Source organism: Manihot esculenta, chromosome 8, assembly GCF_001659605.2.
Source record: "Manihot esculenta cultivar AM560-2 chromosome 8, M.esculenta_v8, whole genome shotgun sequence".
Taxonomy (NCBI): domain Eukaryota; kingdom Viridiplantae; phylum Streptophyta; class Magnoliopsida; order Malpighiales; family Euphorbiaceae; genus Manihot; species Manihot esculenta.
The window spans coordinates 33421140-33493228 of record NC_035168.2 but is presented as its reverse complement, the minus strand read 5'-3'; the positions used below and the strand labels follow the sequence as shown (position 1 = coordinate 33493228).

At 37.3% G+C, this 72089-nt stretch overlaps 4 protein-coding genes across 8 annotated transcripts; 2 read left to right on the top strand and 2 right to left on the bottom strand.

Moving 5' to 3' along the window:
- Positions 1-25287: 25287 nt before the first annotated feature.
- On the top strand, positions 25288-28373 carry LOC110621208 (transaldolase). The gene is made up of 7 exons (XM_021765387.2): positions 25288-25573; positions 26192-26363; positions 26615-26664; positions 26948-27248; positions 27449-27637; positions 27724-27906; positions 27994-28373. The coding sequence occupies exons 1-7, from the start codon at positions 25386-25388 to the stop codon at positions 28237-28239; spliced, it is 1329 nt and encodes a 442-aa protein (XP_021621079.1). The 5' UTR covers positions 25288-25385; the 3' UTR covers positions 28240-28373.
- A 13165-nt stretch (positions 28374-41538) lies between these two features.
- Positions 41539-45100, top strand: LOC110620313 (peptidyl-prolyl cis-trans isomerase FKBP19, chloroplastic). Of its 5 annotated transcripts, none has more exons than XR_002488798.2 (11): positions 41550-41781; positions 41868-41925; positions 42029-42163; positions 42692-42777; positions 42887-42937; positions 43762-43842; positions 43920-43964; positions 44307-44362; positions 44514-44589; positions 44669-44828; positions 44913-45100. XR_002488798.2 is itself a non-coding variant. In XM_021764003.2 (11 exons), the coding sequence occupies exons 1-10, from the start codon at positions 41701-41703 to the stop codon at positions 44762-44764; spliced, it is 765 nt and encodes a 254-aa protein (XP_021619695.1). In that variant the 5' UTR covers positions 41550-41700; the 3' UTR covers positions 44765-44773; positions 44913-45100. The 5 variants fall into 5 exon arrangements, 3 of the variants coding, with proteins under 3 accessions (XP_021619693.1, XP_021619695.1, XP_021619694.1); XR_002488799.2 differs by having other exon boundaries at positions 44506-44589; positions 44669-44801; XM_021764003.2 differs by having other exon boundaries at positions 44669-44773.
- A 1649-nt stretch (positions 45101-46749) lies between these two features.
- LOC110621258 (sterol 14-demethylase) lies at positions 46750-49589 on the bottom strand. Its single transcript, XM_021765460.2, has 3 exons — positions 49355-49589; positions 48567-49057; positions 46750-47876 (listed from the first exon to the last, which is right to left on the bottom strand). The coding sequence occupies exons 2-3, from the start codon at positions 49026-49028 to the stop codon at positions 46878-46880; spliced, it is 1461 nt and encodes a 486-aa protein (XP_021621152.1). The 5' UTR covers positions 49029-49057; positions 49355-49589; the 3' UTR covers positions 46750-46877.
- A 10097-nt stretch (positions 49590-59686) lies between these two features.
- On the bottom strand, positions 59687-62704 carry LOC110620249 (mediator-associated protein 2). Its single transcript, XM_021763901.2, has 5 exons — positions 62440-62704; positions 61935-62070; positions 61763-61841; positions 61497-61580; positions 59687-60290 (listed from the first exon to the last, which is right to left on the bottom strand). Exons 2-5 carry the CDS (start codon positions 62058-62060, stop codon positions 59884-59886), a joined length of 696 nt encoding a protein of 231 aa, XP_021619593.1. The 5' UTR covers positions 62061-62070; positions 62440-62704; the 3' UTR covers positions 59687-59883.
- Between the last annotated feature and the right edge of the window lie 9385 nt (positions 62705-72089).

Genomic DNA, 72089 nt, shown 5'->3' with positions numbered 1-72089 from the left:
ATCAATGCCCCAATGGGCGATATACATGCGTTGAGTTGGCTAACATCTGTATCATCAAATATCTAAGATCATGCATCAACAAGGGATTACAATACTCATAGGGTCAAGCACATCTATAACCTCAATATACCTCACTACATAACATACTGTAATCTCTTACATTACATCATAGTACAATTGTCATGTCCACCATCTAACTATTACATACACATACTTCAAAACTCTGGCTAACCTCCTGGTCTACCCTGTACCTGCACACCTGGGATTAGGGGAGAGGGGTGAGCTACAAAGCCCAGTGAGCAGAATAGTGAAATCATATATTAATATTTCATGCTTTCATGAAATGCAACACATCACAACAAATCACATCTCGGATGGTATTGTCACCAATAGTCCTCTACATAGTCCAACTGTGCCGGGACGTAGAATGGGTACAACCGGTCTTTCTCTTATCATAACATATCATAACATACCAATGTGCCAGGGACGTAGAATGGGTACAACCTGGACTTTCTCTTACATCGTGCCAGGGACATAGAATGGGTACAACCTGGACTTCCATACCATATCATGCCGTAACATCATCATGCCATATGAGGACTAAAGGATCATCCAATAACCAATCCACATCAACATCATAAATGCAATGCAACACATTCGTGAATACTAATGCAAACAACCTACTATATCTCATGGCATTCATGATGCATGGATCATGCTCAAAATTCATATTTTATTTATTTTAAAACTTAAGGTTTATTCCACTCACCTCTGGCTAGCTCTGACAAACTCTGTAGCAGCTGGCTCACTGCTGGGGTCCTCGGTTCCTCGGGTCCGAACCTACACAGGTGGACTCCAATGAGGGACCAAACATACATAAACATAACTCTAATATACTCCCCAAAAACCCCCTAAACATCATAAAACAACTACATAAAAACATGCAAGAAATGGCTGGACAGGGTACTTTCGGCGGCAGGTTCGGCGGCCGAAAGTCTCTCCAGAGCCGAAAGTCAGGCAGGTTCGGCGGCACCTTCGGCGGCCGAAACTCCCAGACAGAGGCGAAACTCATGCATGTTCGGCGGCACCTTCGGCGGCCGAAAGTCCCAGACAGAGACAAAAGTCTCCTTTCGGGGGCAACTTCGGCAGCCGAAAGGCCTGCCTCCCCAGCCATGTTCGGCGGCCGAAAGTGCCTTTGGCTGCCGAACCTGGTTTCTGCCAAAGGGCAGAAACTTGGCTCCTTTATGCACATTTGCCTCCAAAACTAACCAATCATGCATAAACCTATTCTACAACATCCCCAAGCATTCACAAGCAACATACAAGCTCCTAGGGGCATCAAACCAACAAAAACCCCAACTACAACACACAAGCAACTCACATTGTTCAAAAACATAACATTTGCTTAAAAACTCATACAACCCTATACATGCCATTCTACCCCATAAAACAACTTAAAACTTACTTAAAACATACAATGAGCTTAAGATCGGCTCTTACCTCTTGAAGATCGAGAGAGAGACGACCTAAACTCGGAGATCCAAGCAAATGAGCTCCTGAGTTCCCAAAGCTCCAAAACTTGTCTTAAATGCTCAAAACTTGCAATGAGAGGTGAAAACTCAAGAAAAATGGAGGAGGTTTGGAGAAAGAACACAAGATCTGGGGAGAGGGAGGTCGGAAGCTAGCTATGGCCGAAAATGGGAGAAAGCTCGCCCATTTCGGCTAAGTGACCCTTTTATAGTGGCTGGCCAGGCCACGTTCGGGGGCCGAAAGTGCTTCCGCATGCATGCCATGTTCGGCGGCCGAACCTGGACTTCCCTCACTCATGCTTTCGGGGGCCTAACGTGCCTCCAAAACGCATGCATGTTCGGCGGCCGAACTTAACTTTCGGCGGCCGAACCTGGGTTTTCCTCCAAAGACTTTTCATGCAAAAACTCATTTAATTTTCGTGCTTAAAACCATGAAATACCTTAAAACATTTGATGAAAACATGTTTCTACCCTACTAGAGGCTTCCGACATCCGAGATTCCACCGGACGGTAGGAATTCCGATACCGGAGTCTAGCCGGGTATTACATTCTCCCCCCCTTAAGAACATTCGTCCCCGAATGTACCTCAACTAGCACACATAGCATGGCATAACACATAACATACATACATAGCACAAAAATACATAGAGATCTAACCTTAAAAGAGATGAGGGTACTGCTGAAGCATAGACTCCCGTGTCTCCCAAGTGCATTCTTCCAAGTTGTGGTGGTTCCACAGGGCTTTCACCATTGGGATTTCCTTGTTTCTTAGCTTTCTGATCTGGGTATCTATGATCCGCACTGGCTGCTCAACATAGGTGAGATCCTCTTGGATCTCCACATCAGGTTCACTAAGAACCTTGCCCGGATCTGACACAAATTTCCTCAACATTGAAACATGGAAAACCGGATGGATTCTTGCCATTGAAGCAGGCAAATCTAGCTTGTACGACACATTCCCAATCTTCTGCAAGATTTCAAAGGGTCCGATGTATCGCGGGGCTAGTTTACCTTTCTTCCCAAAGCGAACCACTCCTTTCATTGGAGACACCTTGAGCAATACCAGATCCCCCTCCTGAAACTCTATCTGCCTTCTGCGGACGTCTGCATAACTCTTCTGTCTGCTGGCAGCAGTCTTGATTCTCTCTCTGATTATGGGTACCACCCTGCTGGTGATCTCTACTAGCTCAGGCCCTGCTAAGGCCTTTTCTCCAACTTCCTCCCAGCAAACAGGTGATCTGCACTTCCTTCCGTACAAAGCTTCATATGGAGCCATCCCGATGCTAGCATGATGGCTGTTGTTGTAGGCAAACTCCACCAAAGGTAGATGCTGCCTCCAAGAACCGCCAAAGTCCAGCACACACATTCTAAGCATATCCTCGATAGTCTGGATGGTCCTTTCTGACTATCCGTCAGTCTGGGGGTGGAAGGCAGTACTGAAATCCAACCTAGTACCCATGGCATTCTGCAGACTCCGCCAAAACCTGGAGGTGAACTGGGGCCCTCTATCAAACACTATCGAAACAGGAACCCCATGCAGCCTGACGATCTCATCTACATACACCTGCGCCAACTTTTCCACAGAGTAGCCACTCCTGACAGGGATGAAGTGAGCAGATTTGGTGAGTCTGTCCACAATCACCCATATGGAGTCCACTCTGTTGGACGCCGCCGGTAACCCCACTACGAAGTCCATAGCTATATTTTCTCATTTCCATTCTGGAATAGGTAGCGGGTTAAGCATTCCAGCCGGCTTCTGATGTTCCAACTTCACCCTCTGACACACTTCGCAGGCTGACATGAACTGTGCCACTTCTTTCTTCATTGCTGGCCACCAATAAACTTTCTTCAGATCTTGGTACATCTTGGTGGCTCCGGGGTGAATGCTGTATCTTGCATTATGAGCCTCTCTCATAATGTCTCCTTTTAGCCCTATGTCATCTGGTACACACAATCGACTCCCATAGCGGAGGATCCCCTTATTGTCAAATCTGAACTCACTGTCCTTGCCTGACTAAACAGTCCTGGCAATCTTTACTAACTCTAGGTCCTCATGCTGTTTCTGAGCCACCTGCTCCAGAAACACGGGTGCCACTCTCATCTGGGCCACCAAGGCACCTGTACCAGACAACTCCATCTGTAGACCTTCCTCAATAAGCTTGTAAAACTCCTTCACCACTGGCCTCCTCTCTGCCGATATGTGGGATAAACTGCCGAGTGATTTCCGGCTTAAGGCGTCTGCCACAACATTTGCCTTACCCGGATGGTACTGAATCTTGCAATCATAGTCACTCAGCAGCTCCACCCATCTCCTCTGTCTCAAATTCAAATCTCTTTGACTCAGGATGTACTGCAGGCTTTTATGATCTGTGAAGATCTCACATTTTACCCCGTAGAGGTAGTGCCTCCACATCTTGAGTGCAAAGATTACTGCTGCCATCTCCAGGTCGTGTGTGGGGTAATTCAACTCATGCTTCTTCAGCTGCCTAGAAGCATAAGCAATCACCCTCTCATTCTGCATCAGTACACAACCCAGTCCCACACGGGACGCATCACAAAAGACCGTAAAGTCCTCATCACTAGATGGCAGAGCTAAAACTGGTGCTGAAGTCAACCTCTTCTTAAGCTCCTCAAAACTCTCTTCGCACTGGTCGGTCCACAGAAATTTCTGATTCTTCCTGGTTAGTCTGGTCAGAGGAGCTGCTATCTTTGAGAAGTCCTGAATGAACCTCCTGTAGTAACCTGCCAAACCCAAGAAACTTCTAATCTCTGTCACTGAAGTGGGTCTAGGCCAGTTAGCCACAGTTTCTGTCTTATTGGGGTCTACCTCTATCCCATTCTCTGACACTACATGCCCCAAGAACGAAATGCTCCTCAGCCAGAACTCACATTTAGAGAACTTGGCATACAAGCCATGTTCCCTCAAGGTCTGCAAGACCAACCGCAGATGATGGGCATGCTCCTCTGCATTCCTGGAATACACTAAGATATCATCTATGAAGACAATAACGAAGTGATCCAGGTATTGACTAAATACTCTATTCATGAGATCCATGAATGCTGCAGGGGCGTTGGTTAACCCGAACGGCATTACAAGGAACTCAAAATGCCCGTATCTGGTCCTGAAAGCTGTCTTTGGCACATCTTCATCTCTTATTCTCAGCTGATGGTACCCAGATCTCAGATCTATTTTGGAGAAACAACCCGCTCCGGCTAGCTGGTCGAATAGATCATCGATCCTTGGCAGAGGGTACCTATTCTTGGTAGTGACTTTGTTCAACTGCCTGTAGTCGATACAAAGTCTAAGGGATCCATCCTTCTTCCTCACAAACAAGACCGGAGCACCCCAAGGTGAGGTACTCTGTCGGATGAAGCCCTTTTCTACCAGCTCTTGCAACTGCTCTTTCAATTCCTTCAACTCGGCTGGAGCCATCCTGTAGGGAGGGATAGAGATCGGTCTAGTTCCAGGCACCAACTCTATCTCGAACTCTATCTCCCTAGCAGGTGGTAAACCTGGAAGCTCATCCGGAAAAACATCCTGAAACTCTCTGACAACTGGCACCGAGGCCGGCTCCCTGACCTGACTGTCTAGCTCTCTCACATGAGCTAAGTACCCCAGACATCCCTTCCTAAGCAACCTACGAGCCTGAAGAGCCGATATCAAACCTCTAGGTGTGCCCCTCTTGTCTCCTCTGAAGACGACCTCTGACCCGTTCTGATCTCTGAACTTGACTACCTTGTCCCTGCAGTCCAAGGTAGCACCATGGGTAGATAGCCAATCCATCCCTAGAATGACGTCAAAGTCTGTCAAATCTAGAACCACAAGGTCGGCGGAGAGGCATCTTCCCTCAACAAAAACTGGACTGTACTGGCAGACTGACACTGCCACCGACGGGTCACACTTGGGTCCACTGACCCATAGGGGACACTCTAACCCAGAGACTATCAGACCCAACCTCTCAACGGCTCTCGGAGCAATAAATGAATGAGATGCACCCGGGTCCATTAATGCATACACATCATAACACCCAATGACGAGATTACCTGACACCACGGTGTTGGATGTGTTAGCCTCCTGCTGAGTCATGGTGAAGATCCTGGCTGGAGCTGATGGACCTTCACCTCGGGAACCAGAAGAAGAGGCTGCCCCTCTCCCTCTACCTCTGCCACTGCCCTGAGTTGTGGCTGGAGCTGCTGGCTGTGCCACACTACCAGAAGCTGTCTGCTGGGGCTGGCCCATAAAAGGCGCTCTAGGACACTCCCGAGCTATGTGTCCCTCATGTCCACATCTGAAACATGTATTAGTCCCAGCTCGACACACTCCCCTGTGCGGTCTTCCACATCTCTGGCATTCTGTACCATCTGAGCCTGAGCTCGAGCCACCGCCAAAACCCAGACCGGATTTCAACTTGTTCCAAAACTTATTCTTCTTCGGCTTCCTGGTGGTGTTATCCCACCTCTTCTTACCTGAGCTCTGAGAAGAGAAACCTGGTCCTCCTCTGCCTGGGGTCTTAACCCCTGAAGACTGGGTCACTGACTGCTTCACTGACCCCTCAACTATAGCACTTGCTTCCATTCTTCGAGCCATATCCACCACAGTGTGGAAACTTTCCCTCTCAGCTGACTGAATCAACGAGGAGTACCTGGAATGCAGCTTCATAACATACCTCTTGGCTTTCTTCGTATCTGTATCTAGAGCTTGCCCTGAAAAAGGCAATAGCTCTAAGAATTTATCCGTGAACTCCTCTACACCTATGTGCTCTGATTGCCTCAGTTGCTCAAACTCAATCATCTTCAGTTCTCTGGAACTGTCTGGAAAAGCCCATCCAGCGAACTCATTCGCAAATTCCTCCCATGTCATACCGTCTAGTCTCGGGTCCACATAACACTTGAACCATTCCCGTGCCTTCTTGCACTTTAAAGTGAACCCTGCCATCTGAATGGCCCTGCTATCACTAGCCCCTAGCTCATCAGTTATTGTCTTCACTACCCTCAGATACTCAAAGGGGTCATCCCCTGACTTGTATTTGGGAGCATCTAGCTTGAGGTAATCTGTCATCTTTACCTTGCTCCCATCAGCTGAGCTAGGTCTAGGAGGTTGAGTAACTGGGGCTGCTGGTTCTGTAGGTGGTGGAGGTGGAGGTGCAGCATTCCCCGAGGTGGGGTTTGCCGGGTTTGGATAGAAGGGTGAGGGTGGATAAGCTGGGTACTATGTGTAAGGTGGATAGAAAGGTGGATAAGGCATGTAGGTAGGGTAGGGGTTAAAGCTGGAGTAATCCGAGGTACCTCCCATCGGATACCCTGAACCCTGTGGGAAAGGTGGATAATGGGGTGGAAAACCATACCCCGAGGCCTGAACGCCTCCCCGAGACTCCCCTGTCCCCTCTTCCTCCATGCTCACATCCAGGTTCCCATCCCTCCTCTGCTCCTCTTCCATAACCTCCCTCACATCTGAAGAACTTCCTCCTCTATCTGTCCCCCTTCTGCTAGCATCAAAAGACCTTCTAGGGTCCCTTGACACTCTTTCTCTGTTGGCTCTACAAGACATTGCCCTAGGCAATGTAGGAGGACGGGCGCTCGTGCCCTCATCCTCAGGTGGCACTCCAGTCAATCGTGCAGATCGACGAGTTCCTCTCATCCTGTTTTCTGAAAAACAGTACACATCATACAAGCATTAGCATCATATGGTTCATGTGGGCACACATGAACCCTCATCACATACATCACATAGCATAGCATATCATTAATGCACATGTATATAATCATGGCATTTCACATCATCAACAAGACAGGACTCCACATCCTATCCTAGTGGACATGATCTTCCTATTGTGCTTGACCTTCTATAACAGCTATGAGCCCGACACTCTAGGTCCGATCCTATGAAGCTAGGGCTCTGATACCATTCTGTAACGACCCGGAAATCGGACCGCTACCGGCGCTAGGATCCAGATCGGCTTAAGGCCGCCGGGACCCGTAGCAAGCCTGACATATAACCTGTAAACCTGTATAATCCCATACATGATCAACAACATGCATAAAAATTAAAACTTTCCTTTTTCATTCATTTCTCATATACCAAACTCAACCTGTGCATGCACTAAAACATAATCATAAACTTGACCCCTCTGTGGGATCTCATCAATGCCCCAATGGGCGATATACATGCGTTGAGTTGGCTAACATCTGTATCATCAAATATCTAAGATCATGCATTAACAAGGGATTACAATACTCATAGGGTCAAGCACATCTATAACCTCAATATACCTCACTACATAACATATTGTAATCTCTTACATTACATCATAGTACAATTGTCATGTCCACCATCTAACTATTACATACACATACTTCAAAACTCTGGCTAACCTCCTAGTCTACCCTGTACCTGCACACCTGGGGTTAGGGGAGAGGGGTGAGCTACAAAGCCCAGTGAGCAGAATAGTGAAATCATATATTAATATTTCATGCTTTCATGAAATGCAACACATCACAACAAATCACATCTCGGATGGTATTGTCACCAATAGTCCTCTACATAGTCCAACTGTGCCGGGACGTAGAATGGGTACTACCGGTCTTTCTCTTATCATAACATATCATAACATACCAATGTGCCAGGGACGTAGAATGGGTACAACCTGGACTTTCTCTTACATCGTGCCAGGGACGTAGAATGGGTACAACCTGGACTTCCATACCATATCATGCCGTAACATCATCATGCCATATGAGGACTAAAGGATCATCCAATAACCAATCCACATCAACATCATAAATGCAATGCAACACATTCGTGAATACTAATGCAAACAACCTACTATATCTCATGGCATTCATGATGCATGGATCATGCTCAAAATTCATATTTTATTTATTTTAAAACTTAAGGTTTATTCCACTCACCTCTGGCTAGCTCTGACAAACTCTGTAGCAGCTGGCTCACTGCTGGGGTCCTCGGTTCCTCGGGTCCGAACCTACACAGGTGGACTCCAATGAGGGACCAAACATACATAAACATAACTCTAATATACTCCCCAAAAACCCCCTAAACATCATAAAACAACTACATAAAAACATGCAAGAAATGGCTGGACAGGGCACTTTCGGCGGCAGGTTCGGCGGCCGAAAGTCTCTCCAGAGCCGAAAGTCAGGCAGGTTCGGCGGCACCTTCGGCGGCCGAAACTCCCAGACAGAGGCGAAACTCATGCATGTTCGACGGCACCTTCGGCGGCCGAAAGTCCCAGACAGAGACAAAAGTCTCCTTTCGGGGGCAACTTCGGCAGCCGAAAGGCCTGCCTCCCCAGCCATGTTCGGCGGCCGAAAGTGCCTTTGGCTGCCGAACCTGGTTTCTGCCAAAGGGCAGAAACTTGGCTCCTTTATGCACATTTGCCTCCAAAACTAACCAATCATGCATAAACCTATTCTACAACATCCCCAAGCATTCACAAGCAACATACAAGCTCCTAGGGGCATCAAACCAACAAAAACCCCAACTACAACACACAAGCAACTCACATTGTTCAAAAACATAACATTTGCTTAAAAACTCATACAACCCTATACATGCCATTCTACCCCATAAAACAACTTAAAACTTACTTAAAACATACAATGAGCTTAAGATCGGCTCTTACCTCTTGAAGATCGAGAGAGAGACGACCTAAACTCGGAGATCCAAGCAAATGAGCTCCTGAGTTCCCAAAGCTCCAAAACTTGTCTTAAATGCTCAAAACTTGCAATGAGAGGTGAAAACTCAAGAAAAATGGAGGAGGTTTGGAGAAAGAACACAAGATCTGGGGAGAGGGAGGTCGGAAGCTAGCTATGGCCGAAAATGGGAGAAAGCTCGCCCATTTCGGCTAAGTGACCCTTTTATAGTGGCTGGCCAGGCCACGTTCGGGGGCCAAAAGTGCTTCCGCATGCATGCCATGTTCGGCGGCCGAACCTGGACTTCCCTCACTCATGCTTTCGGGGGCCTAACGTGCCTCCAAAACGCATGCATGTTCGGCGGCCGAACCTGGGTTTTCCTCCAAAGACTTTTCATGCAAAAACTCATTTAATTTTCATGCTTAAAACCATGAAATACCTTAAAACATTTGATGAAAACATGTTTCTACCCTACTAGAGGCTTTCGACATCCGAGATTCCACCGGACGGTAGGAATTCCGATACCGGAGTCTAGCCGGGTATTACAATACAGGTCAAGCTCGGTATATACATCAGATGTTTAAGTTTTTATGTTTATGTTTGATCATGTATGGGATTATACTAGCTGTTCAGGATGCATAGTAGGCTTGCTACGGGTCCCGGCGGCCTTAAACCGATCTGGATCCTAGCGCCGGTAGCGGTCTGGTTTCCGGGTCGTTACAGATATTTTGAAAAGTCTACTAGTTAGTCCCTCTATTAGTTTTAGCCGTTAAATATTATAAAAAAAAGTCTAAAATGCCTCTAATACAAAGGGATTAATTAATAAACTTTTAAAAATCTAAGGGTCAACTAATAAGTTTTTCAAAATCATAGGAACTAAATAGTAAAATACTCAATGATAAAATTAACAGAGGGACTAACTAACAGACTTTTTAAAATATTAGGGACATTTTAATGTATTTTTTAAAATTGAGGGACTAACTAGTGAGTTTTTCTATAGTATAGAGACTAAGTAGTAATGTGAGAATGGTTAGAGAGGAAAACGATTCGTGCTTTATTGCTTGCTTTTCATTGTTTGTATACATGTAGTTGTGAGATTTTACACATGAACCTATCTAGCTCAACATGACTGGTTACATTGCTTGCTATATAACTTGCTATACTCTATAGCGCCCCCCTTCAAGATGGAGATTGGGTGATTGAAACAAATCCCATCTTGGACAAGAATAGATGAAAATTGGAGTTGAGGGGTTTAGTGAATAGGTCGATAAGCTGGAGTTGAGCAGTAATATGCAGTGTGGTGAGGAAACCTTGGATGACGTGTTGGCGAACGATGTGATAATCAATATCCAAGTGCTTTGTGCATTCATGGAAGATAGGATTGTCCGAAATGTGGACAACAACTTTGTTATCACATCGTAAAGGAATGGGAATAGGGATTGCAACTTGTAAGTCTTGTAGTACATAAAAGATCGATTGTATTTCGCATACGGTCGTAGCCATGCTATGATATTCTGCCACTACTGAAGCCCGACTAACGGAGGTTTGCTTCTTTGTTTTCTATGAAATCAAGGAGGAGCCAAGAAAGATACAATAACCAATGATGGATTTGCGGATAGTAGGGCATGTAGCCTAATCAGCATTACAAAAGGCTTGAAGGGTGAGCTGTGATTTGGAAGAAAAAGAGAGACCCTTGGTTGTGGTTCCCTTTAAGTAACGCAATAGTGCCATAAATGCATCCCAATGTTGTTTTCAGGGTTGTTGAAGAAACTAGCTCAATTGATGAACACTGAAGGAGATATCTGGTCTGGTGAGATTTAACTATAATAAGCGCCCCACTATGCATTGATAGTTTTTTTGGATCTAGTAATTAAGAGAGGTCCAAACTGATCATCGAGTTTTAATCCTTTAGACATAGGAAATTTTTTTATCTTAGCTTCTAACATGGTTGCATCGTAAAGGATGCCGAGAATGTATTTGCGTTGTGACAAATAAAGCATTCTCTATTCTAATAATTTCGACACCCAAAAAATATCGAGCTTCTCCTATGTCTTTGATAATGAAAGCATGGTGTAGGTAATCTTTGACAACATTAATCTCAGTTGTATCCTCTTTAGTTAAAAGAACATCATTGACATAAACTAACAAGGCTATAAAGTATGAACCTTGCCCATTTGTGAAAAGACAGTTGTCATATGTGGATTGAGTGAAGCCAAACTTAAGTAATTTGGATGTCGACTCTTTATTCCATTGACATCTGACTTGCTTCAAACCATACAGAGTACGAACTAGTTTGCACACCTGACCTGGCCCTACTTTGCTTTAACCATCAAGTGGTTTCATATATAATTCTTCATCGATGAAGCCATAGAGATAAGCATTTTTAATGTCGACTTGAAACAACTTCCAGTCCTTGGCTGCTGCCAGGGCCATTAGGAGACGGACAGTAACAGTTTTGGTGGCAGGGGAGTAAAAAGTAATGTAGTTTAGACCAGGTAATTGGTTATATCCTTTTGCTACGAGTCGAGCTTTGTAACGTTCAATTGTGCCGTCTGGATTGTATTTAATCTTGTAAATCCATTGAGATTAAATGGCCTTTTTATGCTGTGGGAGCTCAGTTAGAGTCTAGGTGCCATTTTTTTCAAGCACATAAGTTCATTGTCCATAGCACTGAGCCAATGTGGGTAGTCTTGGCTTGAGTATAATTAGTAGGCTCAAGGATCATAGACACATTAGCAAACAAATTGGAGTAAGTAGAATCACAACGAATGGAGGAGTTAGGAAAAGGTGAGAAATTATCAAAAAAAAAGGATTGATGTTGGAGTGGTATGGACCAGTAACAGTTGCTGGGTTGGCAAGAGAAGGACTATCAGGCTTGATATGTGCCACAAAATCTTACATCTAGGTTGATCTCATTAAATTGCGACTATTGCGTCTGAGGTATGGATTAGTATTAAGAACAGGTTCAATCACAGCTGGTGAATGTATGTCCTCATTCGCATTTGCTAGTGTAACACTGGTGGTTCACAGTTTGTGTTTTGCATCTCTTGTTGATTAATCACAACTGATGTTATGTCCTCAACCGTAGAATTTTCAAACTGTGGTAGGGGAATGACTTGTGAATGAATGTCATTAGGTGGCAAGGTTACAGAGTTTGGTTGAGTAAAGGGAAATATATATTCATTGAAAATAATATCTCTAGTTACGGCAATGGGGTGAGAATGAAGGTTGTAAACTTTGTATCCTTTTTAGCCAAGGAAATAGGCAATGAAGATAGCAGGGTAGGCTCTTAGAGCAATTTTTGTTTGGACGGAGTTAGGTTGGTGATGTAGCAAAGACAACCAAAAGAGTGAAGATGATAATTGTCGGGTGGAGAGTTATGTAGAAGTTCATAAGGTGATTGCCAATTAAGAATCTTGGTAGGGAGTCTATTAATGATGTAGGTGGCAGTCGGTAAGGATTCACTCCAAAACTTAGATGGTAATGAAGCTTGAAATATGAGCGCATGAGCAACTTGCAGGAGGTGACAGTGTTTCCTTTCAATGACATCTTTGTTGTGGCGTATAGACATATGGCCATTGGTATATGATGCCTCTATCTTGGAGAATTGTTTGACATTCTCGATTGAGAAATTCAGTGCCGTTATCGCTGCGAACTACCTTAACAGAGGCGTTGAATTGATTATGGACCATTGCAATAAAATTCTGATAAGTGGATGGGACTTGTGTTTTGTCAGGCAAAAGGTATGTCCATGTGGCGCAAGTGAAATCGTCCACTATGGTGAATATGAATCTTGCACCTGATATTGCAGTGACATTGTGTGGACCCCAAAGATCCATGTGGATCAACTGAAAACTTTGTGTTGCTCATGATGAACTCAGTGGGAATGGTTGTTGTGTTTGTTTCATTAAAGGAACATAATGCAATCATGCATTTGTGTCAAATGAGGTATGACAGATATGTGAGAAAGAACTTCCATAGATGTATGACCAAATCTATTATGCCACAATATATTATTCTCATTTGAACGAGAGTTTGCATGCAAGCTGTTGCCCTATTACATTTAGATTCACAGTGGTGAATTTCTTTATTTCTTGTGTCTTGCTCTAACTTCAGATCTTGAAATGAGGAAGCATCCAATGTGTATAGTCCGTCCATCATCTTGCCAACAGCTACAACTCTCTTAGTCCATTGGTCTTGAAAAATACAGTGGGTTGGGAAAAGGTGACAGTAATATTTGATGTGGTAGTGAGTTTACTCACAGATAATAATTTATGTTTAAAGGATGTTATGACAAACACATCAATTAGAGAAAAATTTTGTGAAAGATTAATGATACCTATTTGAGTTACTGTTTATTTAGATCCATCAGGTAAGGTTATTGATATCGATTTTTTCGGTTGTCTTGAGGATGTTATAGGTGAGTAATCAAAGGTCATGTGGGTGGAAGCTCTGTGTCTATGATCCAAGAGTCCTTCCAATTATATTCAGTCCTAAGACTAGATGATACGAACAAGGAAATAATACGATACTTTAAAATTTTAAAATGGAAAACTCTAAATCATGACAAATCAAGTTACCATCGCTTAATTCAAGACTTACAAAATGAGAATTATATTTGGGAAGCATGGGAGAATAAAGAAACAAGCCACACTCTTTTCAACATATGTGGACGCACAACATAATTTCAGATCTCGTAATACATGTATGCCCAAATTGCATTTAGGCCAATTTTATTATTTTGATATTTTAGTATTTTGTGAAATTTATTTTAAATTAATTTGGCCTATATTAGAAGCCAAATTCGTGCAGCCCATTTAGGAAGGAGATTTTTTCAAAACAATTTAGGTTTGACTATTTGACTAGATACCCTCTCTATATTATAATTATACATTCCTACAATAGAATTAGGATTTGAAAACTATAAAAACACTCTTAAGTGACAACCAGAATTAGCTAATGAATAAAGATGATTTATGAATAATATTTGGTTCTTCTCCATTATTTAGCAATTTATCAAAATTTAACCTTGTGGCGTTCTAATATATATCTCCTCCATACTTAGTTAACTTATCAAAATTTCTTGTGGCGTTTTCAAAATTGGAATTTCTTGATTATCTATGTTTCTAATCACATTGGTTGGGGGTGTAGTAGAGTAACCTTCGCTCCATTATCTGTGTTTCTAATTACATTGGTTGGTTAGGGGTATGATAGAGCAACTTTTACTCCATTATCTATATTTCTAATCATATTGGCTGGTTAGGCGTATAGTAAAGCAACCTTCTGAAAGATATTTTTGCTTTGTTCTTTATCAAGTTGTATGACATATTTTTTATCACATGTTGATTCTGGGTTCCGCATCATGACTAATCATTCATGATCATATGAGAACAAAACTCGTAATAATAGAGATCATGTCCAAAATGAGCTAAAAAAAATTAAGTGGCCGCTTGAAGAGAATCAAAACCTCGTACTTTCGAACAGACTTTCTGTGTTAAAGTAGCAGACAGGTAAAGGTGCAAGACGATGAAAACGCGCTCGAAAAAAAATAGAAATAAAAAGAGAAAATGATCAAACGAATGGAGCTGACAAAATAAAAAAACAACACACCAAAGTTTAGACTCATTTTTAGATCTCAACTATCAAAAAGTAACATAAATAATTAAATAATAAATTAAAATTTTAATTTATTATTCTGCATGATATTAAATTGAATAATAAATTTTATGAAATTGCAGATATATAAAATAATTCACAGAATAAAAGGAAGACACTTTCTTTTATAAATGACAAAGTAGACGGTATTCGAAATACCATCATCATCAAGTTCATGGAGATGTCAAGCAGCAAAATGTAGTTTTACTTTGTTATATTTTGTAAATTAATTTTAATTTTAAGAAATAAAAAAAAGTAATTTTAACCTTTTTAAATTAATATTTTATTATATGATGAATTATGGGAAAATTACTTGTAGAGTATTGTAAGTTATATAGCAGGGAATATAATCCGTTATGCTGAGCTGGATAGGCTCACAAGTTAGACAGGGTCACATGTAAGATCTAACAACTGCATGTATATAAACAATGAAAGGTAAGCAATAAAGCACGAATCATTTTTCTCTCTAATCATTCTCACATGGTATCATAGCAACAAAATCTGTGTAAACCCTAGGCAGTTATTCCCTCAGTAACCACCAATCCTCTTAACCGATGGCTTGGAAGTCTGTGGCGACAAATCAAGAGATCGATATCAATGGGGCTCTGTAGCTGCAGAATTTCGATAATCCAAGATTGATCCTGGTGAGCATTTCGCTCAATGGTTTGAATAACCTAACTTGGAGTCGATCGATGAAAATAGCATTGTGTGCTAAGAATAAATTTGGATTTATCACTGAAAAGGTACCAAAACCTCCCAAAAATTTAGCCAGGTATGAAAAATGGAGGTGTGTAGGCTGTATGGTGATTTCTTGACTACTGAACTCAATTTCTAAAGAGCTCGTTGAAGTGTTCATCTACACACCATTCGCCAGACCTACAGAGCGAACTGGAGCAGCGATTCGGAGACTGTAATGGACCTTTACTGTACAACATAAAATGTGAGATTACTGAATTCACTTAAGGTAACATGTTACTCATGGTGTACTTCACGAGGTTAAAATGATTATGGGACAAGTTAGGTTGCCTAAGACCGTACCTATTTGCACTTGTGATGGGTGTAAATGTGTAGCCGCTAAGACGATTGCAGAAATTGACAAAGAAGACAAACTGATGCAATTCCTCATGGGATTGGGAGACAACTATGGTCATATTCGTGATCAGATATTGATCCAGGATCCACTACCAAATGCAAACAAGGCTTATTCTACACTGCTTCGTGTTAAAAAACAATGAAATGTCCATGGATACGGCATAGAAATCCATGACAACACAGCTGACTCGCGGTTGTCGAAGCCGATCAAAAATAACTTTTCTGGTTATCAACAATCTTACAACTGTAGATAGTGGTGAAAGGATCGAATCCATAGGGAATTGAAAACTTACCTATCTTCCTTGTCAAGACCAAGAGAATTAACTGAAAGCAAAGAAACTGAAATCAAAATAAAAATAAAGTGCAAGTAAAAGTAAAAAGTGGGGTTTTGAGATTGATTGAACTGATCTAATGCTGAAAGCAATAAAAGAAAGCAAATAGTAAAATAAAGAGATTTCAATAATGAGAAAGATCTAGTTAAAGAATTGGATCCACTTCAGTTGTTGGGATTGATCATTGACACTTAGTTTCCCTTGATAAATTCAATAGATTAGTTATGGAGATGGAAGACGCTTCTCACCACCATGTCTCTCCTTAATCATAAACCAATTAGGGAATGTCCTCTAATTAATTACTAATCAAAAAGTTGCCAAGGAACGTCCTTGGACCTTAGGAATCAAAACAACTGTCAATTGCATTAAGAAATAGAGAGATCTAATCCTAGCTACCCAAACGCATGGTGATATTGCTAGATTATGCAACTTCCTTAGTTTTTACACAAAGTGTTCTTGTGTTTGAACAATCCAGGCAATTATGGACTCAAAATTATTCAAACTAACAATATATTACCTTGCAATCAAAAATCAAGTGGCCACATTGATCATAACAACAAAGCAATAATGGAATCAAGCATGAAATTGCACAAATATTGAATAACCAAAAGATAAACAATTTATGTTCAGATCTCACAATCCATAAAACAACCAAAGTATCACCTAATCTTCAACTAGAATAAAAGGTTTCAGCCACTCATGGCTGAAACAAAACAAGAAAATAAAGAAAGGAAGAAGAAGAGATGGTGCCACTTGTAATCCCGTATGTGTGTCTAAGGGAGAGTAGAAAAAGCATGGGGAGGCTCCTTATGTGTCTTTTTATAGTTGAAAGTGTTGCTCTAGGTCTTTACTTGCTGCCCAAGTTGTTAAGTTGCTGCCCAAATGCTGCCCATGCCGCCCAACCTTGCACATTAATGAGGTGGAGCCTCTCTTTGAATTTTGAATTTTGAATGTGCAAGACTTGAGGTGGAATGTGTGACTTCTTTGGCTTCTTTGACAAGCTGAATTTGAATTTCAAATTTGAATATGCATCTTCTAAAGATTTTGTTTCTTCAATAAGGAAAAGGATTCTTGAAGATCTTGAATTTCAAACTGCTCTACAGACTGCACTTTCCTTATTTGGCACTTTCCTTATTTAGCACTTTCCTTAATGAGTTGAATCTTGATTTTGAATTTTGAATTCTCTTAAGGATTTGAAATTTGAATTTCAAATTACTTTCCTTATTTGGCTCTTTTCAAGATGCACTTGGCATACTTGTTCTCCTTTGCTCCATTTTAGGCAGTTTTAGGGGCATTTTCACCAAATTGTCTCTTTACACCATTTTTTGTAGAATAAGATTAAAATCACAAAATTAGGCAGAGAAAGTGTAAATTAACATCAATAACATCATGATAATATGGTCTAAATTATGCTCTATCAAATACCCCCACACCTAGCCTTTTGCTTGTCCTCAATCAAATAAACATAATCAAACAAGCTCCCTTTGGTACTTGATCCTTTATTTCCACTTAAACTCTTACTCTAGATACTTACTTTGAATCATTGCAGTAAAGAATGTATGCATCAAGGTTACTTACCTTCTTTCCTTGTCTCCCTTTACCTACCATGGCTAGTATTTGTTTTTCTCAAGAGAGAGATTACACATGCACATATCATTTGTTCAATTAAGACTCTTTCTAGCTTTCAGAGTGATTTGCCCTTACCTTGAAGTACTTTATTCAGCCTTTTGCACTTAAATCTTGCTTGAAAAAGTCACCAACCTTTTGATGTGAAAGTATATATTTTCAGTTGGTCACCTGTCCAAGTGGCTACTAGCTCTGTTCATAGTCTTTCAACCATTGGAACAATTTTCAGTGCATGAAGTCTAAGCTTTTGTCGAATTTCCTATTTCAATGGATTTGGGCAAATCAACACCAATTGCTAAAACAAGTCATATTAAGTTCATTCACACATCTTTTCAATCCATTCTCTCTAATGAGTAACATATATTTTTCACCATGGCAAGCTCAAAGATTCAATTCAAAAGGCAATTCTCAAATATGAATACAACTCACTGTAATTAATTCAACTTAAGTTTAAAGAGTAATCACATCAATGGGGTCATGGAAAGAAAGCTCATCCAACATAGTCTATCAATTCAAGTAAAGCAAATCAAAACACAAAAGGAAAAAAATTGTGGCTACATATGTGTGTTATTGAAAGCAAAAATAAAAAAAAAAAATTCAGACTGTGACTATTTAGACTAAAACTGAAAGTAAAAATGACTAAAAATAAAAGTTCAGAAATATGCACCCCCACACCTAAATCATGCCTTGTCCTCAATGTATTGGAAATATTAAAATTCAAAGGAAACTGAGTATTCCCTGGTGTGGTTTGTGTGGTGCGCCCTTGTTTAAGGTCACGGGATGGACCTTCTTCATTTGATCAAGGCTCAAGTAATTGGGGGAGGAAAAGGGGTCCCAACTGTATTAAGTAAAAAGTGTAGCATGCCTTTTGTTTTGGTCATCACCCATCCTATTTCTTTCATGTACTCATGAAGTAACATGATTAGCTTCTCCTCTTTCAGGTGAGGTGTGCCTCTAGCCCTAATGTTTGTATTTTTGAGATGATTAGGCAGCACTTTGAACTCCAATTTATGTTTCTCCATGGGTAGTTGCAATTTGGTACTAAATTCGGGCAAAACAAATTCTACCTTATCTGGAGGTTTGGGCAAGCATTGATCCGCATGCTCCTTTGGTTTGGGCGATTGGACTTCTACTTGTTCCTTGTGTGCATGGGCTGTTTGCATTGGATGAATGGGTGAACTGGATTCAGCTTCTTCCTTCTGAGCAAGACCTGTCTGAAAGGGGTGTAACGCAGGACTTTCCTACGGTTCAAGCTGAGGTGGTTCAGTTGGAATGTCCTTTGTCTGCGCAAGGTTCTTCTGCGAACTGATCTGAAGAGGTGCAATCGGTCCCTTTCCTTTATGCGCTTGGACACAGTCCATCTATTGAATGTTGCAGACTGTTTCTTTCAATTCTGGCTCTTTTTGGCTTTCTTCGTCTTCTTGGCTGGTCTCCCTGCAAAAATCATTGTTTAGCATATCATTTTAATTTATATAACAAACTTCTTGGTTTAAACAATCAATGATATCTAAACTATCAACAGGTTCTGTTTGACCAGTTTGTTTGGACAAACAGTTTTCTGGCTGTTTTTCTTCAGCAGCTTGTTCTTGTACTTGTGGACTTTCATTATCAGTCTTGACATCTTAAAGCTCTTTCTCACTTCTTAACGTGATAGCACTCACATTCTGTCTAAGATTAGTTTTAGTTTGGGAAGGTAGCTTACCTTGGAATTCAGACTTGCTCATAGATGTGGCCATCTATCCCACCTGTTGTTGGAGAGTTTGCACAGAGTTTGCCAAAGTCTCTATCATCTTCTCAAGGTGCTAGTTGGAACTTGGAGGTGCTGGTTGGGCTTGATTTCTTTGATAATTCTGATAGTTCTAGTTGTTGTTAGTCCTTCCATAGCTGAAATTGGGGTGGTCTCTCCAACCTGGATTGTAGGTGTTAGAATAGGGATCATGTCTCACCTGGCTATTGTATCCTCCAATGGCATTCATTTGCTGGCTATCTTCTTGGAGAGTAGGACATTGATCAATTGGGTATCCTTATGCACAAATCCCACACGGCCTAGGTGGTTGGAGTGTTTGAGCCTGTTGAGCTTGACCTATGACAAAATTTTTCATAACAGAGGTCAGTTCAGAAATTTGAAAAGCGAGAAAAGATGTACTTACCTCATTGGCTTCTCTCTGTAGTTGCTTTTCTTCTCCATATTGCTTAGATGAGGCTGCAAGCATTGAGATCAACTCTCTCATCTCCCTAGGTGTCTTATCTGTAATGGAACCTCCACATGCCACATCAATGAATTTCCTTTCGGATGGTAGCAAACCTCCATAGAAGAATTCTATGAGTGACTTGTCTGAGATATCATGTTGAGGACAACCTGTATACAATCTTTTAAACCTTTCCAAATAGTCATATAAATCCTCATATTGTTTTTGCTTAATGCTACTGATCTCTCTTCTTATGCCAATGGCTTTAGAAGTTGGGAAGTATTTGTTCAGAAAAGCTATTACCATATCATCTCAAGAAGTGATAGATCCAGGTGGTAAATAAAATAACCAATCCTTAGCATAATCATCAAGCGAAAAAGGAAAAGTTCTCAATTTAACATGTTCTTCAGTTATGCCTTGCGGCCTCATGGATGAATAGACAATGTTAAATTCTTTTAAGTGCTTGTGTGGATTTTCATTTTCTAAACCTCTAAACTTAGGGAGTAGATGAATCAAACCTATTTTCAGTTCAAAGGGTACTGTCAGAGGTAGGTAAGTGATGCAAAGAGGTGCTTGATCACCTATAGGGGCTGTCAACTCTCTCATGGTTCTTTCTCTTGGCATTGAGGCCCTCATGGCTGGATTTTCTTGTATTATTTTATCATAGACAGCATGTCCAGCATGGGCAGCAGGTTTTGCCATGTGTTCAACCATCTTAGCGGCTTGATGGTGCGATTCAGATGATTCAGAAGGTGGATTTGCGATGGAGGGTGCTTCCTACGTAGATTCGGCTTCAGCTATCTCCCAAAGCCGAGTTGCTTACTTTCCTAATCTCCTTATTGTGCGCTCAATTTCTGGATCGTAAGGCAGAGTTTCCTTGTGTCTAAATCTGGTCATGAAAAAAAAATAAACAAGTTAAATCAATTCCCCGGCAACGGTGCCAATTTTTAACAGTCGGTTGTCAAAGCCGGTAAAAAATAACCTTTCTGGTTATCAACAATCTTACAACTGTAGATAGTGGTGAAAGGATCAAATCTATAGGGAATTGAAAACTTATCTATCTTCCTTATCAAGACCAAGAGAATTAACTGAAAGCAAAGAAACTGAAAGCAAAATAAAAATAAAGTGCAAGTAAAAGTAAAAGGGGGGTTTTGAGATTGATTGAACTGATCTAATGCTGAAAGCAATAAAAGAAAGCGAATAATAAAATAAAGAGATTTCAATGATGAGAAAGATCTAGTTGAAGAATTGGATCCACTTCAGTTGTTAGGATTGATCATTGACACTTAGTTTCCATTGATAGATTCAATAGATTAGTTATGGAGATAGAAGACGCTTCTCACCACCATGTCTCTCCTTAATCATAAACCAATTAGGGAACATCCTCTAATTAATTACTAATCAACAAGTTGCCAAGGAACGTTCTTGGGCTTTAGGCATCAAAACAACTATCAATTGCATTAAGAAATAGAGAGATCTAATCCTAGTTACCCAAACACATAGTGATATTGCTAGATTATGCAACTTCCTTAGTTTTTACACCAAGTGTTCTTGTGTTTGAACAATTCAAGCAATTACGGACTCAAAATTATTCAAACTAACAATATATTACCTTACAATCAAGAATCAAGTGGCCACATTGATCATAATAACAAAGCAATAATGGAATCAAGCATGAAATTGCACAAATATTGAATAACCAAAAGATAAACAACTTATGTTAAGATCTCACAATCCATAAAACAACCAAAGTATCACCTAATCTTCAATTAGAATAAAAGGTTTCAGCCACTCATGACTGAAACAAAACAAGAAAATAAAGAAAGGAAGAAGAAGAGATGGTGCCACTTGCAATCCCGTATGTGTGTCCAAGGGAGAGTAGAAAAAGCATGGGGAGGCTCCTTATGTGTCTTTTTATAGTGGAAAGTGTTGCCCTAGGTCCTTACTTGCTGCCCATGCCGCCCAACCTTGCACATTAATGAGGTGGAGCCTCTCTTTGAATTTTGAATTTTGAATATGCAAGACTTGAGGTGGCATGTGTGACTTCTTTGGCTTCTTTAACAAGCTTAATTTGAATTTCAAATTTGAGTGTGCATCTTCTAAAGATTTGGCTTCTTCAATAAGGAAAAGGATTCTTGAAGATCTTGAATTTCAAACTGCTCTGCAGACTGCACTTTCCTTATTTAGCACTTTCCTTAATGAGTTGAATCTTGATTTTGAATTTTGAATTCTCTTAAGGATTTGAAATTTGAATTTCAAATTACTTTCCTTATTTGGCTCTTTTCAAGATGCACTTGGGATGCTTGCTCTCCTTTGCCCCCATTTTAGGCAGTTTTAGGGGCATTTTCACCAAATTATCTCTTTACATAATTTTCTGCAGAATAAGATTAAAATCACAAAATTAGGCAGAGAAAGTGTAAATTAACATCAATAACATCATGATAATATGGTCTAAATTATACTCTATCAACAGCAATGGCGGCACGAGAGAGCAATGATAGGAAAGAAATAGGGAGTAAGAATCGCAGAGGAGATAGAAGAGAGGATAAATTCTGCACATATTGTAACAAGAGTGGACATATCCGTGATGTATGCTTCAAACTGCACGGCTATCCAGAATGGTTCCGTGACCTTAAACAAAAGAAGGTAGGGAATGGACAGGCTCATGTAGCAGTGCAGAACACGCCACTAGAGGATACTGATTGGGAAAAAGATCTTTCCATGGCCATACAGCAAGAAATGGCCAAATATATGAAAGGAAATACTATTGTTGATGAGGATGCGCAGAACTCCTCAGGCTACGCAGGTATGGCATACCTAAACTCTAGTGATGTGGAACGATCAACATGTGATCAAAATTTCCGTCACACAACTTGATAAAGAACAAAGCAAAGTAATATTTCAAAAGATTGCTTTACTATACCTCTAACTAATGAATGTAATTAGAAGTATAGATAATGGAGCGAAGGTTGCTTTACCATACCCCTAACTAACCAATGTGATTAGAAACATAGATAATGGAGCGAATATTGCTCTACTACACTTCTAACCAACCAATGTGATCAGAAACATGGATAATCAAGCGATTCCAGCTCTAAAAACGCTACAATAAATTCTTGATAAGTTAACTAAGTATGAGGAGATTCATATTAGAACTCCACAAGGTTAAATCTTGATAAATTGCTAAATATTGGAAAAGAACCAAATATTGGAGAAGAACCAAATATTGTTCATAATATCATATTTATTCATTGGCTAATTTTGGCTGCCACCTTAAGAGTGTTTTTATAGCTTTGAAATCCTAATTTTATTATAGGGATATATAATTATAATATATGAAGGTTATCTAGTCAAATAGTTAAATTTGGATTATATTAAAAATTACTTTTCTAAATTATCTTAGAAAAATCTCATTTTTAAATAGGTTGCACGAATTTGAATTATAATATAGATTAAATTAATTTAAAATAAATATTATAAAATACTAAAATATTAGAATAATAAAATTGGTTTAAATACAATTTAAATATATATGTATTATACGATCTAAAATTATGTTATGCATCACATGTGTTAAAAGAGAATGTGATTTATTTTCTTATTCGTTCATACTTTTTAAATATAATTTTAATCTGATAAGTTTTAAATTAAGTCATGATAATTTTTTCATTTTAAAATTTTAAAATGCCATATTATTTTACTTTCCTGACTTGATATTTTCCTTACTCATATCAAGTTAGACTCGTCTGGCATGAGCTCTTATTCAGTCCGTAGACTCAAACCTCAATTAATCTGACGTCTCGTCTTATACAACACACTGAGTGCATTGAATTAAGCAGTAGTGGACTTGATGGTTCAGTGCCATCAGTCATCACTTTCAATTGAATTTAATTAAATATATATTAAATTTGTATAGGGTGAAATTTAAATTATAATTAATTATTTTATTAATTAATATTTTTATTATTTTATAATTTTTATTTTTTAAAATTATTATTTACTTTTATTTTTTGATTATAATAATATATAAATTGATTATTATAATTTTATTTAATTTTATTTTTTATGAAATTTTTTAAAATATTTTTTATTATTTAATAAAATTTAATATATTTAAGAAGGATATAATTAAAAAATTAAAAAAAATTATTTAAAAAAAAGTTACTTTTCTATAATTTAGTTGCTCAATCTTTAAATATTAATATACCGTTTTTTTTAACGTCTGTTTAATTTGTTTTTTTCCCAATGACGTCTGTTTAATTATTGGAGCTATTATTGCATATCGATGACGAGGAGGATTGCGTCGCATAAACTGTGACGGAGCGACCTCCGACCCAACTTTAAAAAATAGGAATTAAATTAGTTGAAAACAGCTTGATTTTTCTTTTTCTTTCGCTGTACAACACCATTTTACCTTCCCCTTCTTTCTTTTCATGCAATCTACCGTCCTCCTTTTATTATACGTACTAAATTTACTATTTGATTTTCATATTATTAAAAAATTAACTAATTAATTTTTTTTTATTTTAAAAAATATATTAAAATATTATTAATATTTTATTTATTAATTATTAAAAAATTAAAATATTTTTAATATAAAGATATTAATTAGTATATTTTTTTAAAAATCTATAAAATTAATTAATAAATTTTTTAAAAACATAAAAATTAAATAATAAAATGTTTAATAATTAACATTAATATAGAAATTAAATAGTAAAATTTTTAAAACGTATTCTACCTTAATCCCAACTCTCCACCTTCAACTTAATTCAGCTTTTGACCTCAATACCATGCTAAATCAAACAGTTGTTGATGAAAGATGCATACAACAGGAGGGGAGGCAATGGACATTTCCATCATTGCTCTCAAATTTTATTTCACAAAATAATTTACTATATAAATTCTAATTTTTGTCGGATATTTGAAGTTATTAATTCAATTCGATTAAAAAAAATTTTTTTTTGAAATTAATGAATTCAAATTTTTTAATTAAAAAATTTATTTTTAAAAAATAAAAATTCTCATATAATTTTATAAAAACTTACTTTATTTATAAAATAAACCATAAAATTTCGGTGGTTTATTATAAAAATAATAAAAATTTTATAAACAAGAATTTTACGTCAATAAAATTAGTTGTTCCTACCTGTGGCTTTGACCATGTACGCGCCACCTATAACTCGTCACCTAAACGCACCATCTCTTTAAAGAAACCCATTTTTTTATATCGTTGGTATCGTAATAAGGAGTAAAACCCTCTCCCTCCTCACCAACCCAACTCTCTCTATCTCTCTGATCCAATCGCCTCCATGGCTACGATTTCCAAGCTCGCAAGTGCCAGCCCTGCTGCCTCTTTATCACCGCCTTCTTCCTTTGTTTCCAGATCTTCTGCGCCTCTGTGCTTCGTCGATTGCCATACCAAGAATTCTTTCATTGCCAGAGCTGCATCATCTAAGTTGTCGGTTCGAAGTAGCCAGCCTATGATTCGCTCCTTGGTGTGAGTATTACCTAGATTTGTATAATCTTTCAATCTCTATCTTCTTTAGATATAAAGAATTTCCCTTTCTAGAGCGGTTGTTGTATTCACTGTACATTATGTAATGTTTCAGGCTGTTATGATCCTATGACATACAGATTTTTTTGGAACCTTGTGCATGTTGATTTAGGTCATTTCGCTTTACCGGTTTATTCTTCGCTATGATTCTTGTATTCGTTTTCTCTTTTTGTGTATTTAATCTATATTTGATCCTTCAGAATCAGAGGCACATATGTTCTGTTTCTCATTGTTAATTAGTGATTTATTGAAAATTTTAAATATTTCATCTATAAAAATGGCTCACTTTCATTTCTGTATAGTTGTTAAATATCGTTCTCTGGTTCTACAATTTTTTTCGTTGGATCTGATTTGGGTAGTTAACAAAATGTTGAATGATGTTGAAGGAATGCTTCTGCCCACTTAGTTTAGAGCCTTGATGCTCGTGGGCCTGATACTTGATGTGCAAATGGATAAACTAATGATTCCTATTGTTATTGACGTTATTTTCTGGTTGCTTGTCTTTTTGTTCTCTAACGCTGGACACATTTCAATTTGTATTCTAAGAATACCTTGTTTCAGTGTTAGGTGTGCTCAGTCCACTGGAAATGGTAGTCCAATAAAGAGAACAACTCTTCATGATCTCTATGAGCGAGAGGGCCAGAGTCCATGGTATGATAACCTTTGTCGACCTGTTACTGATCTGATTCCTCTGATCGAGAGTGGTGTCAGGGGCGTAACTAGCAACCCAGCGGTAATTGCTGATATGTTGTTTTTTACTCTACATATCCCATGTGTATATTATACACACCTGGTTAAAATATATTTTCAATGCAATAAGCTAAAGGCTTTTCATTGAATTAAAAAAAAAAAAAAAAAAAGAGATAAAAGAAAAGAAATTAGTTAGAAAATTGCAATATGACTTAGAGAGAGTGTTCAACTTTTATTGGTGCTTTTTCCTTATTAGTTGTTATCTGACAAGCTATATGATATGTGTGGTTCCAGATTTTCCAGAAAGCTATATCATCCTCAAATGCATACAATGACCAGTTCAGGTATGGGGGAAAAAGGGTTTTCCAAATTTATAGTAATTAATCTGTGGTAGCTGAATTAATTCCATTGTTCTGTTGTGTCCTGATGTATGCCAAGTTTAATTTATCGTCTGAATGGGGACAAGGTACTCCACAGATATCTCCCGAGTCCTCCCTGACTTTGCTGATTGTTAAAGACCGTTGGTTTTAGAAGTTGGATATTGGTTTTGAGTGAGAAATTAAAATTGTTCTTTCTTCTGATCCATTCAGAAATTTTTTCTTTCTGACTGGATTGTTGCATTTTCAGGGAACTTGTACAGTCAGGAAAAGACATTGAAAGTGCCTATTGGGAACTAGTGGTGAAGGACATTCAAGATGCATGCAAGCTCTTTGAACCAATTTATGATCAAACAGATGGAGGTGATGGTTATGTTTCTGTTGAAGTTTCTCCCAGACTAGCTGACGATACTAAAGGGACGGTTGAGGCTGCAAAATGGCTTCATAAGGTGGTTGATCGCCCCAATGTATACATTAAGATTCCTGCTACTGCTCCATGCATTCCCTCAATCAAGGAAGTTATTTCAAATGGCATTAGTGTGAATGTCACTGTAAGTTCATTCTATGCATCCTTGTCTTGTCTTAGTCATCTTCTCATATAACTGGGTGATTATAGTAAGTTGCCTGTTGCAGGCAGGGCTCCTAATGGAAATCTTAATTTTTTGTTTGTATTTAATGAATTTCTTTCTTTTAATAAATTGATTGTATGGTGATGTTCTAACATTCTGTCCACATTTATGTATGTGCACAGCTTATATTCTCCATTGCCAGATATGAAGCAGTCATTGATGCCTACTTGGATGGCCTTGAGGCTTCTGGCCTAAGTGACCTCTCCAGAGTTACTAGTGTGGCGTCTTTCTTTGTCAGCAGGGTAGACACTCTCGTTGACAAAATGCTAGAAAAAATTGGAACTCCAGAAGCCCTTGATCTTCGAGGGAAGGTAACTAAGTAATATTTTTCTATTTCTTAAATACTGGATATACCTGAAGCATATAATTTAAATATTGTTCTTTTTTACTTCTTTAGGCTGCAGTTGCTCAAGCAGCCCTGGCATACCAGCTCTACCAGAAGAAATTCTCTGGTCCAAGATGGGAGGCTCTGGTGAAAAAGGGTGCCAAGAAGCAGAGGGTGCTATGGGCTTCAACCAGTGTTAAGAACCCAGCCTACCCTGATACTTTATATGTTGCTCCTCTCATTGGACCTGACACAGTGAGCCATTCATGAGAACTTTTATCTTGTTTACTCGATGCAATTTTAAGAGTTAAATTATCCAGTAGTTGAGCAATTTATCTGCAGGTTTCAACTATGCCCGACCAAGCTCTTCAAGCATTCGTTGACCATGGAAGTGTTGGAAGAACAATAGACTCAAATGTATCTGAAGCTGAAGGAATTTACAGTGCACTTGAGAAGTTGGGAATTGATTGGAGCTACGTAGGGAATCAGCTTGAGGTTGAAGGAGTGGACTCATTCAAGAAGAGCTTCGACAGTTTGCTGGATACCCTGCAAGAGAAGGCAAACTCTCTCAAACTTGTTAGCCTGTAAGCCCTTGTGAATCGTTTGTACGACGTAATAAAAGTGGGTTGTCTATCCTGCTGTAAGAAAGCTAGTTGGTGTCATGTAAGACTTGATTGTGTATCATAAGTTTTCTGGTTATTTAAGAGATTCTGCTTGCCGTTGCTTGGTCTTGTCTCATGCATTCTTTCATAGGCAATGCGTGAAATGTATGTGGTTTCTACGAACTGAAGATGCAAAAGTACTTGGGTTATGGGTGATGCAGTCTAAGCCTTTAGACGAAATCAGGTCAATGTGCCCTTGCGAGCTTTGGCGTCTGACATCTGAAATTCATAATTAGTTGTCAGGCACTCGGGGAAGAGGGAATTATTGATTATTTTTAGTTTTCTGAGTTTGTAAATTCGTTATTAATTATTTTTAAATTTTAAAATCACGTAAAGTTTGAATATGCTAAATAAAAAGTTAACAACAATTCTCGGTCAATTCCTCTCCTTCAACCTCACTCGCCTTCACCCTTTGCTTCTTTACTGCTCTCATGTCAACTTCTCTTCAATCTCCTTTTCTCCCTCTCGTTCTCTGCCCCCCCACCCTAACCCTCCATCACCTTCTCCTCCATCGTTACCACTGACATTAATCTTACCAGAGTCACGGGCTCAATGCCTGCTCTTAAAAAAAATTATGATATTATATTGAATATTTTATTTTTCCGATCAAAGTGAGTTTCAAATATCTTAGCTTACTCTTTATATATATATATATATATAGCTTGAAATCTAGACGTCGTAAACTTAGAGATAACTTAAAGTCCACTGAGCTAAAATTCATTAATTGTCTTAAGTTCTAGTACCATCACTATTCGAATTTGGATCGTCCCGTATGTTCCACAACCATTGTGGTCACTAATTTATTTCCACTAAATTTCAACAACTTTCACATGTAGTGGAACTCCAGCTCAGTAGAGGGCATGAATAAGAGAAGCTCATTGTCTTCACCCCTTATAACATGACGTGGTTTGACAACTGGGTTGGAAGCAACATTCAGGGGTTGAAGGTAAAATGGTTTGTACATGATGGCTGAATTCCGGTATGAGATTTGTATTTTACTTGTAATAGTTTCACTTAATATTTTTGTTAATAATTTTATATACAAAATGTAACTATATTATTATATTGTATTAATAAATGGGTGATTTAGTCATGGATATTACCATTATTAACAAATCAGTCCCTGTATTTTTAGAAACCTATTAAAACGTCCTTATCTTTTATTTTCGTTAACGAAATAATCCTTTCGTCCTCTTTTCCGTTAAAATTAGATAGATAAAAAAAGGAGAGAAAATTTTTAAAATTCAATTTTACCCTCAAATAAAACCACTTATTTAGTTTTTGGATATTGTTATTGATGACCGCTAGGTTTCTTCACCTCAGTCTAGGGCCAGACCCGCCAGGGCAGCTCATAGCCTGAAGGCTACTAAGCCTCCTCCAAGAGCCAGAGCCAGTCTATTCAGCTCAAAGACTGGGCTCCAGTCCGATTCTTCAAATAGGCCGGTCTAGCTCTCTTGGCCCGATGGACAGATTCCCTTCGGGTCTAGTCTTAACCTCATCCTCCGGCCCAGCCCAGAACTAGGAGGGAGTTCAGCCCATTCGCCTCGTGGGACCATCCGCATGCGCGCCCGGGGAGAATTAGGGGTCGTTATGCATGGGACAGAGATCTGATTCCCTCGTACGTCCGTATCAACGTAGCAGGGATAGGTGGTCCAAAGATACACGTTCTGTTACACGTCACTAGCAGATAAAAGGAAACATATAAAAGGAAACATATAAAAGGAGAAATACTCTCCTCTAGGTCTAAGTTTTTTCAGTTTTACAGAACCCATTGTAAAATCCTATTCTTTGGATCTCAGATCATCAATTGGCGCCGTCTGTGGGAACGAAGGAGATCTTTTCATCGCTGGAGTTCCACTCTCACAAATACCCACTGAGATCCACAATGGCTAACCACAACGAAAACAATCTTGTCAATACCCCTAATGACCTGAGCTCCGCTCAGGAGGGACAACAGTTCTCTTTTTCCAGTCCTACAACACCAAATAACCAAACACCAATCCCTTTCAACCCATCACCAAGCCTAGCGGGGAATGCTTCCGCCGCCACCTTGTCCAACCAAGACCTCCAAACCATGGCCCTCCAACTATAGAGCACCGCCCACTGGTTGGGGCAGATAATGCAGCAACGGGGCCTTAGCACCCCCGCCAACGTGTCACCGGTGGTAGAAGAACCCCAGACCAACGAACCTCAGCCTACCTTCAACCACCCCAGAACTGTCAGCCAAGAAACCGGAGACGAGAGGAGGAGAGCCGGAGAAGAGGAAGAGCCGGCAGCTCGAGTTCATGGAAGGAGGGTGAAGGAGTTGATAGAGAATGATGAAGTCGATAGCTACTCCGCCGGAACCACTGGAAGAATGGGGAGTGAGACATGGGAAGAGGAGGCCCACCAGGAGAGGAAGCCCAAGCGGGAAGGGGAGAGTGTAGACCAGAAGTTGCAAAAGATGAGAGAGCAACTCTTGGCCGAGTTAGGAACGAAGGATCAGAACCAGACCCTCCTACCCACCTCTTCGCCCTTCTCGAAGTGGATACAGCAAGAGACCGTCCCCAAGAAGTTTATGATGCCGCCTATGGCCACATACGACGGGGCTGGGAACCCTAGGGAGCATGTCTTGAACTACAAGACTTTCATGGAGCTGCAAACTCTATCAGACGCCCTGATGTGCAAGGTATTTCCTACGACGCTCTCGGGGCCAGCACGGGCGTGGTTCAACAGCCTTGAGGCGGGAAGCGTTAGTAGCTTTGTAGATCTGGCCATCCGCTTCATCAGCCGGTTTATCGCCGGGGTGCCCGCAGATAGGAAGATGAGTTGCCTGGAGACAGTCAGACAGAGGAGAGACGAATCACTCAGGGAATACGTCGCCCGTTTCAATACGGAGGCCTTGCAAATCTCCGAGCTCGATGAAGGAAGGGCTGTAGAAGCCATGCAGAAGGGGACGACCTCAGCAGATTTCTTTGGTTCACTGAGCAGGAAGCCTCCGACCTCACTGGCCGAGCTAATGAAGCGGGCTGAAAAATACATAAGGCAGGATGATGCCTTAGTAACAAGCAGGTTCGCCAGGGGAGCGTTAGACAAGGGGAAAGCACCGGAGGAAGGAAGGCCGGAGAAGCACGAGAAAAAGCATGGCAAGAGACCTGAGCCTTACCGACAACCCTGGGATCGAAGGGACCAAAGACCTCTACCTCCTCGGGCCTCAGAGCAAAGGTCACTCCCCCCGTGGGTTCCGGAAACACCGACCCCTCTCAGCGTGTATAGAGCCGAGGTGCTCATGGCTGTCCAGGACAAGGAGTTCCTTCAATGGCCTAGGCCTATGAAAATGGAAGCAAGCCAGCGAGATCCTGACAAATATTGTCAATACCATCGCACACATGGCCACGACACCAATAACTGTTTCCAGTTGATTACGGAGATCGAAAGGTTGATAAAAAGAGGGTACCTCAAGAACTTCGTAAGGAAACCAGAGGGACAGAGGCCTCCGCCCAATCCAGCAGCCCAAGCGCCAAGGAGAACGGGAGTCGGACCAGTAAATGATGGGTCCAGTGGGACCATCAACATGATTGTTGGGGGAACAGGAGGCCGGATGAGCCGTAGAGGGAAGAAGAGGAGCCGGAATGGAGAGGGCAGTAGCGCCGAGATCATGCAGGTCACCGAGCACACTCCAGTGACCTTCACTTTCTCTCCGAAGGATGCTCAAGGTGTTCAAATGCCCCATGACGATGCTCTTGTCATCGAAGCCGTCATTCACAACTATCGGGTGAAGAAGATCCTAGTGGATGACGGGAGTAAGGTTAACCTGTTGCCATACCGGGTCTTCCAGCAGATGGGAATCCCTGAAGAGCAGATAGTCCGGAATTAGGCACCGGTCAAGGGGATCGGAGGAGTACCAGTGCCCGTGGAGGGGAAGGTGAAGTTGGCTCTCACCTTAGGCGAAGCACTAATAACTCGCACCCATTATGCGGTGTTCTTAGTGGTCAAACTCTCATTGAGCTACAATGCAATCCTGGGGAGGCCTGCCTTGTTTGACTTCAAGGCAGTCACCAGCATCAGATATCTGGCGTTGAAGTTTCCAACTGAGGCAGGAGTAGGGGTAGTCCGGGGAAGCCAGGAGGAAGCGAGAGCAGTATACTTAGCCACAGTGGCGGAGCCGAGCTCGGCGGCAGAAAGACTTGACTCAGAGGTGCTAGAGGTCAGGGATGAGGAGAAAGAAACCAGAACGGAGCCGGTCGGAGAGCTGGAGACTTTTCCTTTATCAGAAGCAGAGACAGATAAGGTCTTCAGTCTCAATGCCGGCCTCACTAAAGAACAAAAAACTGAAGTCATGGCCCTGATCCGAGGTCACGCATCGAGCTTCGCTTGGAAGCCTTCTGACATACCCGGGATTGAACCAAAGGTGATGACCCATAAGTTGAACGTCCTCCCCGACGCCAGACCGGTAAAACAGAAGAAGAGGGTGGTAGGAAGGGAGAAGCAACAGGCCACCAGGGAGAAAGTACAGAAATTAGAAGAGGCAGGCTTTATTAGGGAAGTTATGTACCCGCAGTGGTTAGCAAATCCTGTATTAGTCAAAAAAGCCAATGGCAAATATAGGATGTGCATAGATTTTACTGACCTGAATCAGGTCTGTCCTAAAGATTGTTATCCTCTCCCTGATATTAATAAAATGGTCGACTCTACGGCCGGTTTCGATTACATGTCTTCTTTGGATGCTATGTCGGGTTATCATCAAATCCCAATGGACAGGTCGGACGAAGAAAAGACCTCGTTCATAACAGAAGAGGGGACCTATTGCTATAAAGCTATGCCCTTCGGGCTGAAAAACGCCGGGGCAACATATCAAAGACTGATGAACAAGGTCTTCAAAGATCAGATCGGCAGAAATGTAGAGGTGTATGTAGATGATATGGTGGTCAAAAGCCCCACTTTCCAGCAGCATATGATAGATCTGAGGGAGGTATTTGATGTATTAGAATAGTATAGAATGAGGTTGAACCCAACAAAATGTGCTTTCTTCATCAGAGGAGGAAAGTTCCTGGGATATATGGTGAGTGGGAAAGGCATCGAGCCCAATCCAGAGAAAATAGAAGCTATACTGAATATGCCAGAGCCAACCTGTGTGAGGGATGTCCAAAGACTGACTAGGAGAGTAGTGGTGTTAAATCGCTTTATGTCCAGGTCGGCAGAGAAATGCTTGCCATTCTTTAAGAAGTTGAGGAAGGTACCAAACTTTGAATGGACGGAAGACTGCCGAAAGGCTTTCGAAGAACTTAAAAGCTACCTCAGCTCCCCTCATGTGCTCAGCAGCCCCTTGGAAGGAGAGGAACTCCTTATATACTTGGCAGCCTCTGAACAAGCGATTAGTGCAGTATTGGTAAGGGTAGATGAAGGAGAACAAAAGCCAGTATTTTACGTCAGTAAGGTACTTAAGGGTGCCGAGACTAGATACCTGAACATTGAAAAGGTGGCGTATGCTCTGTTGCTAGCAGTCCGGAAGTTTAGGGTCTACCTGGAAAGCCATCAAGGTATAGTGATGACGGACTAACCTCTGAAGAAGATTCTGCGCAGGCCAGAAACATCAGGTCGGATGCTTGCCTGGTCCATGGAAATTAGCCCTTACTGCCTAGAATATCGACCTTGGACCTCTATAAAATCTAAGGCCCTGGCTGACTTCATAGCGGAGTGCTCATTTAACGAGGAGCAGGGAGAGTCAACTTTAAAGCGTTGGGGAGTGAGAGAGAAGAAGAGCCTCTCCAAGAATTTGAATGGAAGTTGTATGTAGACGGGGCGTCAAGCGCCGAGGGCAGTGGCGCCGGGATGATGCTTAAAGGGCCTGAAGAGTTTAAGGTCTGCTATGCCCTGCGCCTGGAATTCAAGGCCTCTAATAACGTAGCAGAATATGAGGCTTTAATAAATGGGATGCTGGTGGCAATGGAGGTAGGGGTAACCGACCTCGAAGTAAACAGTGACTCCCAACTGGTAATCAACCAGGTAACTGGGGTATATCAGGCCAGAGATCCAACCATGCAGGATTATTTAGCAAAGGTAAAAGCCATAGAAGCCGAGCTCAAGGGCCGGGGAACCATAGTCAAATACCAAAGAATACCTCGAGAGGAAAATGAAGAAGCAGACTTGCTTAGTTGATTGTCCAAGGAAGAATTAGAGCAGCTCCCTGACGAAGTATACATACAGCATGTCAGCACACCTGCTTTTAATAAAACAGCCACCGTGTTGCAGGTAGAACAAGGCCAGAACTGGATGACCCCATACCTAGAATATCTGGAAAAGGGAAAGCTCCCTGCAGACAAGGATGAAGCAAGAAGGATAGCAGCTAGAGCTGCTAACTACCAAGTAGTAAGGGGGACATTATACAGAAGAGGGAAGTCCAGCCCCTGGCTCAGGTGCGTAAGCCCGGAGGAAGCAATAAAGGTGATGGAAGAGATACACAGAGGAATATGCGGGGCTCACGAAGGGGCAGGAATACTTGCTAATAAAATATTCAGGCAAGGGTATTATTGGCCCACTGTCAAAGGGGAGGCGGAAGAGTTCGTCCGAAAACGCGATATATGCCAGAGGTTCGCTAACGCCATCAATATCCCAGCCACTCCTCAATCCAACATATCCAGCCCCTGGCCCTTCTCACAATGGGGAATAGACATCCTGGGGCCCTTTCCCAAGACCACAGGACAGAGAAAATTCGTAGTGGTGGCTGTGGAGTACTTCTCAAAATGGCTAGAGGCGGAGGCAATCCCTACAATCACAGCCCGCCAGATGATAGATTTCGTATGGGGGCACATCATCTGCAGATTCGGCATACTGAGGGTGCTCGTTTCAGACAACGGCAGGCAGTTTGACTGCAACACCTTCAAAGCATTTACGGCCAACATGGGTATATGGCACAAGTTCTCCTCAGTGGCCCATCCTCAGACCAACGGCCAAATGGAGGTCACCAACAGAGCTATCCTCCAAGGATTGAAGAAACGGCTGGATGGGGTAAAGGCGAACTGGGCGGAAGAGCTCAACAGCATTCTATGGGCACTCCAAACTACCCCCAGAACGTCCACTAAGGAAATGCCCTTTGCACTCGCTTTTGGCACAGAGGCCGTAGTCCCCATCGAGTTACAAATCCCCACTCATCGAGTTCAATTTGCTAACAAAAGCACCAACAGTGACAAGTTGAGAAGTAACCTTGATGCCCTCGAAGAGATTAGGGAGGAAGCCCAAGTCCGAACTGCCACTTATCAACAACGAGCAGCTCGCTACTACAACCAAAGGGTCAGGGAAAGAAGCCTAAAGGTGGGAGACCTAGCCCTGAGAAACCTGGAGGCTACGGGAAAGAGAGCGGCGGTAGGCAAGTTAGCACCAACCTGGGAGGGCCCCTTTAGAATAACAAAAGTGGTCAGGCCAGGAGTATACCGAATTGAAAATATGCAGGGAAACCCTGAGCCCCATGCCTGGAATATCCAACACTTGAAAAGATACTTCCCTTGAGGTATCGATAAATGCAAAAGACTTATTGTATTTTAAAAGCATGGTAATAAAATAGGCGATGCTTATCGTCTCAATTCATTACTTGTCTCTACTCACATGGCTCTCATGAAAGAAACAAAAGGGAAAAATGAAACAGGCATAAGTGCCCAAGACCTCAGTTAGGCACAAAACCAGCTGAGATGACGAAGCGACAGTAAGGCCAATGAGCCTGAATCTTGTCCAAGACCTCATTTAGGCACAAAACCAGCTGAGATAACGAAGCGACAATAAGGCCAATAAGCCTGAATCTTGCCCAAGACCTCAGTTAGGCACAAAACCAGCTGAGATGACGAAGCGACAGTAAGGCCAATGAGCCTGAATCTTGCCCAAGACCTCAGTTAGGCACAAAACCAGCTGAGATGACAAAGCGACAGTAAGGCCACAGAGCCCGAATCTTACAGAAGACCTCAAAGAAGGTACAAGGCCGGCGGATCTCAAAGATCTCCCAGAGCAAAAACGGCCGGCGAGGATCTCAAAAAGACCTCCCGAAGCAAAAACGGCCGGCGGGATCAACAAGATCTCCCCGGAGCAAAAACGGCCAGGATCCCGTAAGACCTCTTGGAGCAAAAATGGCCAAGATCTCCCCGGAGCAAAAACGGCCAGGATCCCGTAAGATCTCCTGGAGCAAAAACGGCCGGCGGGATCAACAAGATCTCCCCGGAGTAAAAACGGCCAGGATCCCGTAAGATCTCCTGGAGCAAAAATGGCCGGCGGGATCAACAAGATCTCCCCGGAGCAAAAAAGGCCAGGATCCCGTAAGATCTCCTGGAGCAAAAACGGCCGGCGGGATCAACAAGATCTCCCCGGAGCAAAAACTGCCAGCGAGGATCTCAAAAAGACATCCCGGAGCAAAAACGGCCAACGGGATCAACAAGATTTCCTCGGAACAAAAATGACCTGGAGCCCTGAAACACAGCCCGTCTGAGGCTCGTCAAGAAAGCAAGAAATTAAGCGCTGACTTCACAAAAAAGAAGGAGAATTTTCGAACTCATGAGCCCGTCACACAAACAACGCAAAAGCTGTAGCACAAAAATCCAAGTAAATAACAAAAATCCGAGCTCCTTGATCAGCTGAACGGACGAACTCACGACAAAAGCAAATGATCCCACCCACAGCTCGGATCAACTCACAATAAACGAACGCTTAGCAAAAATGACCCTGGGAGAGGAAAACGACAACACAGCTGAACTCCCCCTCCCAGTGGGGCATACAGCCCACACCGCACCAACTGACAAAGGATAACCTCAAAGGAGACCAGATACCCAAACTCATTACCAGACGGAAAGGTAAAATCGTCTAAAATAAAGCAGCGCCATTCCAAATGAAGTTTAGGGATTTACCCGCTCACCACTCACGTCATAAATGCTGAGGAGGTAAAAGGGGCAACTCGAGGAGAAATTCAAAGGCATGAGCAGATGAAACCCCAGTTTCAGCCCTTATCAAATTGGAACTAAGGGCAAAAAGGCCGGCCCTGCTTATCACCTTCAAAGGTACGCGATCTGACTTATTACTATTAAACAAGGGTTGTATGACCAAGCTCATAATGACGAAGTAATAAGAGAAAAATGAGGCTGTCCTTGCAAGAATCATAAGAACTTGCAGGTCGAGAGTCCAATCCCATGTTAAAAACAGAGCTCATGGATAAGTATAGTCCAACCCAGAAAGAGCTTGCAGATAAGAATGCCTTAGCAAAATAAATGAGTCTATAAGCCAAAAGTTCAGTCAATTAGTAGAATTTCAGTTCTGATGAGTTTGAAAGCAAAAAGAAGAAAACAAGCAAAACAAGTAAAAATAAAGTTTCATTAAAAGAAAAGTACATTTATAGCATGTTACAAGTGCCTACTCCACTGAAGGAAAAACTGTCCTTAAAGGACTTACACGACCAGAGGTACTATTATCTACCATGTTCCCTTTTTAGCTCGGCGGACTCCTTATACTCCCTTAGAGGTCCCCTACTCCCCAGCCGAACTCTATCTCGTTATTATAGGAGAGCTGAATAAGTTGATTTCCATAAGCATCTCTCACTGTTCCGTCATAAGCAGGCTTTCTGTCGCCCAAGTGTGATGCACGATACACTTGAGCAAGCCGAGGAAAATTGACGAGGCATTCTGAAGAGCAATGGAACAAGTGAATGTTAGAAACCTACACACATACTATGTTGGACTAATTTTAGCAGATTACCCTTGCTTATGTTACATGTGTGAATAGCATCTTGTATCTCACAGTAAGCCTCAGAAACCATGTTATTCCATGAGTTTGAGTCAGGAGCAGACATCAGGGGCACCACGAGAACCTTCTCCTCCTCCCCGGGAGAAAGAAAGACAGAAGCCGATCTTCCAGAAGCCCAAGACTTCTTTGGAGCGCGAACCAGGACAAGCACTTTGATGAGAATGGGACACTTGCCTCCGACCTTCTCCGCTACACCCCCATCATCCACAAAGCTGAGTTCCCTATCCTCGGCAGTCGGACCGACCTCGGAAGGGACCCTATAGACATTCCCCACAAAGGCGATCTCAGCCCTGCTAGCAAGGGTCCCCATCTCAGCTATGAAGGCCTCAGGCCTCTCTCCAGAAGCATCGCCAAAAGACGGGGCAGGCTTCGCTCCCGTCAAACCGGAGTCCTCGCTCGGCCTTGAAGCCCGAGGGAACCTGAGAGCTTGAACAACTACTGCGGCTGAGATGGACTTGTCAATACTTGGCTGCCTTGAAGATTCAGCACCGAGAAAGCTCGGCTCCGGAGCTTGGGCAGGAACAAGAGGAGGAGGCCGGCTGGACGACCTGAACGATATAACTTCGACCACTAGTTGGGTAAACCCCCCGCCGATCGTCCAACCAGGAGGGCGTCCGGGGCTACATTCAGGCTCCCCCTGGACAGCGTAAGAATTTTAAGGGGTTCAATCTGATTCATCTTCACCTAAGAAACTGCAAAAAATCCAAAACCGGGGCAAGTCAGAATGGCTCTCAACAAGAATCACAAAAGCAAGATCAAAATGGACATCTATAAGGGACAAGGTAATAAAATTTTCGGCTCGCCTTGACCAGCCCGAATAAGGTACCAAACGGATGCCTCATGAATGTGAAACCCCCACTCAGACAGATAGGTTCAAAAGAAAATATGAAGAGAATAAAATTAGTGGCTGACACTTGAGAAGCAATCTCGAAATGCTATAAAAATCCCATGGAAGAAAAGAAATAAGAGAAAGGAGTTCACGCCTTCATGAAGATTGATTATACCAAAGGTATATGGATCGGAAGGAAAGACCCCCTCCATTCTGGCGAAGGTCCTGAAAGGGAAGAAGGGGGTGATATCGAGAGATACTCCGAGAAGGAGGTTCTTATGCTGAACGAGGTGATGCTAGACTCTAGGCTAGCGGCGTCAGGATCCTTAAAGGATATTCATAGAAAAGGAAGGAAGGCGTATCTGGAAAATAAAAGCAAGAAAGTGAAGACGATAGTACGCACAAAGAACAGAGGAAAGCCAGAAATGGAAAAGGACAGAGGGGACTCGAAAGTCAAAAGGACAAAAAGATAAAAAGGCATTACGAAGGAAGCAGTACATAAACAGACGCGGTCATAATGATTCTTGGGATTTACCCCCTCATCAGTCGAAGCAATAACTGACGAGAAGGTAAAGGGGCAATTGATGACCGCTGGGTTTCTTCACCTCAGTCTAGGGCCAGGCCCGCTAGGGCAGCTCATAGCCTGAAGGCTATTAAGCCTCCTCCAAGAGTCAGGGCCAGTCCATTTAGCTCAAAGACTGAGCTCCAGTCCGATTCTTCAAATAGGCCGGTCTAGCTCTCCTGGCCCGATGGACAGATTCCCTCCGGGTCTAGTCTTAACCTCATCCTCCAGCCCAGCCCAGAACTAGGAGGGAGTTCAGCCCATTCGCCTTGTGGGACCATCTGCATGCGCGCCCGGGGAGAATCAGGGGCCGTTATGCATGGGACAGAGATCTGATTTCCTTGTACGTCCGTATCAACGTAGCAGGGACAGGTGGTCCAATGATACACGTTCTGTTACACGTCACTAGTAGACAAAAGGAAACATATAAAAGGAGAAATACTCTCCTCTAGGTCTAAGTTTTTTCAGTTTTACAGAACCCATTGTAAAACCCTATTCTCTGGATCTCAGATCATCAGTTATTATTAACAAATTAGTCCCTACATTTTCAAAAATCTATTAAAATATTTTTATCTATTTTTATATATATTAAAACGTCCTTATCATTTCTTTCCATCAATAAAATAGTCTCTATCTTTTCTCATATCTATTAAAACGTTCTTATCATTTCTTCCCGTCAACAAAATAGTCCCTACTCATCGTTTCTTTTCGTCAACAAAATCGTCTCTTCCTATATTTTCAGAAATATATTAAAACGTCCTTATCTTTTCTCATATATATTAAAACGTCCTTATCGTTTTTTTTGTCAATGAAATAGTTTTTATCTTTTCTCACATCTATTAAAACGTCCTTATCGTTTCTTTTCGTCAACGAAATAGTCCCTCCTCCTCCTTCTCAAAAAAGAAGAAGAAGATGATGATGATGAAGGAGAAGAAGAAGAAGAAGAAGGAGAAGAAGAAGAAGCAGAAGAAGCAGAAGCAGAAGAAGAAGTAGAAGAAGGAGGAAGAATTGACGAAGAAGAAAAAGGAGGAGGAGGAGGAGGAAAAAAAAGGGGTTAATTTGGTCTTTTACTATATTTTTAAAGGTAAAAATAAACGGAAAGACTATTTCGTTGACGGAGAGAAAAGATTTATGTTTTAATAAGTTTCTAAAAATACAGGGACTGACTTATTAATAATGACAATATTCGTGGACTAAATTATAAATCTCCATTAATAAATTTAATTCAATTTAGCCTGATTTAATCTAATAGTTAATGGCATATCACTCAGCTTATAAGATTTAGATTCTATTCTTACATTCCAATTTTTTACTAAAAAAAGTTAAATAATATTGAATTTAAATAATGGCTCTGTTGAGTTGAGATTTTTTCGAAGTGTTCTATAACTGATTTTTTAGAATTTTATATCACTCTACTTTTATTTTTCATTTAAATTAAAAAATATAACTAATATGGTTAAAATAACATATGTATCTTTTACTTATTTTATTTTATTAGAAGTTAAATGATTTGTATTATTATACTATTTTAAAAACTAATAATTTGTTAATATTTATTAAAATCGAAATATATTAATAGATAAATTATTTAAAAATATACAACTATATGGATAAATAACTTATTTTAGAGAAATATATTTTTAATATTTCACCAATATAAATATAATCTCCTACAAAACGGAAATTACAATTTTTGCATGAAATCGTGGTAGTAATTGGAAAAGAAAAAAAAAGAAAATTATGGGGTCAAAATAAAAATAAAATTTATAATTTAATTTCTGTTTTATAAAAAAATTAATTAATTTATCAATTTTAAAAAATATGATTGATTTTTCTGTTGATTTAAATTTTAATATTATTTTAATATAAAATAATAAATTAATAAATTTTTTTATAAAATTAAAATATTAATTAATAAATTTTATTAAAATTGATAATATTTAACTATTAAAATTAATTGAAAAATAAATTAATAAATTTTTTATAATATTAAAAATATTTAATATATTTTTTAAAATTAAAGGTGAATTAATAATTTATTTTTTATTTTTATAATAGGAGAACTAAATAATACTTTTTCCGAATAGAAATGCTGAAACTTGGGCAATTATCGCGAGGGAAAGCCGTAGAAGCTTTAGCTCAGGGCTGAGGCAGTTGTCTTCCAGCGTCCAAATTACTATTTAAAACTCATTCTCTTTCTTTCATTTTGTTGGCCCATTATAAATATATATCAAACCAGTTCTATGGCTTCTATTTCAGTGCTCGGAATTCCATCGGTAACTGCTGGAAGAGCTTCAACCGCCGCCGCCACCACCCCCACTACCGTACGTTGTCGTCTTCCTACGTATCGAATTTTCTCTTTTTTATCATTCAATTTTTAGACGTTTATGAATTTTGATTGGTGTTTCAGAGATGGAGCAGACCAATCGCTTCTCAACCTTCCGGTTTCCCCAATTCCACTTTATGCGGTTGCTCTTTCTCTCTCTGTCTCTCTTTTTTTCAATTTAAACTTGTATTTTGTTCCTGCGGTGTTTGGATAATTCTAATATTGAAATTTTGGGTTTTTTGTAGTTCAAAGCAGCTCCATGAGTTACAGAAGAGACATTGGGAGAAGAGAAGCAGTTATCTTATCCGTTGGGTTAGTGAGTGGAGCTCTGTGGAATGCTACCATTGATGGAGGAGCTTTGGCATCTGAATTCGCTGACAGTAAGTTTGCCACTTCTTCTTTCGAGTTTTATGCATGCAAGCCCTTACCAGGAAAATCTCTTCTTCAACCCATGTAGTTTGCAAAAGGTTCAATTTAATTGATTTTAATGAAAGTATTTCATTATTTTTAACTTAAAAGAATGTTCATTTTAAATGAAATATAATTTATGCATACATGTTTTTGTAAGAATTCATTTGAATATTTGAATTACTTTTTGACAAATAATTTACTTCAAATGGATAATAAAACATTTTTGGTGGACTTTACATCCGCTCACCTCCTTTTGCAATTGCGAATATTTCATTTATCAATCCAAGTTCAAGTTGAGCTTGTTGTCAGGAAGTTAATTTCAAAATTGTAGGAATGAATTTGAGCATGTTATTTCTTCAAGAGCTCAAATTTTTTTATATGAACCACAGAGGCAGAGTGATGCAAGATAGAATTGTTGAGAATTGAATTTTAATACATGAGGGTATGGGACTTGTATGAAGGACTTACTCTTCTTGGACATATTTTTATGCATGCAGTGCCAGCAATACGGGGAAAGGATTATGGGAAGTCAAAGATGCGGTATCCAGACTACACTGAAACAGATTCAGGTCTTCAGTATAAGGTCAATGATTGGACAAAATATATGTTTTTGAATTTGTATGTTACATTCAAGCATCTCATAGTTCAGTTTTTCTTTCGAAATTCTTTAGTCTTAATCGAAAAGAATGCAGGACTTGCGAGTGGGAGATGGTCCCAAGCCTAAGATGGGAGAGACAGTTGTGGTAAGTTTCTCTCTCTCTCTCTCTCTGAAAGTCATCCAATTTTTCTCTCTCTCTCTCTGAAAGTCATCCAATTTAATCTAAGTAATTTTACTGCTATTGCTTTCATTCTGATTTCTCTTTCCCATTTTGTGGGAAATAATACTACTTAAATTCAAATTAAGACCTCAGTCCTCACTGATTGAGAGATTCAATTCGTTTTGCTGAATACAAGGACTGCAGGGAGTAATATTGAATCATAATCACAAGTTTGAGAGAGAATTTAGTATCTTTAATAAATAGTTTTCCCTTATATACAACAGATACAACTGAGAAAGGAAAAGAAGAAAAGGGCTGGAAAAAGGCAGCTGGAAAGTTACAGTTCAGTCAACCAAAAAATAGATGTCTAAAATTTGAACCTAAATAGAATTTGGTTTGTAAAAATGACTATTTGAGTTAAATAGCTATTACAACTCTTCAACCTTTTTCTGTCTGTCTTGATAATCAGCAAGAAAAGAGATCCTTCTACTGTGTGGTTCAATCCTTGCCAACCTCTCTTCACTCATTACTGTGACAAAAAATTTGGCAAAGATAATGATGATGATTAAGGAGTTTTGGATTACTAAAATATTTAGATGATTCCTTGCATCGGTTAAACACTATTCTTAAAAATTTTTTATTATGGGAATGGATTTCTTCTTCTTCTTTTCCTTTTTTGGTCTTCAAGAACGGATTTCTTCAATGCTGACTATGTTAGCTTTCAACTTTCAAGTCCAATGTTCAATCTGGTTGTTCTATTATCTAGTTGGCACAATGGATATAATTTATGAAGTATGGATTTGTTTTAGGTTGATTGGGATGGTTACACCATAGGATACTATGGCCGTATATTTGAAGCTCGAAACAAGACAAAGGGTGGTTCCTTTGAGGTAAGAAATGCTTCTCCATTTCTGGAGTAGAGGTACATGACTAGCTTAACAATGTTTTGCAATTTCCTGATATGCAGGGAAATGAGAAGGACTTTTTCAAATTCAAACTAGGATCTGGCGAGGTGAAAACTTATTTCCTACTGGTTTAGCAATGTTATCCTTATATTTTCTATAAAAGGATATATTTGCACTCATGCTTTTTGTTACGAACTTTCTCCTTTGGTATTAATCTTGTGTCATGCTCATGCTTTTCTTCAATTTTACACATTTGCATCGTCTACTTAATAGTTTGTCCTTTTTATGAGATTATATCAGAAGCTGGCACTATACATATTTAGTTGTCTGGAACAAGTACACAGATTTGGATTAACTTGAGATTTGAGGGTGATTTGACCATATGAATTTTGGAGCATGGTTCATTTCCTTCCTAAATGTCATTTATACTCAAAACTTTTAATGTTCAGGTAATACCAGCTTTTGAGGAAGCTGTTTCAGGCATGGCTTTGGGTGGAGTTAGAAGGTGCTGCAACTGGTTTTCTCAAATACGTACCCTTTGTCATGGAAATGTCATTGGAATGCTAATATATGATTAAATTTTTGAATGTTCCTCAAAAGATAATTTGCTTTTATAATTTGTGCTCAAGTTTCACGTATACTTCACAGTGATGCAGGATAATTGTGCCCCCAGAACTGGGATATCCTGAGAGTGACTTCAATCGGAGTGGCCCAAGACCAACAACCTTTTCTGTAATACACGGTGTTTTTGCTGATCCTTGTGTTGCACTTATGTGCCTTTCCTCTAACAGCACAATTGTGGGTTTGGCAGGGCCAGAGAGCCTTGGATTTTGTGCTGAGGAACCAGGGACTGATAGACAAAACTCTGCTTTTTGATATTGAACTCCTCAAAATTATGCCAAGCTGAGGAATCAAGGTGCTTCGCTTGTAACATAAAAGATTAGGTTAAGTTTTGTTCCATCAAAGATTAGGTTAAGTTTTGTTCCATCAATCGCCTCTTTTATCTGAGCATGGATTTGTAGTTCCATGTATAACGACTTCTTTGTCCGATTCAGGTGCTGAAAGAGAATAGCCCTTTGCACGAGCCATATTAAAAACTCTACCATTCAAGGGACTTGGAGAATTTAGTTCATGAAGCTGCAAAGGTTTTGTTGTTTATTCAAATATCCCATCTGTCTCTATCATCATATTTCAAATCAATAAATTTTCAAGAATTCAATTCAGTTGAGTTCTTTTTTGCCAATTCTCAAGTTTAGAATAGAAGAATTTAATTCTTTTTAACTTACAAAAGAATTATCTTAAAGAAATAAAATTCATGCATGGCTGTTTAAAAGTTCATTTGAATTCTTTTATTGCTAATTATTTATTCCAAACAAACCTAGTTGGTAAAGTTTTTGTTGTCATTTTAGCGTTACACCATTGGTGAAAGATTGGATTATATTGTAGCTTGTTCAAAATGGATGTATATATGCTCTTTTTTTTTTTCTTTCAATTTGAATGCATCACTGAAAATTATAGGGTCTCGACAAATAGGTAAAATAGCCATTAACATAGCTAGCTATATTCAAAGGTATTCACTCCGGGTGCATCTTCCTTTGATGGTCCTACGAGATCTTTCCGTTCTTCAGATCATTTTACTTTTCAGACTTGCTTAAGGCTTTGGAATTTGGCATTCCAAATATTATGAACTTTGTAATGTATTTAAGTTTCAAGGACATTAACATTAGCTGGCCAATGAAAAGAGAAGAGTAAGAACTCGGGATTATCATCATTATCATTTATTGCTATAGATGCTTCTTCTCTGTTGTGCATTTGAAGGTATAACATCGTTCTATTTGTTTGGAATATTTTTAGTGTTGCTACAGCTTAATTCTCCGTTGCCTCTTGATACAATGTCTTGTTATTATTGAAAATAAAACGGCTTCTTTAAACTGGTCTTTCGAGCAAATGAGACCAGAAGCAGGAGTAATGAGGTGCTCAGGATTTGAGGCGCAACAATCTGAGTTTCATCCTCTTCTCCTGGTGGTTTTCTAGAGTTTTATGGTCTCCTACTAGTCTAGCAGAGTATTATCTAGTTCGTGGTTTGCTTTAGTTGATTGGACAAGTATGGGAACAGGATATGGCACTTTGCTAGGTATGGGTATGCAGGAGGTAGATTTAGTTGGAAAGCTATTTGAGATAGTTGTATGAAAAATTATATTAATTGGAACCATTATTTCATGTGTATATGAGCACGTGCTGGTTGAACAAAAGGCAGGACGTGTTTGGTTTAAGTGAGTTATTTTCTAAAAAATAAATTTGTTTAGAAATAATTTTAATTGAAAATAATTTAATTGAATTAGTGAAAGCAAATTACCTTTTTAAAACTATATCAATCAAACAGATAAAATTTACTTTCTGAAAATTTAAAATTTCTTGATCGAATTATAAACTCTAAATAATGTCGTAAACAAATCCAAATTTCAAACCAGTAACTAGTTTAAACTTTAAAAACAATCTCAAATAAAATGCAACAATAACTCCCAAATGCAACAATAATAATATTAAAAAAATCTCAAGTTAAATGTTCAAGAATTAACGGCGGAAGTTTTCATTAAAAAATATATATTTTAATTAACTGTGGACAAGGATTTGGAGTAACCATTAATTAACTTCCAAAATAAAATTTTGAATCACCATTGGTACTGGAATGTTTTAGGTAACTTGATCTAGTATTACTATCTATTATGAAGGGTTTGAGCAATTTTCCATTTTGTTCAGTTTGTTTTTTTTTTTTCGAGTTTCAATTTAATTTGATTAACCGAAATTAATCAAAAAAATTGAACCCATGGAAATATATATAAAAGAAGAAAAAATAAAAAGAAAAAGAAAAGAGGAAGCGTATCCAGCAAGAGATAGAAGCTACGCTAAATGGTATCATTAACGAGCTAGAACATAGGCTTGCCTAAGTGTCACAAACTACATCAATCTGCATAAAAATTTATGGAAACTGAAACTCATCCATAATGCTATTATTCTTGCTAGTCAACTGAAAGCTTCCGGCGCTTGTAACGCACCATTACCTTTCCTTTCACACCCACGACCATTGCATTCCAGTCGATCTCTGGAAAAGGAGAAACCAGCTCCAATTCAAAATTCCTCAGCAAATGGCTCCATATAGCTTTTATCTGCAAATATGCAAATGGTTCACCAAGGCATCCGTGCCTGCCACCTCCAAAAGAAATATATGAAAATGCCCCTGCCACTTTGTCTTCTTCCCTCCCAACAGCAAATCTGTCAGGATCATATCTGTCTGGATCCTTGTAAATATGAGGAAGCCTATTTGCAAATGCTGGAGATGTTGCAACAATGTGACCCTTGGGAATGTCATATTCTTTTCCCTCCCGGGTTGTCACAGTAAAATCACTGTGAGAGCTGCGTAGCAGCATTATTAATGGAGGATGGAGCCTTAGGGCTTCCTTAATGCACCGATACAGGACATCCATCTCAGACAAAACATCATGATCAACCTTATTCCCATGCTTTCTCATGAGGGTTTTTTGCTCCTGCTGTACCGCAGATAAGTACTCCTTGTAACGGAGGAGATATGCCCCAGTCCAAGTGGAGGTGATGGAACTGGTGTGCTGGCCAGCAAAGAGAGCAGCAATGAGCAAGCCTGTAATCTCAGATTCACTTGTTGGGCGGCCATTTTTGTACTTTGAGTCTATGAAGCACTGCAACATGTCATTCTCTGATTTTCCACCAAGTTTACGAGAAGCTATAATGCTTGCAAAGATTTCTGCAAGCCTCTTGCGAGCCCTGTCACGGCGACGGTGAGCTGGAATGGGCAGGTATGGGAACAAGACACTGATAGGAAGCATTCCATTGTCCAGGTCATGGAATAAAGCAGATACATCGTCAAAAAGCTTATCACGAACTTCTCGACCCAAAAGACATCTACTGGCAGTCAATATAATCAGATGTTCAAGTTCATACTTTATATCAACTTCACCACTGTCTCCCCACTTTGAGAAGTAATCCTGGCCAGTTCCACATAGCAACACAACAATTAGGACCATGGAATTCTTACATTATGTAGGTACATTAATCTGAAATTTGCACAAAGGAATCTCATATCTAAGCAGCAACTTGCCAAAATCCACACCATACTGAACAAAGCCAGTCCACAGCAATAAGATAATAAAATTTAATTTTTGAATAAACAATGCAAAACGACAGGCAGAAACATTCCAAGTAGACACTTTATTCATAAAACAAATAGTGGGTGGTTAAGCCTTTAGTTAAAACAACGACGTATACATGAAAATGTTCTTTACATAATCCCAGAAACTTATCTTGAAAAGTAGTCAAATAGAGCTGATACAATACTTATTCCTGAATCTTTTTCACAGAAAGATACACATTCTTTTCCCTCAATGAATATACTTCCGTCTTTCACTGACGCACCTGACCGACCAAACTCCAGTATAAATGTATTTTTAGTTCTAGTGCCTCGGCCTTCTCAAGGACTCGATGCATTAATGAAAGCTACCAATAAATAGAAAAGCGGTTGAGTACATATCTTTCTACACATCCTTTCAGAATTGAAACATGACCGCATCAAATTCCAATGAATACCATGTAATAAAAAATAAATAAAAATTGTTAAGACTTAAGATATGAGCCCGAAAAGCAAAAGGGAAATGCGACCAGAAACCTCAAAAGCTTACCTCTGCTTCCATGACCATCTGATCGACGTAGCCTTTGAGTTTGTTGACCCTCAGAGACTCTGTAAAGAAGCGGAACTGCTCTTGTCGCACAGTGTAATCGACATCAAACACAACACCTGGGCCAAAGGTAGGCACATTGAACTGATATACCTCCTGCTGGCTGAGGTCTGCCTCTGGGGCCTTGAAGAAGTGAGCTGACACCTCAGGCCCAATCAAGAAGGTAATCTTCCAATGAGCTAGGTTCACAGAGAAAACACTGCCAAGCTTTGGGTACTCTTCACGAAGCATTATAATCGGGCCTTTCAAGAAGCGGATTAATCCTCCAACCAGTGGCCAACCGCTCACAACTGGAGGCAGACGTTTTCTGGATCTAGGCATAATGAAGGTGGAGATAAGCTTGGCCACGATTAGAGTAGCCACGATGAGGACACCCATATTGAGGAGCTTGTTATCTGAATCCATGGCGATTAAGGCGAACAGTACAGATTTAACTGAAAATCAAAGAAAGAATCATAAATATCAGATGAATAAGAATCACAATACTAAAAGGACATCTAAATTCCGATTTCAAAACAGTCTCCAATTTAATTTAATTATCAAAAGCAAAATAAATCTGAATCTTAGACCTAATTGGAGAGAGAAAATCCTGATTCAAATACTTCAATTAGGTTACAACTAAAAGCAAATGAAAACTATCCATAATCCGGGCAAGAAATGGAAGAAGCGGAGAAATCGAGATAATGCAGACAATGAGCAAAATCAAAGACGAGAGAGAGAGAATTGAGTACCCGATCTTGTGATTGAAACGCAGAGAGAATCTCAGAGATGGAAAATGAAGAGGGAGATCATGTGGACTAGGATTGGAGAGTGACCTAGTTGAATGGCATCTCTCTTACGCTCGGAGTTGCTATTAATCAGAGTGTGATTATAAAGATTCAAGAGCTTAATTAGAAGCTAATGATACAGCACTATGCGTGTGTCGTTTTCACGGGACTCATTAGTTTATAGCAAAGAAACGTTGGATGGGAGCGGGCAAGCTCACTGGTTTAGCTTTCAGAAAACAGTGGGCTTGTGCACTGCGGCCTGCAGAGCAATCACGTGTGTTCCTCGTGTTAAGGTAAATAATAATAAGAAAAGAATTATTATTTAATCTTGAAAAATTCATTACTCATCACAATTTTTTTAAAAAAATACCTTAAAATGTTAAAAAGTATATTAATTAATTTTATTTTAATTTTAGAATTTAAATATTTTGTTATTTAATTTGTATAATTTTCAAAAATTATTAATAAATTTTTTAAGTTTATAAAAAAAATTATTAATTAGTTTTTTTATATTTAAATATTTTAAATTTTTTAATAGTATTTAATAGTTAGATTTAACGGATGAATTAGAAAGTTTTTAAAGTGTTTGAGATATTTTATTACTTTTTAAAATTAAAAAATTATTTAATGAATTTTTTTATAATATAGAAATTAAATAATAATTAAAAATAATAATAATTTAGTTTAGAGTAGTTTATGGTATAATTTCTAAAATTTAATAAATCTATAATTTAAATTTTACTATCTTAATAATAAATAATTTAGTCTTAAGCGGCAGCAGATTCAAAAATTTAAATTTAGAAACTCAAATTATAACGAATGATCAATAAAATAAAATATATAAAATAAATACATATAAAAAATTAATAAAAAATTATAATTAAATTATAATTTATTTATTTTTTATTGATTAAAATATATTAATAATAACTACAAATATTTATAAATATATCTTTATAGATGAATAGCTCATTTCTTTCTATTATAAAATCAATTTTAATAATGTTTATTATAAAAAAATTAATTTTACTATGATTATACAGGTAAATTTATAAAAAAATTAATATTATTAAAATAACATAATAATTTAATATAATATTTATTATAAAAATTTGTTTTTTAAATTAAACTATCTAATCCATTAACTATACAAACAACATTTCAATTCCATTTTTTCTAAATTTGAATAATTTAATCTATTATTCATAAAAATAATACTTATTTATATTTAAAAATTTTAAATTTAAATTATCTAACTTATTACTCATTAAATTTATATTTTTAAATTAATATTTTTTAATTTAAATACTCCATAAAACTCGTTAACTAATAAAACATTAATCATAAAACACTTTTATTTATAAAAATTTAAAATTTATTTTTTTTAAATTTAAAATTTATTTCTTTAAATTTAAATAAATTAACAAATAATTTTAATTATATAAATAGATTAAAAATTAATTAAGTGAGATAAATACTTATTAATAATGGTTTAAAAAAACTCCTTTTAATTTTATTACAATTATATTATATACTTTTTTTTATCAATTAAAACTTAATTAATTCAACTGTATTATCCCGTTACTTATACTATTAAAAAACTAATACTGCAGTTACCATGTCACATGTAATGATAATAAATTTGAAAGTAAAATTGATAATAATTTAAAAATTTATGATAAAATTACAATAAAATTAAAAGTATATGATTTTTTTTATGATTATCTATTTTATTAATATATTTTTTTAGGAGATAGAAGAATAGAAATTAAATTTATAATTTTATTGAATTATATATTTTTTAACTATTTAATCAAGTCAGCCTAAACAATTAAATTTTAATTCATATATTATTAATTTTTTTAAATTTATTCTAAATATTAGTATAATTTAAAAAAAAAGTGGTAGATTAACATTATACTTAAGAGTGAGAGATATGAGATTCTACTTTCTTAATCCCCGATTCTCATTTTAAAAAAAATAATTTTAAAAAATATCCTAAAAAAATTATTTTTTATTTTTAATATTTTTAAAGTAAAAGCGCCTTTTAAATCTTGACAAATTTTAAAATAATCATATAAGCTTCTAATAAATTTTTTTGTTCAAAGACGCTCGGACTAAACAGTAAATTTATATTAAACAATATCCTTAAGTTCAGTTACACCCTCCTGTTGTATAGCAGGATTTTTTCCACTAAGACGAGTCTCATTAGTTAATGAATCCTAGAGAAATTCCTAAATTCATCTGTGTTACTCTACTCTCTGAACTACCGTAAACCTGACAGGCTTCGGTAAAATAGTCCGGTGGAATATTGTGCAATTGAAACCAAAATAGAGCCAAGTTTAGAGGCACTTCCAATGGCTTCTCCCCTGTTAGCAGATGATGAGTAGTAATAAGTAAGAAATTATAAAAAGTCCAAGGACTGCCATTGATAACCTTTATAAGTCAGTCTCGTGGAAAAATTGAAACAAATAAATTTGCAGGTCAATTTCCTGAATAAAAACGTTTCAATCAGGATGCCACAAAGAGGAGAAAGTGTTTCTCATTGCTCCAAAATTGACTCAACAGATTGTTATGCAAACGTCCCACCAAAGTAGATTAATTCATTTCCACGCTGTTTTTGGCGTGACTAATTTATTTGGACGCTGTCATTAGAGGCTAACAAATCAAGGAAGATGGCATCGCTTTCGTCAGCTAACGCGAGGGCTTCAAATTGAGATTTTTGTACTCAGTGTCCTGCAATATATGTTGTGGAACAATTTGAAGAAGAAGAAGCTATCGAATAATTTTTGAGAGAGAGATGGAGTGTTGGAATGATGATGACCATGGAAAAAACTATTAAGAGAGCAGAAGAGAGAGAAGAAGATGTTAGAATGGTGAAAACAACAGCTAAAATCAATTTAATGACGTTAACAGAATATTTAAATTGATCTAATTTATTTATAAATATGATTTAATTGAACTTTACTGAATAGTATTTTTGAACAAAAGAATTGGTTAGGAGCTTATCTGACTATTTCGAAATTTATCAGAAATTTAAAAAGGCTTTTTATCTATTTTTAAATTTAATTATATTAAATATTATTTTAAATTATTTTTTAATATTTCATAAGCAATGTATTTAATAAGATTATTTTCTTAACAATAATTTTAAAAGTAATATTAAATAGTTAGGATATTAGATAAATTTAAGAAAAAGCGGTTGGTAATAATTTTAGTTAAAATAAGATCAAGACAAATTATTATTATAAAATTATCAATAAAAATTAAAAAAATTGAATAATAATATAATAATAATTTTTAATATATTTAATAGTAAAAAGGAGTAATTTAATAATTTTATAATTTAATAATTTTATAAGTTTTCAATAAATAACCGTAGGATATATTTAGTCAAATATTAAAAAATTAGAATTTAATTGATAAAAAATAAAAATATTGGATGAAATTGCAATAAAAGTAAAGTGTATTTTTTAAAAAAAGTAAGATTTTAATTAGCAATAAATAAATACGGCAAAAAATAAATACAAAATATAATTATAATAAAATCAAAAATCAAAAGTATAAATTTTTTTTACCATTAACTCTAATAAAATAAGTGTATAAAATTAAATTATGCAATAAATAAATAATTTTTTAAAAAAATTATGTATTGAAATTGAAATTTTAAAAATGAAAAATAAATTTTTTGTATTGAAAAAATAAAGAGTGGAAGGAATAAAATAAAATAAATAATTAAAATTAAATGAATTAAATAGCATAAATATTAAAGACAATAAAGATTTATTTAATAAAAAAATTAAAAAATTTAATTTTATAAAATATGTTAATGGAGCAATTTTAAAATAAAGTCTAACTAATAAATTTTTTAAATATATAAAATTTTAATGATAAAATTTTCTATTATATATAAAATTATCTAAATACCCTTATATTTTTTAAGAGACTTTGACCCACGCTAACTCCACCTCTAATCCTAAGCTTTTATATTATTAATAAAATAATCATTCCATTAAATTTACTATAAATCAATAATAAATTTAAAAAATTAAACTATTATAAAAAATAAAATTGAAAAACTAAACCGTTACAGTTTAATAATAAATTTTAATAAAATGACTGTTATAAAATAAAAATTTAAAAACTAAAATATTTCTCATTAAAATTACTTATATTAAATTATAAGTTTTAATAAACTTTAAGAATTATATTATAAATTACCTTACCTTTAATGAGTGCTCAAGATGTTGCGGAATGGATGGTGTGAGATCCTATCCTGTTTGGATGTATAAATTATTAAACTATATTTTAATCTTTATAGTTTAATAAAATCATCAATTCAATCGCTACATTTTTAAAATCTACTATTGAGTTAGTAATATTTGAATAAATGTGTAAATTAGACTTTACTTTTAGATTTATATTTAACGTTACGTTACGTTCATGATAGACTTTACTCAAATACTTTTTACTAACTCCTTAAACTTAACAAAACATATAGTTCGGAACTCTAATTTAAATTTTATTTTTATAATTTACTTTAATAATTTTACCAATTATTTTCTAAGATCATTAATAATTAATAAAAATAAAATTTAAATTATAAAATCATTAAAAAACTTTTAAATTAAATTTTTTTATTTAATTGAAACCTCTCAAATCCAAAATTAATAAAAAAAGAGTGTAAAAATATTATTTTTTTTTATAAAAAAAGCCACAATCCTCCATATCCCTTCTATTAAGAAATCCAAAAATTACTGCAATTCAAACACGCAGCGGAAAAATAAAATCTCTAGTTTCCTTCACAAGATCCGAGTGTTTTATTTATTTCGAAAGGAATGATAAGAAACTAACTCTCAAAGATAGATAAACTATGTGCTTTTTCAATTTGCAACTCAAAAACGATTTCTCCAAAAAATGCACACACCTCTACAATTCGCAGCATGAGTTTTATACGTTTTAAGTCTTTTTGTTTTCCCACAATTCTTTTCGCAAAAGAGTTGTGCTCATAACCCACTATCACAATCTAACATATATTCAAATATCTTACGTGACAGTTTGTTTTGTTAAGGAAAACCGAAAATATTTTATCTGGAACAGTTAAAAATAAACTGCAGATCTTTTAAATATTATTTTATAATAATAATTAATATTAATAATAATATCTTTATTATTATTAATATAACACATCAACAACGTTTTTTTGTGTGTGACCCAATAGACTCACATTAATTGGCAATAGGCAGAGTCCTACCAGGCCCATAAATGATAAACGATCTCTAACAAGACATTATAACTACCCAACTAATATGATATTAGATAGTCCTATAAAGTCTAATAAATAGAACATGTATTAATTCCTTTGTCATACGATATATAGTTTGAACATAAGTCATGATCAATCTCAAACTTTATAATGTTCAAACTTATGATTTCTCGATTTCTAAGTAGACTGATAAAATTAAATGATATTGATTACACTATCAATTCATTTGAGCACGGCCATGCATTTCTCAGTCTCACTTATCGAGGGGCACAGAAGATATCTCTCTCAAAGAGAGACAAATTCTATCTTGATTGTTCAATATCCTCTACATAATTTCTGTTATGCTCAATCATAACCTTTATGAATTGTCCGATTAAAAACAATGTTTAGTTATATCAAAACATAACAGTCCTTATGTTGGAAACTATAACAATTTCAAGTCAAAGGATTAAGACATAACTACTTTGAGATTCACTTATGACTGTTATAACTCATGTAGTGATCTCAGTACGGGTCCATCCAATACTTTATTCTCTAACAAATATCTATGATTATTGAATTATATCAATATATACATAATCATCTTATGATTATCAATCAATAATCATACTAGTTATATTTAATTATTATCAACATAATAATAAGTAATCAAGGATGTTAATCATCATTATGTAACATGCAAACAAATAATAATGATAACAAAAACCTCTTTTATTAATAATCAAAACGACATATAAAAAAGTCCAAGATAATGGTTTAGGGCAAATTCACTAACACCTTCAACTTTCTATGTGGAATTAGTGTTGGCGAACGAGTATGTTCACGGGCTTGTTCGCGAGTCAGCTCGCGAGCTTGTTCATAAACTTGAAAACGAGCTGAGCTAGCGAGTCTAAAGGAGCCGAATACCGCTAAGTTTAAACTCGGCTCGTTTATTAAACGAGCCTAAAAAATGAGCTCGAGCTCGACTCCTTCAGAAAACGAGCCGAACTCGATCGAATTTTTATCAAGTCGAGTCTTGAATAGCTCACGAACAGTTTAGTTCGTTTACACCCCTATGTAAAAGATACAAAAAGCCATAGACCAAGAAGACCAACCCAACAAACATAAAGGAAAATCAAACCACTCAGCAAATATAGAAAAAAAAAAAAAAAAGCCAATGAAGGACAGACCCAAATCAAAGGAACCAAACTCATGTATCGACTCAACCACCGAAACACAGGGCCACCGCCAGAAACATTCCACAGCCATATAATCGCCCAGACCAAAATGGAGCAGCAAGAATGACCAGCAGAATTAGGACCACCAAAATAAACATGCAACACAAGTAAATAGAAGGCCCATGGCATAGGAAAACTGGACGCAGCTTCGAAAACTGGACGCAGCTCCAATCACTACTCAGGGAGGAGATGCGGTAGAGCTTTCGCAGGAGCGGTGGTCACCAAGCGCAATGATGCTGTCTCAAGGTACTGACATCACACAGTTGATGTCGCTCTCCAGACAATCCAATTAGAGCAACTCCACAGCATATCAAGAAGAAACCCTCGCAAAGTACCACTATAGATCGGCAAACAATAAGACAACCACACAAAACCAAAACGCCTCCCCACCCATGGTGAGGGGTACCGCAGAGATGGAGGCAACAACAAAACAAAAAACAAGAAAACCAGAAAAGAAACCCTCCAGGGAAAGGAAAACTATAACACAGAAAGACCCCGCAAACCAACGAAACCTAAGACAACCAAAAACAACAAATTCTTCATCGACAACTTGCCTTCTCTTCCCTATTCTTCTCTTTCTTTTTTTTCTCTGTCTTTCTCTCTAATTAAAAAACTAAATTCAATTGTGATTGAAAGCAATAAAATTTATATGGACAAAGAACGATATAAATTTCTAGTTTATGTTTTCCTCTATTTTCTAAAGAACGAAAATAAAAGCTAGAAACACAATGGAGTTGAATTGAATCCAACTAAGAGATACACCTATCTCAAAGTAAATCTGATCAAACATCCAACATCGATGAGTGACCCATCTCACGAAATAGTCAAAGTAAATCCGATCAAACATCCAACATCGATGAATGACCCACCTCACGAAATAGTCAACATGAGAACAAAAATAAGAAATTTCCAATTCAATGGTAATGTTCTTAGATCCAATCAGGGGTAGGTTCAAGGTGTATTTTTTCAAGTACCCTAATTTCCTTTATTCTTTTTTCCTTTAGTGACACGTAACTATCGTCCTGCATTTGTATCCTCCTGCCACCTTCATGTTGGCTGTACGTACGGACGTACTGTGTCCTTTTTCATTGCCAATCGACCATTTAATTTCATCTGGCGCCATCTAGACATGATCCCGAACGTCACGGGATTTGTCATCTCACGGGGCGAGAGGGATAAACAGGGTCAGGCCTACCCACGTAGGCTCGAGCCCGGTTCGACTCGTCAAAGTGAGTTTCAAACTTATACGTGAGGCAGGCGTAACTGTTGGGGCTTAATAAGGTTGAGGCTTGGCCCAGCCTGAGCCAGAGTGTCCAAGGCCCAGTTATTATCAAGTGCCCATTTACTTACTCATTAATTATTCCATGATATAAATCCCAAAACTCCAATTATTACTGTGCAGCTTTAGGAGAGTTCTTGCCAAAATGTCTCCTCTTCGCCTTTACCCATTTCAAACTTACGCTTTTGATTTCACTTGTTGCTCTGCCTATTGCGCTGCTTCTGCCATCTTGCCCTTTCTCTTTTCTATTTTTCCTACCTTTCTGAATCGAGGTACGTCCTACTGTTCTCATGGCTTCTGCTAGAATTCTTGATGTAGTGGGTCTATTGTCCTCTATCACCCCTTTCTTTCTCATTACTTTTCCAACGACTATTCTGACACCACTATCTATAAAATAAGGGCTCCCTTATCTAATGAAAGGATTGTTCTCTCCTACCCACAGTCGACGAGTCTGATAGATGCCCAACAAGGGCACAACCTAGTCTTTTTTGTCAAACACTATGATTTCAGCTGACCTTCCCTTTTACCCCTTTCTTCATTGAGGTCTTTCGTCATTTTAGGGTGACTCCTCGAATGTTGTCCCCTAATTCCATCTTGTTCATGTACTGTTTCGAGTCTGTTTGCTTGTGCTAGGGTTTTACCCCTTCTATTGAGCTGTTCTACACCTTTTTCCGACTTGTTAGGTCTACCCATGAGTTCTACTAGTTTGGTCCTCGGGCTGGGTTGTCTATATTTGCTAGATATAAGGACTCAATAAAAGGTTGGGCTGAAGCTTTCGCCATCATCAAGCTAAAAGAAAGCTCGGGGATCAATTGGGATGTCGACCTCTCTTAGGGAGAGGTCCCCCAAGGTTGTAACGACTTTCTTAGGTTAAACCTAGTGGACCAAGTTTGCCTTCTCTAACTGACCTCTATAAAGAAGAAGTATGACATCTGACTGACCTCTATAGAGAACAATAATGACATCGAGAAGTGCATGGTTATGTCCACTCTATAGTACTGCCGGGAAGCTAGTATTCTTTTCTAATTTTCTTTCCCTTTATATTTTTCTTCTATTGTTTTGGGCTCTAATTGAATTGATATTTTCTTTTCAGCTTCTGAAGTATCAATGGACACCATCAAGCTCCCCAAGAATTTCACCCTGTCCCAAGAGAGCATGAAGACGACTCTAGCCACTTTTAAGGCCAACAAGATTGTAGCCGATGTGACCCGGGAGGTCTTCCAGGCCGCGGATCCTGCTTCTACAGCTCGTCGCTTTGCCCCTACCTCTGTGCCTTCTATGGCTTTGATGCCCGTGGCAGAGGGCTCTCGCTCCGCTGCCTCGAAAATGTTGATTCCCTCTAAAGCGCCAGCTTTTTTCAAAACTCCTCCTGCTCCCAAGAAAATCCCTAAGGAGCCTATCACGCTCAACAAATCAGCTGGGAGTAGCTTGGAAGAGAGCAACAGGATTGCTCCTCTGGATGTCCACCTATCCAGGTCGTGGGGGCTATCATGATAGGAGCAAGGACACCAGGCAAGCCCAGACTATGGAACCTGTGACCGAAGGCAAGGACACCAGGCAAGCCCAGACTATGGAACCTGTGACCGGAGGCAGTGCTGCTAAGCATGCACGTACCTTGGAACCAAGAAAGAATTACCTTATTTTCTACCTAGTAACATTAGAAGGCTCAACCAAGAAAGAATTACCTTATTTTCTACCTAGTAACATTCTTAGATATCTTGGGAGATGTCCTTGTAAGCAAAGAGGGTTCCAAGTAACTTCATGTGAATATTCCTGTATTATCCCTTATTGATCCCGAGAAAAGATGGTTATCGGTTTAAGGTGGTTCCAAGAATTTCTTCAAAATTGGAAGCAACTAAAAAAAATATTCAAACAAACAATAATTTACAAATGGAATCTGCATGCAAACTTCTTAAATATATTTTATTTTAAATATATATATCATTTTAAATTTATAAAATAAAATTTTCAAAATAAAAATAACAGTACAATGTTACTAGGGCGAATTTAGAAAATTCATGTTGGGAAAACCTCATATAATGTCACCCCGCACAAAATCAAGACGTAATAGAGTAGAAGAGTCGAAAAAAGTTTAGTCGGTTGAAATAGAATAAATCGCCATAGCAAGTGAAGATAAACAAAAAGAATGTTCAACAAACACCAAGCGTTTTTTCTTTCAAGTCCAATGGAGTTGGAGCTTTCAAAGCTAAATCCTCACAAGGAATTTAATGACAATCTGTTCTTGCATCATACAAATAAGAGATTATGGACATTCGATAGTTCCCAATTTTTATACATTGGTTGCAAAACACCATTTTCACGATGATGATGCTTTGGCGGACCCGCAATAATTACGAGAAAAGCAACATCAGTCATCATCCATATAAAAGAATGAAATAAAACTTCACACCTACCTACTGACATCACAATTCACAAGGGCAATGACACAGCATATGATAAGGAATTCAAAATCGATTTCCAAAGATGCACAAGTTCACAACAATAAATGATTTGTCAGGGTGAGAACTGAGAAATGATCAAAGGAAAACAGAAAATTATGTAAGTTATTTATAAATCAGGTTTTTGCGCAATGCTGCAACTGACAACTGTGTAATTTTTGTAAGGAAACAGAGGGTAATTTAAGCAAAGAAGATCAGCATACCATCTCTTATCATTACTATAATCATTGAAATCTAAAAAGGAAATCAACACCCAAGCAAAAAGGGGGAAATTACTCAGTTTTTATTTCCTCTTTCAATCTCCCTCGGTCTGAATGCTCTGATGACCCTGAAAAGGTATATCCACTATGACCCCGCCCCGAATCTAGAGTAGACTGATCTGTAGACATAAGGAGTCCATGCTTATGCTTTCTCTTCTTTGCACTTGATTGCTCCCCAACCTCAGACAAAGAACTCCTATGTCTGCTACTGTGTGTTGAGGCTGGATGTCCCCTTGATGAATGTGAGTTTCTGAGCCTGGAACTTTGGCTTGGAGTCCCAGAATGATTAGAAGAGTTTATCAATGAAGATCCAGCAGACATCTGATACAGTCGTTTTGACTTCTTTTCAGCTTCTTGTTTCTCAAGTTCTTTAGGATCATGGTAATGGACAAGAGAAACTCGCCTTGAAATATTTCCCACTGTAAATGCAGAAAATGATGTCAACAGCACATAAATACACAATATAACAGGATTCACACTGTTCAGTCAATCATAAGACAACCACACATTTCTTAACAATGACAATAACTCAGAACGCAATCCATTATAATTGATAACCAACATAATATAGTTTTACATTAGTTAAGCCAAGGAAAAATTAATAAGTTGTATAAAACCCTCAAAAAGGATATCTTTGGAGATTATTTTTATGACATACTAATTGAGGCACTTCCAAATTCCAATCTTAACCATCCAGCAATATTTAGGTTTTCCAATATGTTGACCACCTGTTAGCAATAAGGCTCAGAAAATTAATCACTAGTTGATTTTTTACAAACAAAATTGCAAATTCAGATTTACTAGAAAGAACCAGGCATATTAAGTAGAAATAACCTTCCATCTCCAACTGCCAATGCCAATCCCTGGAACTTTTTGGTTTTGTTAAATTTCAGTTATGATGCCGATAAACTCAGCTTCATTCAAAAACCTTTTTATCATAAAATCCAGTATACAAATATATTTGTTGACAAATCCGCAGTCTAGATTCTTGATCAAGCATTACTTTAGGGATAAAACCAAGGCAGGATGGGATAAGGAGTCATTCACCATCTTGGTCCCAGGGTTCCCAAAGGGCTGGTTCTGGGGAGTCTCACACGTAGCACTGTTGGGGAACCCCTGGGATCAGGATTCCTAGATCAAAGAGGGGAACAGGGAATCCATACCCATTATCACATCTAGCATTAATGATCAAGAGTTTGGGTTAGAAATCCTTTGGCATCATTCAGTTCTATCTGTAGTCATTTTCCGCAATTCAAATTGACATACAACCCTTACACATGCAAATAACACCCAGCCACAAGATTTTCAAAGCATCACTTGTAACAAATATGCAATGACAATCTCTAAATAAAGCAAAAATCGCAATGATTTTTCTTATATAGAAAGAACAAAAATTAATTGAAACAGAAGCAATAAATACATGGAGAGTTGAGCAATTCCAAACAATACAGAATAATAAACAATCTAAAGAAAGTAAAAAATCAACAAATATTTGCTCAAGAAAGAATAGAAAGTAATTGAAACAAACAGAAGTAATAAAACATGCAGAGTTGAGTTATCCCAAACAAAAGACATTGTATATTAGAAGTTGAGGAATGAAAATGAAGACAAATTTGTGTAATTACCAATTTTTGTTTCAGATTCAGAGGATACGAAAACTGTTGCATCTGGCTCTTCCATAAAAGAGCTGACAACATCATATACTTTTCCTGACACAGCAAGTATGCAAGATCAAAATCATTGTCAATTGCCAAAAATTGCACTCAGACAATATTGGTCCACATGTATTATAAACTAGCAATATTAAATTAAGAAAATGGCGTTAACAGGATAACATGTTGCAAAATAAATTCTCCTTTGCATGATGACTGTAGAAGACTTTTATGGATACCTGATGAGCCCTCAAAACTGCCCAAACATCCATCACGATGGAGACTAATTGATATTTCTTTCCCTTGAAAATCAGGAAGCTGCAATACAAGAGTGAGCAATGAAACTCGAAATCTAAATGTCTGACTCACACAAACAGAAGGTGGCTCAAGGGCATAGAGATGAGAACTTACTTCGTTATGGGGCCATTGAATGAGCCATAGCTCTGTGGAGTCCGTCAATGAAAGATCAACAAGCGGTTCTCTAATATCTTCTTCAAATCCTGCTTCAGGCTTGTAACTCTTCTCCTCAAGATCCATTGCACAATAACTATAACAAATAGAATAAATAAATCGGTAAATAATTAACAAGCCATATCATCCAACACCTACCGAGCATTGGGATGGTACCGGGTAGGATACCAAACCGTTAACAAATACACTGTCCAAACCCGTTTATAACTCATAATTAATATTTCAATAAAATTCAGATACCCATTTCAATAATCTCACAAAAACAACTCTTAATCCATTCACAACAGTCTTTATTTCAAAGAATTTTCAACAAATCTCACAAATACAATCCAAACACATACACATAAATCTTAATAATTCCACAAATTTCAGAAACACACGTCAATAGATATCACAAATATTAGAAAGCACATATCTAAAGCCACAATCTCAAACCAATTCAAACCTGCAGTGAATGAGGACGCGCGAGGAGCAGAACCGGACGGTAGAAGGACTGGACCCGCGGACGCAGCGACGAGGACCAGAGGAAGCCGAAGGAGAGCGAAGAAGCAACCAGAACCGGACGCAGCAACGACGTTTGCAGCGTGACAAGCAAAGGGACGACCGGCTCGAGGAGGGAGGCGCGCGGCTGTACCAGAGGAGAGACCGAAAGGGGCAGGGGAGGGGATGGGACGGGCGGCAGTGTTTTTGAGTTGGGGATTGGAGGGTTTTAGTTTTATTGTTTACTTTTTAATTACGAATTTTTTATAGTTTATATTATTTAAAATATTTTTATATCATATTTGTATCAATTTTATCTTTTAAATTATAATTTTTTTAAAGATAAATAATATTATTTATAATATTAAAAATACTGAATATAACATGTGTATTAATTTATAATTAATAATATTTTAATTTGTCTATTAAATTATTGTTTTTTAGAACAAATAATAATATTAAACAAAACATTATAATTTTCTATTATTTTTAGAATTATCTGATTCAATATTATTTTTTATTTATTTTCTCATATAGTGAAAATTTTCACTTTTATTATAAGAATTTTGAAGAGATTACCCACAAATTATATCCAAAAAGTTATAAAATATATATATTTTTTTTCTAAAAATATAGATATTTATTAAAATGACCATAAAAAATATCAAAGTTACATAAGCAGTCCAAGGCCTAAATAGGAGAAGCACCATCAGAACAATATAAAGGTCTCTAAGCCCAAAAATTAAAAAATCCAATTAACCTCAAATCCTAAAAACTCAAACCTCCTAAATGGGACAAAGCAATTTCAGTTGTGTCGTTCTGGTCCTCCAGACACCGACCACTATGGTCAACAAAAACTAAATAAAACCGATTAATCTTCTCAAGCAAATTGAAAGGACCTTCAAAACAGATACATCTATCAAGATTTACAGGAATTAAAAAAATTCTAGATGAAAGAAGAATAGAGATTTAACAATTTATACTCATATATGTCGTCGAATCAATTGAAGACGACGAAGACACGGGAAGATCAATCATCTATAATTAAGTTAAATCATTATTTTTAAAACTAATAAAGAGCTAGCAGATCGTCATCACAAATAAGCGATGAAAGAAAAGTACATTCGAGACTACCACTGTTTCTTTACACCATATTCAACCTTGAAGAATATAAATTTTGGCCGTCACCTACAAAACTAAAGAAAATCAGAGAAACAAACAATACCAAGGCACAAAACAAAATTCTATCACTATATGCCTCGCTCGCCAAAGAAATACAAAACTAATATATACCCTCATATAGATGGGGAGGGAGACAACCCACATTCGGACGAGGAAGGAGAAGCCTCTCCTGTCCAGAAAGAGTAGAGACAGCCACACAAATGAGACCTCTTACCTCGAAAAGAAAGAGCAACAAAAAAAAAAAAAAACTTTCTTGGAGAGAGAGTTATATTCTTTTTGATTTTCTGTAAAAATTAAATGACACAGTTAGAATATATTAATTGACTGCATAGTATTATAGTAATAAAATAAATTATGTTTTGATTCAAAAAAAATAAATTATGTTAAATCTATTACTATAAGGAGTAGTCATGGGAGCAAATGGGAGCAAATATTGTATGTATTAGTAACTTTATATTAACAATAATTATTATATATATATAATTATATTAACAAAAACGGTTATTAGAGTAGTCGAGTGTGATTATTATTATGAAAATTAATCTATAGTACACAAGTATAAATTCTTTTAATTAACTAACAAAATGAATGGAGAGTTGTAAAATTGAAAAAATGACATTAAGGATCTGCTGGAAATGCCTCCGCTGGAAACCCTTCAACTTCAAATCAAATCTAAGAAATTATCGAGAAATATGTCTATGTAAGAGATGGTGAATATGATTGATACAAAAATTGATATACAAATAATAATAATAATGCTTGGTAAGAAAGATTAAATGTGATGGAGAGAAATAATATGTTTAAAATTTAAATAAAATTATTTATTATTTTAATTTATTAAAGTTCAAACAATACTAAAAATAAGAGTATTTTAATATTATATTTAATCTTGATAATATTATATTTAAATTATAAAAATATATAATCAACTGATAATTAGTATGAAAATAATAGTATACAATGTGGTGTGAAAACTTAGATTAAATCTTTTAGAGCTCAAAGGTTCAAATTTTATCAAAAACAATATATAAACAATTTATTTAGTGGGCTTCGGGTAGAAAAGTATCTGTGTATAAGTATAAAAAGAAAAATAATATTATTTTCATATAAAGTAAGAAAATATCATTAATTTTATATATTTTTTAATATAACCTCCAATCAATTGCTTTATTTTGAAATTATTTTCAAAATTAATAAATTTTAATTTTTCAATTCATATTAAATTGAGATATATTAGAAATGTAACTAAATTAAACAAAATGAATTTTACTTATTGAAATGCACTTTTTATTTATTCAGTGTGAAATATGCATAGATTAATTTATCATTATTTAGCAAATTTTTTATTTATAGATTTTTATTCCTATAGTTATTTACATTATAAGGGCAACATAGTAATTTTAATTTTTTTTTAAATTTTAGAAAAAAGAGAAGAAAAAAAAATACTACTTTAGAAAATGTTGGTAACAGTTTGAAATAAGATATTTTATTATTTTAATATTCATATAGCACAAAAATAGATCTAGAATTATTTTCACATTCAAAAGAGTTAAAGCAATAAAATTTATATTATTTTAAATATTTTTATTGAATTTCATCATTTTTAAAAATAATTTAATAATGATACAATATAAATGAAAAAGATTATTAATAAATAAATAATCTTTCAACACCTTGCTAGGATTAGCGTTGATGATCATACAAAATAAGGTATATAGAGTTATATAAATAAAAAATATACACTCATTTCCTATTATAATTTTTATTCATTTTTTTCACATATATTAATTAATATAATTTTTAATTATATTTATTTTAAATACATTAAATTTTATTCAATATTAAAAAATATTTTTAAAAAATTTAAAAACTAAATAAAATTAAATAGAATTATAATAATTAATTTATATATTATTATAAATTTAAAAAATAAATAATAATTTTAATGATGATGGTGATGTGTGGAATGATACATTTAACAATTCCAACTTAAACAACACAAAAGTTAAAGTATTAATTGTGCACTAAGATTGGATTAATTTATTACATTTTTATAATTTAAATTAATAAAATTATTTAAATAATAATATTAAATTGATTTTATATATTTTATTGAATTTTTATATTAATAAAAAATTATTTTATACCTAATTATTATATTTTAATTCTAACTATATTTTTTATTTTTTAGTTTTTTATTGATTTAAATTTAATATTAATTAAATTTTTTATATTTTTATTATAAAGATAATATTTCAATTCAATTATTTTTTATTTTTTTAATTTATAAAAAATTAAAATTAGTTATATTTCTGTGTATGCAATATGTTCTGAAAACACATTATTTTAATATTTTACAATTATTTCAGATAAAATAAAATTTCTAATTTTATAAAATTAAAATTAGCTACATTTCTTAAAAATGTTAAAATATTGTAGTCACATTTATGATAAAAAAATTAAAATAATATGCATAAATTATTTTAATTTTTTATTTTAACCCTTTAAATTTCTGTAAAATTAAAATTAGTTGTTTCTAAAAAACTTAAAATAATATGTAGAAATTATTTAAACTTTTTATTTTATGTTTTAAAATTTCTGTAAAATTAGAAGCAAAATTATAATTTTTTATATTTCTATTTTTAGGATTGTATAATTTGCAAAATTTAAAAGTGTTTAGTTTATAAGATTAATTATATTTTTTTATCATTTGAAATGTATTACTAAATTTAACTTTTTTATTTTTATTTTTAGTTGTTATGTTAGTAAAATATAAGCAGTTGAAACCTAAATGAATAGTTTTTCATTTGTATTTTATAATTAATATGAAGTTAATTAGGTAAATTTTATTTCAATAATTGAATAATTTGTAATTGTAAATTAATGGTTATCAATAAATGGGACACATTGATGAAACCTGAAAAGAACATAAAGAATATTTTTTTTAAATAATAATTAAAAATTACGAGCATAAAATTTGAGATCTCTCAGATTTATTCATATATACTTATTATCAAGTTAAATCAGCAAAAACATAAAGAATTAAAGAATATGATAGATTGATATTAATGATAGAAGATCTTGTTAGGGTTTGTGCAGGTGGAAGCAAAGAGCAAATAGAGAGAAGAAGAATACTTTCTGTCCCTTCTAGACAGGTGAAGAGAAGGTCTGGTTCTTTAATTGAATCTAATGCTCCAAACACTTGTACTGTTGTGCAGTCCATAATAGAAAAATAAATAAATATTATTTTATACTTGTATATTTTTTATTCTAAAAATTAATAGTTTAGCACTTATATTTTAAGTTAAATTAAAAATCATTCTATTAAAATAGTATTTTTATTGAATAAAGTTTAAAATATTGATACTAAATTATTTATTTTTAAAAAAGAAGATGGCTCATTATAATATTTATTTTTTTACATTAATTCATATTTATATTTTAAATTTTAAAATTTAAAAAATAAAGTAAAATCTTTTAAATTTGTTGAGGTATAATATCATAGTATCAAATTAAATTTAAAAATAGTTAACACTAAATTATAATATAGTCATTTAAATTTTATTTGACTAACAAAATAATTTTTAATATATATCTTATTATCTAATAATTTTATTTTTTTATCAATTACATTATTTATCCTTATTCTTATATTTATATACACATCTGATATGACACAATACACCATAAAAATTGAGCAGATCACTAACGGACTTCACCAACGGATTGAAGTCCGTTAGTGATACTAACGGATTCACCGACGTAATATTTGTATCATATTGTTCACTAACGGAAGAAACCATCAGTCAAAAGTCCGTTGGTAAAATACTAACGGACCTTTTCCCGTTAAAAATCTTTAAGAATCCGTAAGTGAATTTATTATTTATTTAATGTAAAGGTTTTTTCACTAATGGACTAATCATTCCGTTAGTGAATTGTGGAGCCAAATACACCATCCTAAATAAAATCCCTAAATCGTGTGTTTGCTAAATCAAAATCACTCTGAAATCTGAGTTTGCGTCCAACCTCTCGGTCGTTCACTGCCGCCGGCATCCTTCGTCCGCCGCGATCAACGGTCCGCCGCCGTCCACCGCCGACAAGTGCGCCCTTTCTCGGCATCACTGTCCACGAGTGAGCCCGTCTCTCTCACCAGTCTTTCCCTTCTCGATGGACAGTGTCCACGGGTACCCTATCCATCTCTTCATTTACCATTTTTAACACGATATATATTTATTTGATGTCATTCTTCTTCCATTCTTTAAGTCTGTTAGTTTTCTTGTAATTTTCATCTAGAGTACAAGTTGTCTAATTTACTGGACTGCTCTTTGTTCAGCTTAGGTCAAAGATTTTCGATGTTTTTTAATTTATCTTGAAATGTCGGGTTCTTTGGACTTTTCGTATCTTGAATTCTTTGTTTAATGCCGGGTGCACTTGAAATTGCCTGCAAGTGCACCAGCAGGAGGAGTTGAATTGTTGGAGTGTGTTGGATTTCAGTTGGGGGAGGAAGGTGGGGAAATATGGTGTAACACCCGGCTAGACTCTGATATCGGAATTTCTACCGTCCGGTGGAATCTCGGATGTCGAAAACCTCTAGAAGGGTAAAATCATGTTTTTGTAAAATGTTTTAATGTATTTTTATGGTTTTAAGTAAGAAAGAAATTGAGTTTTGAATGAAAAAGGCCATAGAGGGAAATCCAGGTTCGGCCGTCGAACCTCTTATTCGGCCGCCGAACTTGCATGAGTTTTGGAGGCACTTTAGGCTTCCGAAGGTGGCCTGGCCAGTCCCTATAAGAAGCCCCATGGCTGAAAATGGGCGAGTTTCTTCCCCATTTCCGGCCAGAGGTGAGTCCATGCCCTCCCGAGGTTGATTTTGATGTTCTTCCTCAAATCTTTCAAGTTTTAACAAATGGTTACTTGGTTTTTGAAGTTTTTGAAGCTAAGATCAAGTTTTGGAGCTTGGAGACCCAAGGAGCGAGATTTCTCCCATCTCCAAGTTAGGATCGTCTTTCCTCTCGATCTTCAAGAGGTAAGCTTAGATCCTACCTTTCTTGTATATTTTAAATAAGTTTTGAGAGGTTGTGGGGTAGAAATGCATGTTTAGGTTAATGTTGAAGTTTATGGTTAATGTATGATGTATATGTATGTTTGATGTGTTTGTTTTGGGGTTTAGGTTAGTTTGAGACCCCTATTTGCTTATGGAAGTATGTATGCTTATTTTGGAAGTGTTGGTTTTGAGTTGGATGGTTTGGGAGGCAAATGTGCATTGAATGGTTGAGTTCTGCCACTTTGGAAGAACTCAAGTTCGGCAGCCGAAGGGACTTTCGGCCGCCGAAGGGACTTTCGGCCGCCGAATCTGCCTGTGGAGGCAAGCCTTTGGCTGCCGAATCCTGCCCCCGAAAGTGGACTTTCGGCTCTGGAAGGGAGTTTCGGCCGCCGAAGGTGCCGCCGAACATGCATGAGTTTCGTCTCTGGAAGGAACTTTCGGCCGCCGAAGGTGCCGCCGAAAGTGACTGAGTTTCGGCTCTGGAGGGACTTTCGGCCGCCGAACCTGCCGCCGAAAGTGCCTTGTTCAGCCTTCCTTTGCATGTTTTCCATGATTGTTTTAAGGTGTTTTAGGGGGTTTTTGGGGAGTAGTTTAGAGTCATGTTCATGTATGTTTTGTCCCTCATTTGAGTCCACCTGTGTAGGTTCAGACCCGAGGAACCGTGGACCCCAGCAGTGAGTTAGCTGCTTCAGTGTCTTTTCAGAGCTAGCCTGAGGTGAGTAGAATAACTCCTTATGTTTCAAAGTAACTAAATCAATTTTGAGCATGTTCATGCATCACGAATGCTATGTGATATACTAAGTTGTTTGCATTAGAATACACGAATATGTTGCATTGCATACTATGATGTTGATGTGGATAGATGTTGGATGATCCATTAGTCCTCAATATGATGAGATATGATATGATATGATGTGGAAGTCCAGGTGTGGCCTGTACTACGCCCCTGACATAATGTAAGAGAAAGTCCGGGTGTGGCCTGCACTACGCCCCCGGCACGAGTGGATATGTATGATATGATATGTGTAAGAGAAAGACCAGGTGTGGCCTGCACTACGCCCCTGGCATGATTGGATTATGTAGAGGGCTATTGGTGACAAGTCCATCCTTAATGTGATTTGTTTGTGATGTGATGCATTCCATGAGATCATATGTTTTTAAATAAAATGTTTTACTATTCTGCTCACTGGGCTCTAGTAGCTCACCCCGTTCCCTTAATCCCCCAGATTTGCAGGTACGGGCTAGACTAGGAAGTCACCAGGATTAGAAGTCACGTTTTCTGTAATAGCTAGTACGTGAACATGAGAAAGATTATGATGTAATGAATAGTATTGAACAGTCATGTAATGCAATGATGTTATTGAGGTTTAGAGTTGTGCTTGACCCTAGTATATTGGTTAATCCCTTTGTACATGATCTATAAAATGTTTTCTCAATGTTTATGTAAACCAAGCTTAATGTATATTATGTTACCCCATTGGAGCATTTGATGAGGGCTCCAGTGTGGGGTTTGATGTTTATGCTTATGAGTTGTGCATGCACAGGTTAAGCTTGGTGAATGAAAGAAAGAAAGTTAAAAAATTTTTATGTATATGTTTGATCATGTATGGGATTTAACAGGTGTACAGGATGTATGTTAGGCTTACTACGGGTCCCGGCGGCCTTATGCCGATCTGGATCCTAGCGCCGGTAGCGGTCCGATTTTCGGGTCGTTACATATGGGCTGCTATGGAGGTACTTAACGAGGATAGAATTAGATTGATCAATGAGGTGATTGGGTTATTAGAACCTACGAAGGTGGAGGACAAGCTTTCTGTTGCTCCTGCTGCGGTAGAGGAGCATGTTGAGTCAAATAAGATTGACACCCAGGTATGTGAAATCAATGCAAGTGCACCAGCAGGTAAACTTTTTGAATGGTGTAAATGGAAAATAAAGACACATGAGAATATAAACATAATAGTGGAGAAAAGGGAAGAGATGATTGATGGGCGATAGGGAAAGGAGAGGGGTCTACATGTTTGATATTTGTGGGAACCATTTGTCAATCACTATCTGGGTATAGCAATTAGTGATCATGGAGAGTTAAATCTTATCACTTGCATTACAAGATAATATATGGTGACAAATTTTTAATTACTCCAATCCTAAACTTATCTACCTGTCATTATCATTTATTCTAAACAACTCCACATCACCTTAAGTCTCATTGACTAAACAAGTGCCTGAATAATCTAATTCGCCCTGTTAGCCTACACAGGTTAATTAAATTAATTACTATGATATATAAAAAATAAGTGTAAATGTATGAATGTTGTTTTCAGTGACACCTAATGAATAATTATTAATTCATGAATCCATAGCACAATTGGATCAAATAAATTAAGATCAAGAGACATGACTAAACTCAAAAGCATAATTAAGATGCTTTTGTGAAGTGGGGTTTCTGGTGATGTCTCTATATTGGGTGTACCTCTCCAACCACTGTACTAATTAAGCTGAATCAAGAGAGAGAGACACCAGCAGAAAAGAAGAGAAATAGAACAGTGAGAGTGCAGAAGAAAAACCCAAAAGGCAAAGAATGTAAAAAGAAACCCCATGTTCTATTATCAATCTCTCTCTCTCTCTCTCTCTCTCTCTCTGCCAACATTTTCTACTGATTTTTTTTCTGAAAACAATTGTTTGCGGTGTATTGTAGTAAAAAAGAAAAAAGAAAAGGTACGAGAGTAAAAAAGAAAAAAGAAATTGCACCTGCTGGTGCACTTGCCAAGTGCACCAGCAGGTGCACACTTGAAATTGCACCTGCCGGTGCACTTGGCAAGTGCACCAGCAGGTGCACTTGAAATTACACCTGCCAGTGCACTTGCCAAGTGCACCAGCAGGTGCACAGGAAATTGCACCTGCTGGTGCACTTGCCAAGTACACTAGTAGGTGCACACTTGAAATTGGGATAATATTGACCTTTCACAAATTGACCCTGTTAAAGGTTTGGCCTTTGTGCTACTTTCTTTCAGTTTATCTTAACCAGTAACCATTATAATATATTGCTTTTAATTGTATGTTGGAACTGCAGAGTTTGGATTTCTGGTAATTGGGCACGAGTTCGACTGCTACCCCAAGCAAAGAATCCGTGATGTGAAGAACTGGGATTGGTTCCGCAATGAACTTGAGGAAGATAGTGAGGATGGTGGGAGTTTTACGAGTAATAGAATGCAGAGAAAAGGAAATGGGAGAAGAAAGAGGAAGAAAGGTGGAGGCAATGACGAGGAAGAATTAATTGATGACGAAGATGAGGACAAGCTGGATGATTGAATTTTAATAGACTGAACAGATAATTCTGCTGATATTGTTCATAAATGTTAGTTTGCTGCTTATCTTTTTCTTTTTGTACA

Bases quoted from the DNA above. Each gene is read 5' to 3' on its own strand.
- LOC110621258 (XM_021765460.2), bottom strand. From the start codon at position 49,028: ATGGATTCAGATAACAAGCTCCTCAATATGGGTGTCCTCATCGTGGCT. The intron at 47,877-48,566 runs GTAAGCTTTTGA...GGAACTGGCCAG, and splicing joins AGATGGTCATGGAAGCAGAG to GATTACTTCTCAAAGTGGGG.
- LOC110621208 (XM_021765387.2), top strand. From the start codon at position 25,386: ATGGCTACGATTTCCAAGCTCGCAAGTGCCAGCCCTGCTGCCTCTTTA. The intron at 25,574-26,191 runs GTGAGTATTACC...ACCTTGTTTCAG, and splicing joins CCTATGATTCGCTCCTTGGT to TGTTAGGTGTGCTCAGTCCA. The intron at 26,665-26,947 runs GTATGGGGGAAA...TTGCATTTTCAG, and splicing joins GCATACAATGACCAGTTCAG to GGAACTTGTACAGTCAGGAA.
- LOC110620313 (XM_021764001.2), top strand. From the start codon at position 41,701: ATGGCTTCTATTTCAGTGCTCGGAATTCCATCGGTAACTGCTGGAAGA. The intron at 41,926-42,028 runs GTTGCTCTTTCT...GGTTTTTTGTAG, and splicing joins CCCCAATTCCACTTTATGCG to TTCAAAGCAGCTCCATGAGT. The intron at 43,965-44,306 runs GTGAAAACTTAT...TTTAATGTTCAG, and splicing joins TCAAACTAGGATCTGGCGAG to GTAATACCAGCTTTTGAGGA.
- LOC110620249 (XM_021763901.2), bottom strand. From the start codon at position 62,060: ATGGATCTTGAGGAGAAGAGTTACAAGCCTGAAGCAGGATTTGAAGAA. The intron at 61,842-61,934 runs GTAAGTTCTCAT...CTTGTATTGCAG, and splicing joins TTCAATGGCCCCATAACGAA to CTTCCTGATTTTCAAGGGAA. The intron at 60,291-61,496 runs GTAATTACACAA...CTGCATTTACAG, and splicing joins TGAATCTGAAACAAAAATTG to TGGGAAATATTTCAAGGCGA.